Here is a 71,918-nt window from a genome sequence, read left to right as displayed (position 1 = left end):
GGGGGGGGTGTACCACCTTTTGCCTATCTTGACTGTGTGGATTATAAACTATTCTGGGGGGGGGGGGTGTACCACCTTTTGCCTATCTTGACTGTGTGGATTATAAACTATTCTGGGTAGAAATTAAAGCATATACTTTTTTTTTTTTTAATGCAGTCTCTTGAAGTTTAGTGTCTCTAAATGCTACCAATGTGAAACAGAAATATCACCACAGGAGTCATTTCTGATAAATGAACATTAGTGTAAACAAAGCGATGTCAARAACTCAAGGTTTTTCTATAGTAACCATGATTCTATACTTTATCCAAGACAAACTTTACTGTCTACCCGTGGGTTAGTACATATTATCATCATAGATTGATCAGATGCCTCGAGACAGAAATTTAATATTTAATGTTATCCACATGCATGACTAGATATATACTTCCATCTGTGACTTAGCATTTCACATGCAAACACGGTTCTAGTCATGAAGTAGCTAACCGTGTTCCTTTTAATATACAAGCAATAATTTGAAATAAATGTTTTGGTACAACTCTGAGTGCCTCAGAGTTTTAGCCTAAGAAACAACAGCTGTGAGACAAGATTTATTGTGTTGTTCTTTTACTATTTGTAACTACTCCTATGGTGGTCAGATAGAAAAGGCCAAATGATGAAAGCTGAGTCCCTGATATTTTTGAAGAGAGCTGTCTAGCTACATGAAAAGGATGCATAATCACTTACTTATTTTGAAGCAGAACAAGCTATTTTGTCAAAGACGGAACATAGACATTCACAACATTAAATTAAGATGCAACTTATTACTACAGAAAAAGCTGAGTACACTATTTCATCTTGATTCTTAATAGTTTCAATACAGTCYGAAAAAGTGGGAACCGATTCAAGCGCCAACTGTTTGAAAGACAAATTTGGGTCATTCAAACTTGCCCACCTAGAAGCTTCTCTGAAATTAGCGCTTTGTTGATTCAGACTCATGGTCATCTTTTTGCCCTGAATGTTTTGCAATGGCAATTGACATTACTGAACTTTTGTTTAGCTAAAACATATGCACAGCTCCTTTGTACATTTAGGGCTATGACCAACAGAGGAGACAGCAATCTGAAAAAGTTAATGTGGTTACCACATCAGCTCCCTGCCCCTAATGCACAGGTATATGAGCTGCTTGGTCATCTCATGAACCACTGAGCCTTGACAGCTCCTGGCTCCAGGCTGAAGCATCACAAGTTTTGTTTTGTGAGCTGCAGTAACTCAGGTTCTGACCAACATGCAACATATACCTGCAGCACAGCGAACTAATGGGACAACAGCATCTTCCAACTCAAACTAATCTGCCTCTTTTCAGCCAGAGGCCTACAATAAGGAAAGAAAAAATCTAATATTTCTTTAAACTCATCTCTTAATAGTAAAGAGCTGTATTTCAGATTCATTGTTGCTTTTGTTCCACTATATTTTGTCCATATGTTCCATTATAATTATATAATTTTGATTTTGTTCCATTGTTGATTTGCCCATTGCAGAGTTTTGAGATAGAAGTCAAAAAGGAAAAATACCTAGTTCCCTATACAGAAAGCTAAGAGTATATTCCTAGAAAGAGCAGACCTCATGAATGTGAAATATGTATTTAATAACACTTTCTAATTAACACTTACTTTCACACTGAAATTTGCAGACTCACTCTGAGGAAAGTTTGAGTCACTGCCTTTGCAAGAGGAAGCTTGAATTGCAGGTCACTGTCTGCAAGAGACAAAAATGATGGTGGCATTTTGATCATGCAGAGTCTGGATAGAAACTCATTCTCAAACATGCAGGACTTGAGCTTGCACTTTTTGTAATCGGCTAGTGCACTATAGAACCAGAAGAATGGCTATTATTGCTTGTAAGTCTAATATTGATGTTCTGGCATCATGGGAATATATAAGTTTGAAGAAGGCTGAATATCTTTATAAGTGTACACAAGCTGCTCTAACGCTCTTTTTGGTTTTCAAGAAAAAGTTATGTCATCTGCATAGACACGAAAGTAGTAATGAAAACTTCACCAGTCTTGCCTAAAAATATTGATTGTTATGTTAATAGCTGCAACTAGATGAAAAAGCTAAACCTAGTCTTATAGTCTTTACTGAGAACATGGTTTGGAATGGTAAAATCTGTGGTGGCACAACCAGCTTAAGATACTTTATTTTCAGAGCAATCTTCCAGGCTGTTTAGCTTCACCTCTGTCTTGCATGGCAGAAGCTACAGCCAGTTTGGGAACAACTGTTCTACTGAGGATTTCAGTGGGATACCAGGAAATCTCATATTAAATGATAGGAGCAGGACAATAACCATACTTGAGGAAAAACAGATACTATAGAGGCAGGTGTAACCTAAGACAATTCTACTGTCCCAAAGACAAAAGTAATCTCCTTCAATAGCACAAGATCAGGCCTGCAGCACTGTTCTTCCATCTTTCACCTCCCCAAGCTGGTTTTTACTCCTTTGCTAATTTATTTCTCTCCAGGGAATACAGATGTTTGCTGGGAAAAGTAGTCTGATCTCCAATTTCAAGGAAAAAAAAAAAAAAAAAAAAAAAAAAAAAAGGGAGAGAGGGAGAGAAAAACAAAAATTTAAAAAAAAAAAAAAAAAAAAAAAAAAAAAAAAAAAAAAAAAAAAAAAAAAAAAGAGAGAGAGAGAGAGAGGATTCCTCACTTCTTCAAGAAGTGGAGAAAAAAAAAAATATATCTGGACAAGCAACATCAGCATTCCAGGAACCAGTAGCAATAGTTAAAAACATTGTTACCTCTAAAGGAATCTCTTAATCCCAAGAAAAACGCTATCTGGTTAGCATCTACTACTCATATGCAGTTCCTTTTCATAGCTTAAATTTACAAATGCCCCCACATATATTTTGTATCTAAATGCTTGTGTTTCCCTGTAACAGCTGGTACAACAGGTTATATTTTAATCTTTGCCTTACAGAGAAGCCATTGTGCAAGATGACAGCATTTTTATAGTTAGAGGAAAGGCTTTTATTTTAACAATGCTCAAAGATGCTTAAAGTGTACTGTAGCCCCAGCTAATGTCAGACCACATTCCTCAGTCATGGCTCCAACTCTTCTAGAGCAGACAGCAGCTAAAGTGGGAAATGCAACATCTCTGAATGAACTTATTTTCTACTTGAAAGAGGATGCTGAAGAATTCACTCACAGTGCCTTTTAGTCTGTATGTTAGAACAGAAGTATTGGGGTTTTTTTTAATTTATTTTATTTATTTCTATTTATTTATTTATTTTTGCTCCAAGCAAGCTTGAAATTCAACTATTGAATCCTCCAACTGTTCCTCCTGGCATCTGAAGGAACAGAACACATGCTTTATTACCACTACTCTTAATTCCAACTTTGTCAGCTAATGGAATTGCACTCCAGGATCAGCCCAAACTTCTTAGACACTGGTTCTGATTTTAGGCCAAGAAACCTAAGTCCTATTCAATCTTACAAAGATCAAAACAACCCAAATGTCTTTGAACAACCATGTTCACAGGACCTCAACAGCTCATCTGAACAATCCTCCTTCCTCACAACACAAGAGATTGCACATTTTTTCTAGGTAGCCTTCATCATCATAGGGGCAAATGCATCTACTACAGTGCTTCACTCTGTAACATCAGAAGAATTCTTCTAATGCCCAATCTAGATCTACAATTTACATGAATTATTTATTGATAGTCTATAATAGAGAGCTTCCCATGTCTTTCTGCAGCATCTTCTTACTTATGAGTAAGATGGGGCCTTGTTTGTGAGGCTCTATTCTCCCCTGAGGCTTCTCTTCTTAAGACTAAGAACGCCTTCCTTCAGTCCCACTGAGCAGGCTATTTTTCTAGATCCCTAGTCATTGCCATCACTTTTGTCTTGCTGGTTATTCAGCTGATCCACCTCTGTCTTGAAGTGTAGCACACAACTGGATACCACTCCACTTCAAGCTTTACCACTGCCTGAATGGTAAAGTAATCCTTCCGCACATGTCTTGCAAGGTATACTTTCCTTATTATACTCCTGAATATTCACATGTTTTCATACCATCCAAATGTGGATATCTCATGCTTCCCTTGTAAACCACTATACTGTCTCTCTCTCTCCTTGTATTAAAAGGAAATAAAGTGGCTTGTTAAACAGAAAAAAAATGGCTGCCTAGCTGCAGCTCCCCTACCTTGCCCCTGCTGGGAGTGAAGAGATGCTCTAATGCAGTATGTGAAAACCCTGTGTACATTGGAAGAAAGGCAATCTGACCATCTCCCTGCTCTGCCTTTTTTGCTAATGCCTATACACACGTAGTCTCTTTCATCAAAGAGATTACAAAGCACTGATTAGAAATGAGTACAGAACAAAGCCTTGGAGAATCTGTGCAGCTCATCCTTTCATTTGAGTGTGACCTGTTCACCTCTTCAAAGTACATTACTGTAGTTTCATTCACCCAGATCATGTTTCTCTAACTTGCTTATGATAACATCACGTGAGATACTGTCAGAAGCCTTATAGTGAAAGACTACATTGCTACTTCTTTCTGCAGGATATGCTACTTTGTAAAATAAGAAGATAAAATTGGTTCAAGGCAGGCCTTATCAAGATTCTTGATAAATCTACACGGGCTATTCTTTTCCACAGATTGACAGATTATCTCTCATCCATGAGATAGTCTTATTGAGCAAATCATACTCCAATTCATAGGGCAAAGGGAACTCTRTTGTCTTCCAGAGCATCTTTATTTCCTGAGTCCTTCTTTGCCTTCAACCAGGAATCAATATAACCTCAGCACCTTAAAGGGAACATGCAGGCTGAGAAACACTGCCTATTAGAAAAGTCTGAGAATGATATTTCAGTTTGGATTGCATTCAGCTAACACTACTCTTATCTAATTCAGTGAAAATGAGCAAGAACTATCCTGATTTAGACTCATGTCAGAAAGATATACACCAGATATACTGGATCTGGAAAGTATTAAGTTTTTTTCTGATTAAATAGCACATCAACACTCATTTCCCCTCACAAGAGAAACAACTAGCTTAGTATCCCACAGTCACTAGCTATCAGTGCTAAGAACACTCCCATCAGTTTCAGTAAAAGCTGTTGTATTAGCTTAGAAAAAGCTACCACAGAACTCATTAGGAACTATTCAGTTTCTATTTATATTTGACGGAATGATGTGAATGCTGAAATAGGGACACAGGAGGGAGATGGGAAGAGGAGAAAGTTAAGAAGTGCCGGAAAGACCATGGAAGTCACTAGTGATAGGATGAAAACGAAGCACTCTAGAGTAAATGCTGGGCCTGAGATGCCATCAAGAAGAGCTGAAGAGAAAAATCAATCTTCAGAAAAGAATTTGGAGAGGAACTGCAACTTTAATAAGACCAAAGGTAATGCAAGAGAACTAAGTAGAGAAACTGCAGTATTTAAAGTCATGAAAACTGGGGGGAGATATTGTATGCCAGTTTTAGAACATCTTTACAAATGTCAAGAATCAGCTAAAGTTCCTTTAAATGTGCACAGGCAGAACACTTCCTACACACACTTAGTACTCCAGGATTCTTCATAAGGTATTCAAGTTACTTACAAAAAGCAATGGGAAGGAAATCAAACAAGAATAATATTTCTTTTACCCAGATTGGTTGAACTGATTTTTAAGGGGGAGGAAAAACATGTGCACACCACAGAAAAAGTAACATAGTAAGAGACTAAAAATCAGATTTCAAGTCTCTTTAAGTGCTATGATAGTCTTTATGAGCAAGGAGCTGGGCTTCCTGGCCTGCCTAGTGCATCCCATCCTATGAGACAGGTCGGTATCCCAGCCTCTTCTGCTGTCACCCAGAGAGTTCTGAAGTGTTTTTCTCCATGTCAGGGGAATCCTAGGGACAGGGTAAGAAAGGAAGGGGAAGATGTCTCTGAAGTTCACCACTGATATAGATCTGTAGCAGAGGAAGAGTGTGCTTTCACCTGGAAAGTAGGAAGGTAGCACGAGAAAAGCACCTCAAGCTCAGTCTCGTTGGGATGCGGAAACCCTGTGGTGGCCGGAGCAACTTAGGTTCCTTCCATAGCACAGGTCCAGAACAAGATAACAATATTCCTTCACAGTTATACATGCGTAGCCAAGGACATGGTCTTGGGACTGCAAACATTATCTTTATGGAAGCTAAAAATCAGACTCTCCCACAGAGAGGAAGGAAAAGGAGAGACTTTTACAACCTCTACACTGGGACAGAGATAGTTCAAGTTATTTGCCTTGGTCTTCAAGAGACCTGTTGAAGTAGTCATTAAAACTCTTGATTATTGTAGAAATAGGATAACTGCTGCCCTTGTCTAGGCAAGCCATGAAATCTAAGGGGAAAGAGTGATTAAAAAATAATAATAGACTGTAACACAGAAGAGTCCCATCCTCCCTGAAGATGCCATATAGCATTGGCTCATTGCTATAGTAACAGTTAGATGTAGTATTTCAGCATCTGCCTGCCAATATATCCCTTACAGCTGACGACTACTTAATATCACAAGAAGGATCGGGGCGGGGAGAAAGAGTCCCTTACCAGTCCAGTCCATACAGACACAAAGCAAAACAGGGAAGGTATTTATGCATTAGCAAGCAGCAGCATACTTATTTTTTCTGTGGTATGAGACATAACTTAGAAAAGGCCTCAACTTTTGAACTTTGTTAATATCCAAAAACAAGTAACATTATAACAACCTAAGCAGCTTTTGTTCCAGTGAGCCTTACAAATGGAAAAATATAAAGAGATAAATTTATCTTCCCTTCCTTATCCTTCAGATTATTAGCAAAATCAGTTTTGCAGTTATCTTCTCTTCCTACAGTTCGGCCCTAATCTTCTTTACATATATTTCAACCTGACCATGTTCTCACTGCAACTGATTAATAAAATAAGAAAGATTTATACCTTGATAAAAGAAGGTACTATAGAACAAGAAGAAACTGTAGAATTGCTGGAAAGTTGCTAATCAACATGAAAAAAATAAAAAACAAGTGAGTTTCATAAAAAAATAAATTTCACTTAGCTACTCATACAGACTAGTTCATAAAGGAAGGGAGCTTTATTACTTAATGCAAGTACATGTGTTTCAACAATGAATTTGTATTTCTTCAAATCTATTGTCCTTCTGCCATATTAAGTAGAGAGTATTTATAATCTCAGTTTAGAAACCACTATCAAATACTGCACTTCCTGAAAGTATCAGGATTCTTCCCATAGCCCTCCAAAAACTGCTCCTTAATCCTAGAAGATGCCTCAAAGCTAAGTTGGGAAAAAAGGGAAAACGTTATTGCAGGAAAGAAGAGACTGTGGCTACTTTTTTCACTGAGCCTTATAAACCTCCATCTGTTCTAGCTTGTGCCAGCATCCTTACAGAAGCATAGTCTGCCCTATTCATCTTAAATCTGCCTCTGAAGGCAAATGACAGCTTTTGCTATCAACAGGGTTGTCAGTTCACTGCATTTGAGACTCTGGGTAAAAAGCACGAAACAATTCATTTTTACTAACGATATTAATCAACACTGTTTTTAATGAAGATCTGGTCTTTCTAAAATAGGAAACTGGGTGTGAATAGTTTAGTTTTTAGAAGCTACTTAACCAACTTAAACAATACCAAAAAAGTAGGAATCAACACATTACATCTAAAGTCGCTTAAAAGCTAGCTGAAATTTCCACTGAAATCATATTTCTAGTGAGGTTTCTTGCATACTTTCAGATCACAAACAAAGAAAAGAAAAGCCCCTTGCCAATAGATTTGTGGAAAGGGATCAAGAGAGTTATCTAGGTGTTTTTCTTTCCCTGCCCCCTCCATGTTTTTTTCTTGTTACAAGCTGGGCAAAAGCAAAGTACGAGTTTACATTGGCCACATGTAAAACATGTAACTGAAGAAATTTCTACCCACATAATGTCTACTCTTGAATTGTCATAACAATGAAGACTAGGAGGGGAAGAACTGTAGAAAATATCTTTGACAGATGCATTCATCTGATCACTCCATTCCTGATGTGATTATCCAGCTGTTTCACGTAACCCTTAAATGAATAATTAAGGGATGGCTATGAGGAAAGGTAATACTCTGGCCCTTCTTTGGTAGTGGTATGAAAGCAGTCTAGTTCTGCTTCAAAGATGGTCTTCCATTCAGTTCTCACACTGGCAGGACTAAATTATAATACACTAAAGAAGGCTTAGAAAAGAGCATGAGCTGGAAACTACCTAAGATGGAAGGAAGATGTATTTTCTTGTTTTCCCTTGTCCCTACACTCCCTTTAGAAACAACTCCATTTCTTCCAGCCTTCTCCCGAAGGGAGGGAACAAAGTCCACAAAAGCAACTATTTGGTTTGTGCATCTAATTCATTCCCTAAAATAAATGGGGGGGGAGGGGGGGAAAGGAGGAGAACCACACACACAACATTAAGTAGCAGATGGGGGCATATTTTGTTTCCAGCTGTTTATGAAAAATATTGATATTGGATAAACTATTTCTCTGCGGCTCTTCAGAATACAGAACTTCAGGATAAAGGGATAAAGGACTATAGTATTTTGTTTTATCACACATGAAGGGTATAGCTTAAAACTCTTACTCTACTGGTCAGTCTTAAGTCAGCCTAGCTGTGGAGCTGTTTGTAACAGAAACATTACAATTGAACGCAGTGTAAATGGAAAGGCATGTTTATGAAAGCAGTTCAGAAGCTAGACAAGGCACAGTTAACCACCATAAAACTGGTAAACACCAAAGAATGTGCTGCTTTTACTAAGATCAGGGCAGAGATGACTCATCAGCAGAAGGCCTGTGCTTTGATAGCAAGGGGATGGCAAAGTTATAGCCTAGTGTTTCCAACAGAAAGACTGTAGCCAGAAGATACACAAAGAGAAAGCAAAAGAAAACAGGCAACAATTTTGCCTTCCGATAGGTGAAGCCAACAAGAGTTCTGAAATGAAAGATCATGCCACAATAGCTGTTGCCTGTTACAGGTATAAATGACAGGTACAAACCTAGATCATCACTGTCAAAGAGAAGGAACTTGGAAGATGCAGCAGAGGCTCAGCAGCCAGCATTCCTCAWCCTCCATGCCACACACATAATCCCAATCAGACTACTCCAATACACCTATCTAGCTRTTTGATTATGAGAGAATAGAGACAATTTATCTAGAAATAARAATAACATTTCCTTCTCTACCCTCTCACATGGAGTTTTATGACACTACCAATGTCACACAACTCAACGGACTTGTGTCCTTTTCCCTAACCTCACCCAGAAGAGAATTAACATGTGGAAGGAACTCAAGCATGTTATTGCAGGGAATACCTAGTATTGACAATACTGTTGGTATCCAAGAAAAGGGTTCATATATAATGCAAGCTGCAATAGGAATTAGTCACTGTCAGTCATGCAGCACTATAAGAGAGTTGAAAATAAAACAAAAAGAATCCTCCCTCCCAAAAAAAGCTAAGTTTTCACAGTTAAATACTAGCACTACTTAGAGCTATTATTCTTGAATTTAGTTACTATAGACATCAAATCTTTATATTTCATAACTTTAGATGAGATATTTTAGACTTTGCTACATAGTGGTGAACATAGCTATTCAGCTCATTTTGTATTACTAACACATTGCCCCAGGAAAAGTCTAAGCCATTCTCAAGCTCCTCACATACAGCACCCAGCCTGCCTGTGGTGACGAACATGTACTGTCCTTAAGCCACATGCCACCACCCTGATGCCAGAAATCATCTTCCTCCTCCACTTTTCTCACTCAAAGTGCCCAGTCCTCCCACCCTCCACACTTGATTTTAGCAGAAGTCAGTAAGATACTTACAGGAAGCCATCTTTGTATCCAATTTCAACGCCTCCACTAAGCAAACTATATTAAAAGTGCTATAAAAATCAGACCCACCCCTTCCCCTACAATTCATAGTTCGTATTAGTGCTTCGTGGATGTGTCAAGAAACCAATACAATACATACCCAGGGAGGTGGTAGAAAACACCACACATACTCCACACTCAATCTTGGGGGCAAGCACGGGGGAGAATCCCAATACCAYATTTTCTCCACATATTTAAAAGAAAAATGCTTCTCCTCTTATAGAGAATGTTTATAAGGTCATTACTCTTTCACCATAAGGTATAATGTGTTTTAAAGCATGAGTAACAYGTCAATATTTTTTCACCTGTAAAAGCCTAAAGAAATACATTCAGAGGCCAGATTTAGCAGCTCCTATCTGTAGTCTGTCTGTCTGTCTGTCTTGAACTGTAGCGTATTTCACACTTTAAGATTTTGACTGTGCCGTTCAGATGCAGCTCCTCTTCCTATCACTTGATGGATCAGTGCATGGCACTGCAGAGAAGTTCAGAAGCTTGCACTTCTCACTGCAGAAGARATCAGGAGGCAAATGGCCTCCCACTGTCCACCTGTCAGCTTTCAGCATTATTTCAAAGCCTCAGGAAGAGAATACATACATTCCTGCTAAACAGTGCTTCCTCTGCCTCCCACCAAGCAGTAACTACCATGCAGAGGTACTGGAATAGAATTAAATATAATTCCATGTAGTGGCAGAGATTTGCGTTGATGGGAAAATTTGCTACCAGGCATCTGACAAAATGAGGCTCAAAGGAAGACAATAGTACATACATACTGATAAGAGCAGAAGAAGTATAAACCAAGGAAAGACATATGGAAAACTTCACATAGGCAAGTTGCTAGCTAATTCACAGTATATGCAGTAAGTTTATCAACATCCTTTAAAGCAGATAAGTCTGTGTTATAATATTGCACCTAAATATGAATTTCCCTCGAGTTCAGCATGTATGGATCTGTATAATGAATGTTTATAAGGACTGCCTTGGGGGTGGGGAGGGAGCAGAATCTGAGTTATCTTACCAGTGCTGTGGTTCATCAGATCTGGGAAGTCAGCCGAGCTTTCATATAAAAGATGAAAGACAGACATGAACAAAATATATTGTCCCCTGAGGTCTATGGCTGCTTTTGATTGAGAATCCATTAGCTTTCACAACATAAACAGTCCAATCACCACAGCATTCCAACTGGAATCACAACAGTCTGTTTTGGTAGGTTTTCATAGAAGCATTACTTTGAGTTTATGCAGGACTTTCTTCAGTCTGCCATTTAAGCATATGAGAAATAGACTCTTTCACCTACTCATCAACATCTGTAGGGAAAATTTGTTGAAAGGAGCAACAGAGGACACAATCCTCTCCTCATCCTCCCCCTGCCAAACTATTATACTCATTCCTGTGCYGCGTTGCTTCGGTCTTACCCCTTCTCTTTGCAAGGGGCAGATCACACAGCTACTCTCCCTACGCGCATACTTGGGGCATCAGTAACCAGTGCTATTGGCTTATCATAACAATTCTTAGAGATACTCCACATCAGTTATCTTAAACAGCTACTACACTTGCACTACATATACATACACCAARTTTACCATGATTCCTGTATTTGTATTATGCATTTATTARTTAAAGGACCACTAAAAAGCAACTAAATCCAGTCTTCAACTCTCTAAGGAGTTCAGGGAAAGAGCAGCACACATTGGCCATTTTCAACAAATGCTAGCATGTCTGCAGATGTGCACAGAGATTAAAAGTTTCCTTATTCTGTGGTTGAAAGTGAAATAGTGATGAACTTCAGCAGWTAACTTGGGGGATGTTCAATGCAAGGTAAACAACACTAGAAAAAGATATGTTTTTTACAGCATACAGCATGGTTTGTACACTTGCAGAGTTGGATACAGAGAGTGATACACCCCCTCAGTTAAATTCTGCCAGTGCTTCCTTGTAAGTAGTACTGTACAGGATATTGAGGAACTCATAAGTATAAGAGTTTCTGGTAAACCAGGGGRTGGAGGGGGGGGAATGATTTTAGTGAGAAGAAATGTTTCCTTCCTGAATGGAGGAGGCTAATCTGAAGCACATCTGAAACACTATTTACAGGAAAGTTTCAGTAACTGCGAGAATAGCTGCACTGAAAGAAGAAAACTGAAACAGTATTATTTCCCCCCTGCTGCTAAGYGATTATAATCAATTCCACCTACTGTCTGCAAAGGAAAGGGGCAGGAGGGAGAATGACCATTTGACTCAAAACAGCAGAAGAGCACAAGCTAAGCTGTAACATCCTGCTGTGATGTATGTCAGAGCTAATCCTTTAYAGAGCATGCAAAGACGCTCTCTTGAGAAGCTTGATTTTTAGTCAGAGAGAGCTGTTTAGGAAGGGGAAAAAATGCATGCAGTACTAACACTGTTTCTGAATACAGCGAAAAGCTATAGAGTCAGTCACCACTCAGTAAGGGGATATATCAGGCATTATTGTGGGGGTAAACCCACATAACAGGCACTTACTTGGGGAGCCACAGAGAAAGGCAATAAACTGCCAGCTCCTTGTGAAGATAATAAGCCCTTCCCTGTACATGTTGCCAAACTGCGATTACTGCCAGGAAGAAGCAGAGAAGAGTTACAACCACTACTATGTTCCCTCCAGTATGTCTGGGCAGAGAGACAACGCACACTACTTCTGCATCTTAAAGATAAGATATTCTTGTACCAATAGCATTGCCTGTTACAGCACGCGCTGACTTACAAGAGATATAGAAAAGCATGATCCCTTGCCTSCTTGATTCAATCTAATTTCATTTGCTTGGGCTCATCCACTGCAGGTTCAGTCTCTGTATAACCAATCTGAAACATTTTTTCTGCGAAAAGAGTATTGTAAAGGCACTCTGTGCTACGGAATTAGCCTTTCCTCTGTATAGACTCACAAAGGAGTAGTTTGTGATTCATTCCGCTACTTCCAAAGACAAATACTGTTCCTTCACAGCACAGCAGAGGTCTAATTCTGACCGTGTACCTGTATGATATCACGTATCGAAGACTGGCTTTTAAAACAGAAGGGTGTTTCCTCTGGTAAGTAAGCTGCAAACACTTCCAGCAGCATTGTCTTTGTTTCTCTGMTGATATTCTTTGCACCTGTAGTCACCTTTCATCTCATTAAAAGGCTTTTAAAATATAAGTAGGTGTGCAGGCCTTCAGAAACGTATACCTTCCTCTGAATGCTGATTAAGTCAACCTTCACCCTCTGCCCCCCCCCAAGAAAAAAAGTACTAAGCTTCTTCAATTGTAGGACTGAATGCATATGTCCATATAGATCAAAGAATAAAGAGTTAAAATAAACAGAACACTCCTTTTTCAAATGGCCAGAAACACTTAGAAAACAAAAAAAAAAAACTGTTCTTATCATTCCAGAAAAATGTACTTGACCAAAAGGGAGGGTTGCTTACACTCAAAGGCATACCAAGCAGCTTATAAACAGATGATACATAAAACCTCACTGCTGGCAGAAACTGTCTAAGTACACAAACTCAGTCTAGGACAGAGAAAAGGAACTTAATTGGTGTCCTACGTACAGAAGATACTCGTATCGCTTCAGTAACTGATTTAAATCATTAAATCTTGGGCAAAACACCGAATTTGGAAGGGAAATCAGATATGTAGACTTAGCTTTCGCCAGGAGTCTGACCAGTGCAGTGYGCCCATGCACAAGCACACCGGAGCAGATGTTCTGCATCTGACCACACCTTCTCTTACTTACACAGTCAAGATAGTAACACCTAGCTCCACTCTTCAGGGAGTTCTGCTCAAACACCAGTGCTCAGAGTTGTAGTGCCTCTTCAAAAATCCAYAGAGGACTACTGACCTCCTCCCTTTTCTCAAACCAGGGATGCAAGGACAGTCAAAGCTCTAYGAGTAAGGTGGGAAAAAACAAAACATACTTGCAAAATGTGAGCAATTAATCAGCAATATTGCTAAACAAGATTTTCTCCCCCAGTAAGTAATGGAGTAAGAACAGTCCTGAAAAATTACCAAAGCCACCTATTTCCCCATTTACTTTTTACTCACTCTTTGTTGCCTGGAAATAACAGTCTGATTTTCAGATATGTTCTCTGTCAGTTTTCTAGAGAAATGTTAACTGAGGAAGAACCCTCACCTGTAACCCAGCTCAAAGCAATTAAAGCTTTCACAATTAGATGTTATGGCTCTCAGCTGTGACCTCCTGCAGCCATCCAGACAAGAGTTCTCTCCAACACTAGAATATTGTAGGGGAGAAAATGGGAAATTTTGCTTATCTACTTGAGCCTAAATTCAGCTTTCTGCTAAAATATTGAAGATCCTATGCTTTATCACTTTGTTACTTAAATTTGAAGAGAATATTGACTGAAGTACTGCAAATGCCTGGATAATTGAACTGCATATGAAGTCTGGCTTTTGCATTTATTATTTGCCTCACATTCCTCAACCAGCAATGGTTCCTTCTTTGCAGGGTGAGAAACCTCTCTAAACCTCTGGAGATGATCACATGCRTTCATGTGATCGTGATTCCTTTCAGCAACAAGTGTCCCTAGCAGGTTACCTACTTCCAACACCTGCTTCAGCACCCTGAAAAGACTGCAGAACATTTTTCAACTGCTCTTTGAGAAGTTGTTTACATTCCTGCGGTTTAACTGAGTAGATCACATTAGAGGTAGATCTTATCTCCCTACTACAAATGAGTTAGCAGAGTCCTTCCTACATGTAAGTAAAAGACATTTGGAAATTAAAGTAAAATTTGCTGCAAGGTATTTGCAAAATTGTGTTAATGCTCTGACTAGATCCATGTTCAAACACGAAAGAAATCCCAGAGAGAGTTCTAAAATGTTTCCAGCACACTAGGTTTTATTCAGGAAGAGAAGGATTTAAAAGAAGAGAGAGAGAGAAAGGAAAGTATTAGGATCAATGATTTAACTCCTAGCAGTAAAAAAAGAAAATACACTGAGCATCTAGTACAACAGTGTCAATAAATAAATAAATAAATAAAAAGGAAAATGACTGGAAAACAAAATAGTTGTGCCTACTGGGAAAGTTTAAAGTGAAAACAGTGTTCTAGAACTACAGATGAAGAACTAATGGAAAGCAGGGGCTAAATACTTTTTCTAGTAGACACCATTGATCACAACACAGAGAATTTATAACATGAATAGCTCCAAATGTTTTCTTGTGTATTTTATTTTCAGAATTAGTATTCTGAGTGTGTATCTGAGAGGAGAGTCTGTTCTCTGTTCATTTCTGCTTTGAATGCAGATGTATGCCTTGTGTAGGATGCTGCAACCATGGCTACATTTCAGATTTCAGTTTAATTGCATAAATAATAGAGGAAAAACAGTGAAGTTTCCTTCATAAACATTGTAAAATGAGTTCTCTATTTGTTATTTTCTCAAATCCAGAAAAAAGTTATTGTGGTATAAAAAATGGCTCTGTTCTTTGGACGTAATTCTGTTTTGTACAGGTATCTGGTCCAAGACCTTGGAGAAACTTTGGTCTTATGTAAGTGCTACCTAAAACTTGTAGCAGACTGAGTGGACAGAGACTTCTGCCAAGGAAGAATAACACTCTTTATTTTCCAGAAGTATAAACAGTAGATTTCTCACATGAAATACAAGTATTTAAGATTCTAAATGAGGTATTTGATTTGGGCTGTTTTATAGATCCAAATCCAGCAAGAAGCTGACTCTCTTAGCTCTTGATCATGTCTAACAACAGTTAAAAAAAGACCATCAACAAAATAAGAACCAAGGTTTTGTGCGAGTGTATRTAATGTTTCTGAAGGCTCTTGTGCAAACACACACGACTGTTTATACACATGCTGTGGCACATCAGTATTTTAGCTTGATTTGCATTGTTTATCACCCATAGTCAAGTATCAGTGATCTTATACTGGACACAGCAGACAAACTTTGCTTTTGAAATAAAGCATAGTAAGAGAGAAATCCAGGAATATGATGTCATCAACAGGGGGATGGGTCTGTTCTCTGAGGGAGCGGCAGAAAAGCAGAAGTTAGACTCATTCATACGACAGAAAGGGCTTGGCTGTTCTCTAGGAAGTATTGCACTTCACCCACTTGTACCCACGCTGTGGCATATTTGCAATCAAGGTATGTGTTTCTGCATCTCTTTAGTATGAAAAGGTCTCATTATTTAAATTCAGTAGTTTGTTGCTTTTAGGAAAAAACTTACTGAATTCTTAATATGTTCATTGTTCAATCACAAAAGAGCTGTTGCTGTTAATGTTTCAGGAATAAGAAGGAATAGAATAATTGCTGCTAATATAGTTTCATAGCTTGGCAGGTTTTGCAGAGGTGTAGCATTTACAGGGAAAAAAAAAAAACGCTTTATTTGAAGGTATCCAACAGAAGGCTTTTCACCTGCCCCAATGACTGTCCGGTGTAGGGGCTATCGAGAGCAATGRTCTGTTCTGTCAGGAAGCCATTTAATCTTTTTCATTGCACCCCAGACACCTTTTCCTTTATCTCACAAAAGAACTGAAAGTACAAACAGCTAACTTCGTTTTCAGGTCAGAAATTACCTATCAAGTAGTTGAGAAAAAAGCAGAAGCAATTCCTTCCTGTACTTCTGCGTATGTCTCATTTTCTCTGTGTTTATTATTTTGATTGTAAACTTTATGGGGCAGGAGGTGTGTTTGTATGTATACCTTACACTAGTAACCTGTCTTGTCTATACCGACTGAAAAACAAAGACAAAGCCTTTAAAGTTATGTCTTATGTAATAAAGAAAAGTTTAGGATGACTTTTAAAAACCATCATCTGTTCCCTTCTAACATCTATATCCAAATGAAAAAGTACAGTAGGAACATGATTTATAAGATGCTGATAACAATAAAGAAGAGCTTAGAACTGGAACTGTAATTAGGATGATATAACTTAAAGACCAAAGGCTAACATATCTGCTTTACAAATTTAGCCACTCATTTTTCATTGCTCAGTATACTAACCAGCTTTCTTATCATTATAATAATAAAAGGTTCTACAGCAGCATGGCATGAGAACTGTTCAGTTTGTCATCAGAATCCTTATTTTTAATATATTGTAARCAGTCTTACACATATCACCTCCTAAAACTGTATTTTTATCTTGAGTAACTGCACACATTCTTTTACAGAAGTTAGAAGAGAGCTGGCTAGAAAGATGCCCATTTCTAGAGCAGTATCTCTAAGACGGAAGTATCAGGATATTGAGTAACATCAGTCATATGATTTTTATCTTGCCTGCTGTTCTCTGAAAATGTGCAAGAGTTGCCAATGTGCAAGAGAGAAAAAAAAATTAAAGAGAATCATCTTTGCTCCTAAGAATCATTCATAGACTTCCAAATATATTTTTCTTCACAGCTGTTGGGCTGAGTAGCACAAATACAAAGAGAAAAGGTAAATGTACCTAATTATGTCTTTGGATTATCCAAAACAGAGACAACTCCAGAAAATCTTTGTCAGGTTTTCCACTGAGTCCGTACGTGCCAGAACAGGACTGAGAGAGTTAGTCAGAGTTACCTGAACATTTTGTACCGACAATCCAACTAACAATTGGCTTTCTTAATGAGTTAGAGTTTCCTGAATTAAGGATCTCATCATTCCACTGGGACATAGCTTTAAAAATTCTCAGAGCTCTGTAATACTTGAAGTCTTTTTTCAGGCAGAAGACAGGAGGAATTTAGGAGAAGTTTTAGTACACAATATGAAGAGTCTACATTTCACTGTTTAAGAATAGTCAGTCCCTGATGATCTCTTTTTAATGGAAATAAAGGGCCAAAAGGCACTTAGGAACTCAAATCTCACTGCATTTAAAGTCACATTAGGAATAAAAATCTTACTGCAAGTCTAGCAAAATTGGCCAAAAAATAGAATTTTGCTTCTAAAACAAATGTGTTCCCCATAGCCAAATCAACAACAATAGTACACCCAAATTCATTAGGAACATTACTCAATATAAAGTTTTTTAAAAATGAAWATAATGTCAAGATATCATTTAGCTAAAAACTCAACTTTTTGTTAAAAGCTATATACAAGCCAGCCTTGTTCCACTGTTACTTATGTTTTTTTAAAAAGCTCTGTCTCAATCAATCCTCTATACTTTTGAATGTTTTCTTTGGTTTTCTAAAGGCTGATCTTTCTTCCTCCTTGCATTTAGCATACTTCAAATTTTAAACATATAAGAGATGAAAAATTTTATCTCTGCCTGGCTGATACATAACTGTAAACAAACAGCACTAAACCTTTTCTTAGCCAAATTTTTATAACTATAATAACTCTAGGTTAACAGGTTGTTATTAAAGAATCAAATCCTACACTAAAGTCTTTGGGTGCTGACTCACAAACACAGCTAACTGCAGCTAGATGGCTGAATTGGCATCTGCCCTCAGCAAGGTATCCCCCTCTCTGAATTTGCTGATCCCCTGTATTGCCTGGTGTACTCAGTTAAACCACATCTGATTTTAGCGTACTTTGATGCACAAGAGGGGCAAAGAAAACTGCTGGGAGATAATAACCATTTCAGCCATTCTCTGTCAGACCCCAGCACTAATGAGGCTATGATTTCCTAGAGCAAAGTCTTTGGCGACAATAGGGATTTACACTATTGTTGCTCTTTCTCTGCTTCCCTCTCCCCCCACTCACTTGCTGACATTGCTTGTGCCAAGGCACTGTGTTGCAGATCAGGGAAAGGTTAAATGCAATGCGGAAAGAAACTTTGCTTAAAGTGTACCTATTTCTTGAATAGGGTGGCGATACAAATAGCTGCTGTGGCACCAGGGAAAGAGTTGCTATGGTGCAAAAATGGTTACACATGGCAGGGGCAGACTGGGAGGAGATGAGACAGTAATACTTTAAATTGTTATTGCCACATAGAACTTCATCTTGTGAGATCAAAAGACACATAGCACAGCTATGGGTATATTCATCCTTTGGTGAACCTTGCACTGCGAAGTGATATAGCTTGACCATGGGGGTAGAGCAGAGAAGGAGACTAGCTTGTGATCTCAATTTGCACTCAGCTTCCAAGGAGCCATGCTGCTCCTATGAAGATGAAGGAATGCCGTTCGCGCTTTCCCTAGGTGAGGCGCTGTTCATAAGATAGCACCACAAAGCCGCAAGTAGGCAAGTAGAGGGCTTAAAAGCACGTGCAGCTGTTTGGTTAATTCAGCCACACAGGCTGCCTGCACTTACTCTGTCAGTGCAGAGTAAGCAAAGGTGAGAGGAACATTTAACAACAAACTGCCCTTGGGTAGTTCAGAAGAGAGCAAGATGTCCTGCTTAGGCTGCTGTGGAACTGCACTAAAACTGGCTGCTCTCCATCTCTTACTGGTTCTGATGCTTTTCAGGTCTAAGCCTGAAATCATACCAACCTAGCAAGCAATTAATCTGGCAAAAAAGTGGATATCATGCAGCATAAGGGCACAGTTTCTCACCAAATTCTAGCCAGTCTAATCTAAGTGATTCCCAAGTGAACCATCCCACACCTCACCAATCCTTGACTGCATTTTTCCTTCTCCCTCACTGACTTTGACACTTGTGCAAGATCCAGTTCAGATCCAAACTCCCTGATCCAGCTGCCCATGAGGTCAGATGAAAACCCATATAAAAGACCTCACAAGAACTGATAGCCAGGAATGGAGGGAAGAGAGAGCAAACTTGTACTGTGATAGTCCTCAGATAGGTAGGCRTAACTGTAACAGGAAAACAAGGAGGATGAGTGCAGCCCAGAAAGAATACTGTAAACTCAGCCTCTGCCTGCTGCTGTCTTCAGACACATGAAGACAAAGTTTCCTTTCACCCACTGGAGACCATCACAGTGGTGATATATCATTTGCTTAGCACTAACAGTAGCACACTGGGGCTGAGGAACTCAGGTCATGGTCAAAAACCCCAGTGTAAGCCCCAAAGAACCRAGGAGTTAAATACTGGAGAACAGACACAAGTAGGATAAAGACTAAACAAACACAGGAGTAACATTGCCTGCTGAAAGCATGCTATCTTCAGTCTGATCATAAGCAAACTCCAACATATTCAGACACTGCAGCAGAGCTGCTCTGTCAGAAAGTAGCTAAGATGCATCAGGTCTCTCGACAGAGACAGTGTTTCCTAAAAGTATGCATTCCCCTGAAGTGATAGRTTTGACTTACTTCCCCTGCTTTGCTATTTACTCTCTTACCCCCATATGTTAAATTCTCAGCTGGATTCTATAGAGTTGGGCTTGTTTTTGCGATCTCTCCAAAGAAATCTGATCACTGCAGTTTGCAGACCCACCAGTAATGAGCTTTGCACATTAAGGTATGCAAATATGGTGATAGTGTTGGAAATAAAGGTAGGCTTCAGGTTATGGTTAATTCTAGAGAATGGAGTTGTCAAAGCACAAAAACCAGTTTCTCACAAACACATTATCTGAGACTGCAAGTGAACTCTACAAAGGAGAGCAAGCTATGGTTAAACATTGAGATGTCTTTGATATTAACACATCTGTACCAGCGTGTTAAGAAGCAGAATTAGCCGTAGGTRTTTTTCCTTCTGCAGTTTTTCTGCTTTGGCAGAAGGAAGTACACTGGGGGCATATTCTTTGGGACCTGCTTCCTTGTGCCTCTGGCAGTGCTCTGTTTCTTTGCCATGGCAGTGTGACCTCCTGTCAGCTAAGTGACTCACTGAAAGGCTGCTGCCCTGAAGTGCCACAAGGCACAAAATAAGGGCAGCTGGTTCCCCTCCAGAAAGGGGATTTGAGCCCTTTTCCCACATACATGCACCAAAGCAACAGCTCAAGCCACCTCCTGATGCAAATGATAAACTACTGATAAGGGGCAGACTAGTGAACTGGAAGTGTTTCATCAGATCTTCTGAGTATTTTTATGAAAAACAACCGTGAAGTCTTCACAATTCAAAGGTAGAACATGATCCTTMAAAAAGAAGTGGGAAGACAGACATGTTGCTGTATGTCACTCAGTTTTAGATTAGCTCCATAAGCATCTCTCATCTCCTTCTCCAGTAGTCTTCCCCTGTCTCAGGCTGTATTCTACACTTTCTGTACTATACTTGGCTTCTGCTTAAACTATAAGCTCCTGGAGGAAAAGCCTTTCTTTATGCTTGCTCAGGTCCTGAACATTGAGCCTCACTGAAACCTCTGGTCTTCAGTGTAATATAGACAGTATAGTAATACCTGCAGAACTGTACTCCAGGTCCTAGCTGGTAGACTGGGACAAACAGCAAGTCAAGAAAACAGGCAGTTCAAGGGAAATAAAGTGATAGAATAAACCACACAGGACAGATCCTAAGCTGAAGTGAATGGCCACAATGCCATCAACATCAGCAGARTAGTAACTTATAGCCAATGAGATCTTACAGATGTGTTAGTAGAGATAAGCGATTCTGGCCAGTTTAATATAAGTGATTCCCAAATGAACCATCCCACACATCACCAATCCTTGACAGTATTTTTCCTTCTCCCTCACTTACTTTGACACCTGTGCAAGATCCAGTTCAGATCTAAACTCCCTGATCCAGCTTCCTGTGAGGTCAGGTGAAAACCCATATAAAGGACACTGCAAGAACTAACACAAGATTAATCTACTTATTGATGATGATAGGGTAGCCACATTCTTTTCCTAGCTTGAATCCTGGACCAGGATTCAGAAGATAGGACCTGTGAAATGCTTGTTTTCCCAGGATTGCTGCATCACTGAAACATTTCTTTTGCTCTTTCCCTAGCCAGGAAGGTCAGAAATCTTTGCAGTTGGAGTGCTGTTAACTACCATCACAGGTAAACTTTGCTGTGGGGTACAAAATATGATCCAAGATAGATTTAAATTATATAACTGTACAGCTTGAGCTTGATGCTGAATTTCATCCAATAATTCTTACAACCAATATAACAAATGTCATCACACTATTTATTATAATGGGCTCATCTCCTTAAAATTTTATCTCTGAACTCAAGGATAGAGGCTTATTTCTTTAGACTGAGCCATATAAATCAAACCCTTCAGACCAGGTTCGCACTCTGGAGAGCCCTTCCACATGTCCCCTGTGCATGATCAGTTTGCACTCTGCTACAGTCAGCTCACAGAAGGCAGTTCTCCTTGGCATCACCCAGAAGGTTGTGCGGCATGGTGGTGCCTGTTGCTTCCAGGGCTGGGCACTGTAAACACACAAACCACTTTCTCCCAGAGTAAACAGAAAATGGCAGACACACAGTCTGTGGCACTAAAAGTGACCAGGAAATGTTTGCTCTGTGGAAGTTCTCCCTTCTCTCTAAATATATACACATACACAGACACATGCAAAGATACGTATTTATGTGTATCTTGTCAGAGAAGTAAAATATATGTTCATCTGTGCAATCATGCTATACATGCAGCCCTGTCCCAGCCATTATCATATCACCCCCTGAGATGGGGTGATCTAACAGGGGGCCTCCATCTTCTCTGCTATCTACCACTTATTTTCTGGTCTCCACATTTTTACTTGTACAAACAGATGAAAGATAATTTTCATCAGACATTTCTGATGTCTCCATCTATTAGAATCAAGACTGCTTTGTTTGTTTATTTCTTCCCCTTTGCTTAGGCAAATAAGGCATTTTTYAAATTCTAGTAAATGCTGAAATTTCCAAGTCACGAGGAGCTGGGACATGAGGATCTGCCTTGTGGGCAGATAAACAAGCAAAAGTAGTTATCTTCTCAAGGTAGAGATTTATAGTAAGTAATAGAGTCAAGTAATTAAGTTGGACTAGCAGTGTTTTAAAACTTAAGCACTTTCCAAACAGCCCTGTTCTTGTTTTTTCTGGGTGAGTTGCAAGTTCATTTTCAAAGCAATACTACGCCAATCTTGTTAAATGGATCAAACATAAAGGTGATTCCTTAATGGCTGGCATATTGCTCAGAGATTTTAATTTATAACATATGCAAAAAAAAAAAAAAAAAAAAAGAGCACGTACAGGCATGCTGCATAAGACAATTGTGTGCTCTTACACTCTACTTACATCATTTCTTTGAGGCAACATTTTTTTTTCATTAAGAAAGTCACTTTTTTAGCCAAGAAATCCCAACCAGTTGKCTCAGCAAAAGAAACATTTCTCAGAAGTAAAAGGAAGGAGAAGTAACAGTCTTCTGTAGGTGTTTTCTGTAATGTTTTAGAAACATTAGTCTTGCTTGGAAATGCAAGAAGACAGCTMTCTGTTTTCTACCACAACAGACTTAGTCTATAAACTGCTGTTTGAACCATGAGCTCATAACTGTACATTTAAAGACATCTGGGTTTTTATAGTGCTATACTTTGCACCATATATCACTATAGACAGGTTTATTGCGTAAGCAGTTTCCAACATGTGTTTTTGTCTGTTTTAAAAGGGAATTAAATGAAACATATTCATAAGTTTTGAGTTAGGATAAATAAATTCTGGTCAGATAACTAAAAAAATTGAAGAAAAGCCTGACTTTAAATAGCAGATTCAAACATTTAAAATTTTGGATTGCTTTGAAGCTAAACAAAATAAGGATCAAAACTGTGTTAAAGATCTGTAACAGTTTGAATGAAAATCCCAGAAGAAACTCTCATAACTTTGGTATATTCCTGACTCAGACTGGGATCCATATTTATTCTTTGTTTTATATCCATTTGGGGAAATTAAAACCCTCTTCATTTCTTCTTCCCTTCTACCCTTTCTCCCTTCCTTCCTTCATTCTTTCGTGGTAGCAGCATTTGCTTTCCCTAGCAGCATTGTATTCTGTTCTAAAATTCRTATCTGCTCATTCTCTCCTCACTTATTCCTGTCCTGACACTCTGCCACAAGCCTTTCTGCCTGCTACAAAAACTGTCCTATGCAATACTATACAGTGCTTTATGTTTTACTATCATTACAAAAGCCATGGTACACAAGTTCAAAGGTGACACGATTAACTTATATCAAGTCATTTTTCAAAATTATTAAGACTGGTCAGAAGACAGTGTTTCTGTTTCTCAAAAAAWTTGGAAGGGCAGAAGGAAGCAGTGAAATGTATAATTTAATTCCCATCAGGAATTAAAGAATCTTGAAATCTTTTCTGAAAATAAGAACCAAAACWCAGAACTCATGCACAACAGAAACCTCTCTGGGAATGGGTATCACAGAAAAGGGTCTTTGAACCAAGCATCWTCTTCCTCAAGCAAGTGACTGAGGGATAAGCCATAGAGAGTTGGTATCTTTCATTCTCTCCTTTTTGGAGCTGCTCTGCTTTGTAAAGACAACTATTCAGTTGGCCAGACAGAGCAACAGCAAATCAAAGACTTGAATCTGGCTTTCAGCTGTTGGCTGTTTGTCAGTATGTCTTCTCCATTGTTAAGGATCATCAATTACATCTTTAAAACCTTTCCTATTAAATTGCCCAAATCTTTTCTGAAAAAAATTTTCTCATTAAAAAGATGAATCGATTTGTCCAGAAAGTTTCTGTTTCAATAGTCATTTTAATAAGAAAATAAAATCCTCCTCCTCCAACATTTACTAAAAAGATTTCCTACATGGCCGTAATAGTATGTGAGTGTGACRTACCAAAAAATGTCATCCATTAACCATTACCACTGTACAGCAAACAGGCAGCCAGTAACAACTCAACACCATTCAGTGACTGCTCAGTCTTCGAAGGGTCCTTGATTTTTGTTAGGTTTGGGTACAATCATTCTTTGAAGGAGCTGTGGCATATACTAAGGCAATCTATCTCTCTCACCGTGTTTTTGTGTTGGCACTGACATTCTGGAGAGAGCAGACTGCCATATCTTATTGGTGACCACCTGTGCTCAAAACCCATAGATACAGAGTGAAAAACAAATTGTCTGCAGAACAAACTCCATATTCCAGCAAGGCTCTGACATCTGTTGCCAGCAAAGGGATGGTGATTAACTAACACAGAGTTTAATTTCAGAACCTTGGCAAAGCATGAATGGGGAAAAATAAAATCATAATCCAACCACTGTAGGTTGAAAATCAAACTCCTTTCATCACACCATTCTTCAGCTGGAGAGGTATCCTGAATCTTCCAGGCCACTCAGTATTGAAATACGCATGAATATTTGTACAATTCAGTTACTCACCAAAACCCAACCAACATGTATTCAAATTCTTTACTCAATTCTGCCCATAGAAATACAGTTAAATTCTACTTAAAAGGCATTGTCATTAGTATTGTCCTAGGTTTTCACAAGAAAAAACTAGACTACATTTGTATATTCATTACCTGCTGTGCCTATCAAGGTAATTGCAACACAATCTGAAGTTCACTATAATTACTCACAAACATATGATTTCAAATATTAGGTATATCTGGGTTTTGACAGTAAGAAGCCTTCCTCTCCAATGTAAAAATTACTGTAGTAATTTTTAATCCTGATTTCTGAAAACTGACCTCTTTCCCATTGCTACGTTGGCTAAGTCAGGAGCAAAGACATGAAAATAATATGAAATGACTGTCCCAGCTGCTCAAGGAACAGTGTAACAGACTGTTACAGTTATTAGCCTAGGTTATTAACCTAGGAAGGGCAAGAAAAAATGGTTTTCTGAAATTTATCATTGAAGAAGTTTAGCAAATTCCAGACTAGGCTTCTTCCTGAAATCACTTTCCTGAGAAGTGATTTTACCAGTGATTGCACTACTATACTCTGCATTTAGGAACACTCAAGAGGGTATGAAATCAAGAAACAAAAACACCCAACTTTCTTAGTAAAGACCACCTGCTATTTAGGCAATACATATCTTATGCTTTTATTGCCTTCCATGACACAAATCAGTGATACTGGAGATCATTCACTAGAGTATTTCACAAGGAAAGCCAGGATTTACAGGAGGATGTAAACATGACAGAATTTATGGGTTGATGCAGATTTTAGGCTATGTCTAAGACTCTCTTAAGAAGCATCTCCATGTGGTAGAGATGCTAACCTGAGTATCCTGGATAAATTCTACCTCCTCTAAATTCTACTTGCAAGAAATTAATGCTGTAATTTGAATTGAACATTAATAACGGAATGTTAATCCTGATTTCTAGCCTATTCTGCCATCAGAGYCTAATGATATACTATTTGTGCACAGTAATGCACAGTTACTCAGTGAAGTTGTCCATATATCCTTTGGTAGAAGGCATTACAGGAATACAAGGCATTATTACTATTTTAWAGAGGCCTGTGATGCCCTCAGAAGACTGCCTGTACTACAGAATCCTCTCCTTGCAGAGAGCCATCAGTATACAGCTGAGTAATAGAAAAAGTAGCTGTGGCTGAAACATTTCCAGTTGCTGGTGGGGATGATTATTTGTAGTTCCCCAACTACAAATACAGAGTATTACAGTTTCAAACATCCTGTGGTCCTTTATGTTGCCATAATGTGCAAGAAAGCCTCAGCCAACTCCAGAGTAAAATAATCAGTTGCCTATATGATAAGAACTGATGAAAAAAGTGGCTGTCAAGGAAATGGCTACTATAGAGTTTAGTCACAGCAACCAGTCAACCGTACATACTATGAGCTTCCAATCTCTGCTACCAAGGATTTCAGGCTTTTCTCATAATGCCACAGTTGTGAAAGCCAGTGGTGAAAATGTGAAGCAAATGTTGTGTTATTTTAGCTGCTCTTGATGGCAGTGTTAGCATGATAGTGGTCAGAGGCAATGGAGATGGCAAATCTCTACTCTTTCTCTAAACAGCTGCTAMAATGTTCCCAAGGTGCTAGAAGCAAAGTGCTTTCAAGGCACAGAGCCAGTTCCTCTGAAAGGCAAATCTTTCCACCGTGTATTTAATACACAAAGAGAGCGACACTGGCAAATGTTATTTGGTCATTGGATCTTTACATTCTGCCTACTCATGAGAATGGTAAAGCTGCTACTCACAAAAAAGGGCTGTATTTCAACTAAGAGAAAGGAGTGGTTAAACTGAACCAAACAGACTCAGGTGTACTTAAAGCGTAATGTGACAAACCTGGGAGCTTATCAGTAAGCAWTTTTTTTTAAGTGAAGTTTTGTATACTGCTGAACAACTCTACTGTGCTTCCACTACAGSAAGGCAAATAAAGCAACATCAGTTGCTACATCTTCATAACATGACTGCTTCAAAACGTACATTTTTTCCTCTTATTATTCCACATCTGTTGCTCTGATTATTTAATATCTTCTAGTGCTTTCTTCAGGCTATTACTACTGTTCTCTGTAATGAAGATATCAAGCTATTCATGTCACTGGCATCCTTCATCAGCGCTCTCCTATTCTTCACACTTAAATCAACTATGTAAATATTTAACTAAATGAACCCCAAGACCAATTCTGAGAAAAACCTCTARTAACAGTTTCTCCAGCCCGTCTCTCAAGAACTGTCTTTAACCAATTGAAAATTCATATATTTATTTTCCAACTTAGCTGTTTTCAACATGGCACTTGAAATAGTTCTGATCTACCTTATTTTCAGGAACGGCTTTTTTAAAAGTAGGAAATGCTTATTTTAACAAAGAAATGTAATCTAGCTGCACAAGCTACACTTGATAAAATCACTAGCATTTCATTTCTTTATCACATTTATTTTATTTCTTATCATTGCGCTCAAGGCATTGTATACCATTACCTACACTGATAGATGTATCACATTGTTCATTGTCATCAGATCTGCCATTTCACATGACACCAGATTTCAGCAAAGGATATTAACCAGGTCTTGCAAYACTAGTGCATTAAGCTCTTTGAATTTTGTAGTGCTAATACAGTAAGCAAGTCCCTTATCATACAATAGAGCATTTCTGTAGATCCTGCAGTGCTTACGGAAGGGGCTGCAACTTCCTTTGTCTCTATTTCAACCTGGTAAATCTACATGTCACTTCACAAAAATTAGTAATGTTATAGTCTCTCATTTGTTTTCCTAGTTCACTTAAACTATGCACGTTTTGATGATTCCACTTGAGCTTATTTTCAATCATCAAACCTACAATKTCCTCACCATGCCCTCAGGATGAAATAATACCAGCTTTTGTTTTCTCTCTGATGCTTTGATATAAAAACTTTTTTGCCTATGCTATCTGGAATATCTGGGCATTTCTTCATGTATCTCTGAGTATATTGCATATATATATATCAAATATCTAAAAAACATCTCACAATGCAATACAGTTCCTAGCAGTATTTATCTAATTACATGAGTGATCTCTCTCTGTCAGCCAGCCTAGCAGAATGGTTTTCATTGACAGCCTTCCTAAACACAAGCTGATTTTTTTTTATTTTTACATTCCTCCTTAGCTCACATCTGATAACAAAAAGACAAATGCTTTGTTTGTCTCTCTTTATAAGCAACATACACCATTCAATGTGTGTTTCACTCCCTACTACAATWTCATGTTTCTGTTATGCCTGTAATATGTGACAATCTCCCATCCATCATCACGACTGTTACTTCCTCCATTTTATTAGGCTTGTGTAGTAGTATAAAATATTTGTTTCTTTCCAAGAATTAGACTCCAATTACGTGGCGATTTGATTCTGCTATAGTGATATGTTTCCCAGGAATGCTCTGCAGATGGACACTGTAAGTGCTGCAGAAGAGATAAGAAAGATGGAAGACCTCAGCCCTGGGACTAGACTTACTTTCCCAGCAGCCAGTGCCACATGAGAGGGAGCCCTGTGTAGTTCCTGGTGGCAAAGTATGTTGGTCTCTCTCCAAGCAATGTTTCTATTTCTTCTCTCCCTGTACAAATGCACAGTTGCATCACCATAGATGAGGAGACTGTGAGGTGGACTGAGAACTGGCTGAAAGGCAGAGCCCAGAGGGTCATGCTTAGTGGTGCGAAGTCTAGTTGGAGGCTTGTAGCTAGCAGTGTCCCCCAGGTCAGTACTGGTCTAGTCTTGCTCAGCTTACTCATCAATGACGTGGATGAAGGGACAGAGTGCCTCCTCAGCAAGTTTGCTGACAATACAAAACCAGGAGGAGTGGTGATACACTAGAAGACTGTGCTGCCATTCAGAGAGCTTTGACAGGCTGGAGAGATGGGCAAAGAGGAACCTCATGATGTTCAACAAAGGGAAGTGCAGAGTCCTTCATCTCGGGAAGAATAACCCCATGCACCAGTACAGGCACCCAGAGCCTGTACTGGAAAGCAGCTCTGTGGAGAAGGACCTGGGAGTCCTGGTAGATTGCAGGCTGACCATGTCCGGCAATGTGCCCTTGTGGCCAAGAAGGTCAATGGTATCCTGGAGTGCACTAGGAAGAGTGTTGCCAGCAGGTCGAGGGAGGTAATCCTCACCTTCTGCTTATCCCTCGTGAGGTTGCATCTGGAGTCCTATGTCCAGTTCTGGGGTCCCCAATGTAAGGGAAACATGGAGCTACTGGAGTGAGTTCAGCAGAGGGCTATTAAGATAATTAAGGGACTGGAGTATATCTCATATGAGGAAAGGCTGAGAGCTGGGACTGTTCAGTCTGGGGAAGAGAAAGTTGAGGAGGGATCTTATCATTGCATRTAAGTATCTGAAGAGAGGATGTATAAAGTAAGGAGCCAGACTCTTTTCAGTGGTGCCCAGCAATAAGATGAGAGGCAACAGGCACAAACTGAAACATAGGAAATTCCATCTGAACATGAGGAAAATCTTCTTTACTGTGAGGTTAACAGGGCACTGGAACAGGTTACCCAGGGAGGTTGTGGAGTCTCCTTCACTGGAGCCCGCCTGGATGCRATCTTGTCTAATGTGCTCTAATGCGACCCTGCTTGAGCAGGGAGGTTGGACTAGATAATCTCCAGATGTCCCTTCCAACCTCAACCCTTCTGTGATTCTGCAATATTTCCCAAAAAAATGCAACAGGAGAGAGATTATCAAACTAAGCAGCAAGTCAGCTAGGCTCAGGAATAAATTATGTTAATATATGATCATTTCCACAGCAACAGAACTGATGTTGAATGCAAGTTCTGTGGCATGAAAAACGTCAGCAAACTATATTATCTTATCATTGTCCCTATTGGCAGAAGCCCTTTTAGCTAATGATAGAAACTAGCGAGCTTTGTGAGTCTTAGCAGATGATACCAAGCTTTGGATTTATTTCACTCATGCTATGAACCAAGTCCATTATTCTTTTTTACATCCTTCCATTTAGCAATAAGCAGGGCCCCAGACAGCACTCTCTCCAGCAGACATCTCTCCCTACCCCTGTACCTGTGTAACCTGCTAATGTGCAATGGCATCTGACCTAYATCTGCCATCTCCTCCTCTCCATTTTCCTCAGCATCTTCTCTGTCTGTGCATTTAAGAAAGGAARGCTACTTGGCCTCAAAGCTGGGCTGAATGGAATCCTAAACCAGTGCACTTGGAGGTGTGTTTCATCACAGCACTGTTTTAAATGGCAGCCTACCAAAACGTAGCAGCTTTCCCCCTTGTTATTGATGCAAGCCAGCACTGTCTTCAAAGGTACCAAAGAACCTGAGAAACAGAGGAGACAAGCTTGATGCCACCTGAAAAGGTCAGCCCTGTACTTTGCACTTTACCAAGAAATACAAAAATAGTAATTCTAGACAACATAGGAAGATCAAATGAGAAAGAAACTAAAGAATAGAAATCAACCCTTGCAACAGAGATGAATCCTAAGCTCAATGATTTGCTACAGGCTGGTTAACCTTGCCCCAACACCTGGGAAGGTGATGGAGCAACTAATCTTGGAAACTAGACTCTTCTGCCCAGTGACAGGACAAGAGGCAATGGGCATAAGCTGCAATACAGGAAATCCACYTGAACATACAAAAACAATTCTTTACTGTGATAGTGGTTGAACAMTGGAACAAGTTGCCCAMAGAGCTTSTGGAGTCTCCATCCTTTGTGATGCTAAAAATCCAACTGAATATGATTCTGGGCAATCTGCTCTAGGTGACCATGCTCGAGCAGGGGGTTGGACCAGATGATCTCCAGAGGTCCCTTCCAACCCCAACTGTTCTTTGCTTCTGTGACTTAAGCGTTGCAACAAGTAATTCAGTGTGCACTAGGAGAGAGAGAAGGAGCTAAAAGACTGACATTGTAAGCCTAGCAACTGTTGATATTTTCACAAATGGAAGAATCGGGTTCATGTCCCTGCTTCAACAATTATTTAAGTGTTTACACTCATTTGAAATGGCTTCATCAAGAGAAATAGTCTTGATCCACATTACTGAATGGCTTTGTGGCTTCTTAATATCTTGCCACCTGGATCACCTGAGTTCCAGACCTTGCTCTGAATTAGACAGAGCATAGACTTAGAATGAGGTCTCTCACCTGCCCAGTGACTACAAAGAGATGAGCAAATCTGGMTTGTGCCTAATTAACACTTACAGTTAAGAGCTTCATATACTTAATTTCTTCCTAAACATGTACCATGYTGAGAAAGCTAGGGATGGAGAAAACGTAACTCAGAAAGTCAGACCAGCTTAAACCTTCTCAAACATATATGAACTTGTCTGTAGCAGAACTGGGAGTGTACGATGGGAGAAGAAGGATGGAAGTGATCGCTTCTGTTTTCAGAACAGATTGGTAGTTCTTTAATTTATCTTCCTTCTATGGTCAAAAAATACAGTTGTAAAAGTTGCTGAACAAGTACAGAAAGTTCTTCCACTGTGTTTGCCTATCCATCATGTATGAAAGAGAAGTGAAAAGCTGTAAAGCATTAACAAAAAGGAAATCTCCAGGAAAACAAAACACAAAAACAGTTATTCACATCTAAATTTAAACACAGAGAATTGTTGTTGTAATACATCACCATGTATGGGACATCTGTGTGTCATATTTTCAGTTCTTGATGGCTCCACAGTTACAGACCTCATATAGTTTTATTGCCAAACAMTTTCAGATTTCAGCAGCAGGTTTGTTGTGAAAAGAAAACTGATGGATTTATCCTAATACTTCATTCTTTTGTCCAAACTGTATCTTGCCATGATGTTCCTCAAAACAGCCCTAGAAGTGCATTCAAAAGATTTGTGACTATTCTTTGACTATTAATTTGCTTATAYTCTCCTCTGTTTTGGTCCCTTTTTGTTTTAATGAAACCCTCATGTGGCCTCTCTCACACGCAAGAGGAATGTTTTCACTCTGTTTATCACCAATGGCAGTGCTTTTTTGGAACACTTTTTGAGACTCAGGATTCSCATTCAAGAAGGGTTACACTACTCCTGTGAACAGCTCTATAAGCTAACACATAAAACAGGACCATGCCTATACCTTTACAGTACCTTGCTAGTCATCAGTATACCCAAGCTCTACGTCTAATTCTTGTGCTCATCACTGACTGGGACTAAATCATGCAGACTTATGACAGCTTATTTGAGAAATTTTCATAGGAACAAGAGATCTTAGAGGTTGAATCCACCTGCATCTGTAAATTACTTCCAGTGAAATTACTGCCAGTGAACAATACTATAATACATCGCATTTATAAATATTACAACAGGAACGATACTTCATCAGAGCTGTATGGCAGTACATTTCTAACGAAACACATGTTTTCTCTCCTCCATATTTCAGAGAAAGAAAAGGGAATACTCCAATGAGGAAAAAGATTAATTTTAAAAGTTAGTTCTCACTGAATATTTCCAGCTTACATTGCTTTTGAGATAGTTATGAAAGGCTGAAATAAGGATGGGCTTTGAGTAAACCTTRAGGAACAGAGTGTTCTCTAGAAGAGAAGGAAAGTGTAGATTTTAAAATGAATGTATTGAGGCACAATTTTTTCCCTGTTATTTTGCCTATAGGTAATACATTTGTGAGAARAAACACAAAACAAGAAAACAAAAACCTTTGCTTCTAGCTCATCTGCTTTAGCTGTTGCCAAGATAGAGCTTTCTTTACATAGCATTCTTGTCCTCCCAAGAGACAAGAAACAGAAATTTTCCTTAAAAACAGCACTAAGCTAACTAAGCACTAGGCTCCAATATATTGAGCACTACAGCAGGCTCTTATTAATTTCAAATACTGACCCAAGCCTTTTCTATTTTTCAAATACTTATAAAGTAGAAGATTATATTTCAACCATTTCTTCTGGAACAAATCAGCTTCTCTTTTTGAGCTCTTAAAATCTAAATTGTTTTAACAGTCTCTCATTCATAAGAGAATCTTTTACCTGTTTTCCTTTGCTATAATTCTGGATTTCATTTTACAGCTATAATGTTCTTTTATAGTCCCTATAATGCTCTATTTAACCCAAAGATTTGCTAGTTTCGCAGTGGAGTTATGCCCTCCACATTCCAATCTTAATGCTAACATTAAGAGGTGCCCTAGCAGTTTCAGACACTTCCGAGTATCTTGTTTGACTACAGAAGACGGAATCTCTTAGAGGTCCTGTATCATATACCAGCCCCATGCAGACATCTCAGATACCCTGCARTTTCCAAAATGTCCATATTCAAGCCTCCCAAACACCGCCTGGTTGTTGTTCTCTTCCTTATATAGGCTCTGAATATCCATCCATCAGGATTTCTAGTGAGGAGAGAGGCAAAACTTCCCACCACTACACCTGACCAAGCTGTCCATTAACCTCTCAGATTTCTAATTAATTTTCTGTATGTCCCTTCTGCTTCATTAAATTAATCTCTCYGCTTAAATCTTCCAGAGCTTTCTCTCTGTCTGGCTTTTTCTTTCTTTTCTACCCACCTGAACAAATAACTGAAGTAAAGGTTGGAAAGGAAAATAGAACATCACATATTTTTGTACTATAAAAATATATACCTCTTAAACATGGCTCCAAGAGCCCACTGAATCATGTAACAGCCTAGAAGCAAAAGACATAACCCAGCATATCTCAGCTGCCAGCTCTGGCCCCTCAGCTGCTCACTGTGCAGGCTCTGCTCTGTTGGCATTCAGGTTCCCTCCTGCCCCCCAATGAAAATCCCAGCTAATACAAGTCAACTTTTCTCYCTTTATTTTTATTATTTGGATGAGCTGATGTGTCCTGACACATGAAAAAATGATTTCGTCAAAAGCCAATTCCCACAGTGCTTTCAGCAAAATCTCTGGTAGCTGCCTAAGGAAATTTAGTGAACAAGGACCCCCTGTTACTCAGTGCCCAATTCTGCTTTCTTTTTTTGGCATAAATCCAACTGAAAACTTGGATTCTTGGCATTAGAAGCACAAATTAAGGATTTTAAGATAATTCAGGTTGGAAGGGAGTTCAGCATGTCTCTAGTCCAACCTCTTGCTCAACATGGCCTCATCTATCAGGGGATGAGACCAGGTTACTTGGGCTTTATCCAGTTGGATCTTTAAAACCACCAAAGAGGCAAGCAAAGGGTAGAAGGTTGGACTCTGACCTATTTAATACCACCTTGGAATCTAAGCCAGAAACTGTTACAAAGCCCATGCTTTGGGGCTGGTGCACAATTATATGGAATACTATTGTTCAGATTCCCTTCCTCTCTCCTCTTTTAAAAAACAGTAAAGAAAGTTTATGARAATCAAACATAAACAAACTCTAGTTTATTTTTAGTTCAAATAGATTGACATTGAAGGGTTTAGTGGCTGGGGAAATTTTAAAATTCTGCCCCAAATGTTAAAAAATACTATTTCCAYGTTCAGATGAAACATAATTATTTTACTAAACTCTCTGGTCTTTCAGAATGGCAAACTTTGGTGACATCTGCATCATTTTGGAATACATTGTTATTAGAACAGTTTTCAAGGTACTGTTGGCATAAAATCAGAGAATGATCATGGACAGTGACCCAAATACCACCACCAAATCTGGAGTCAATTTAAACTTGCAGTGTTCATAATGAGACTGGCATTTTTTCCATGTACAATTATATTGTGTTCTGTACTTCCTTGTGGTCCCGTTCATATTTTCTTCCTCTTACCAGCTCTCACAGCAGTTCAGCAGCTCTGTTCTGCTATTTTCCATCTCAGTTATAATTACTCTGCCCACAGATAATACCTTTTATCAGAAGAATTGCTGCAGTTGTTGAACAGGATATATAAATAGTTTTGAAAGACAACATCTCCGGTTAACTGGGGATAAAAAGTATGAGATTTTACAGGAAGAGGATAATACTGGAAAGTCTAAATTGAGTCCTTCCCAGATTTTCTCTTAGGATTAATATGTTATGCAAAGTGCCTTGTTGCACTTGATTGGGTTAGTGCTCCTTCCACATCTTTCTTTGGATGACTGCAATAGATACTGTAAGAATCGAGTGGCCTTTCTCTCCCTGCTCAGCAGGAAAACTGAGTAGCCTGTTCTCACCTTAGACTCACCATTACTGAAACAAATCCTTCAACAGAACAATTGTTTTTCCATTTTCTTTAACATAATTGAAGTAAGTGTRCTTAACAATTACTGCAGTATAATGGTTGTCATTCCATGGTGCGCTTCAAAATTACACAAAAAGCGAGTCTCTGAAAATTCCACTTTTAAGAGGCAATAACTCTGCATCTTCAACACGCAGCTGTACTGGAAAGTCAGCTGTAATATCTGAAAAACATTTGGCCACTGAAGGCACATAAAATGAACCAGCRAAATATAAAGTACTAACAAGGATGCTACAGGCTTCTTCTTGGGCTTCAGCTAGGCATCAGATCTTGCCTTCACAAGGCCATTTCTTGTTAAGAATCCCTGAAATAAATGAAATACTAAACTGATGTCTAAGTAATCTTCATCTTGAATGACTATATACCATAAAAACCCATCATGTGGAGTAGAAGGCTGGTGGGGCMTTGGGATGCACAAATCACTGCAGGGGCTGTGCTTACGCTGGTAGCTTCCTTTCACAGCAGTATTGACAAGAAGTCCTGCAAAACCAGAGCAAGTGTCTGTTCCTACTTCTGACATGGGTGTCACTTTCCTCAGTTTACAGCCACCTTTGCTGCATATCTGAAACAGCCACTCTGGGGACTGGAGATGAGCATAATCACAAGAGAACATCATTTGCATCTTTATATTTGCCAAGTTGCATAATGTACTAAAAGAGCAGCTTCTCAGGTTGATCTATGATTGGTATTGTCTCACTCTCTGCCTGTCTCTACCTCTGCTTTCCTGGGCATGCTTTTTGGTTCATGTCTTAAGTACCTGCTCTCTAGGTGGGTGTTTGCTTTTGTTTTAAGCCTGTATCACTGAAATGATGTCCTGGTTCAGGCACCAGGCTCCCAGGCACTACCACAAAATAGGTAATAAGCACTTGTTCCCAGTAAATAGGTAAGGGATAGTTGTTCAGGGAAACAGGAGAGGCAAAAATGGACCCTATGCAATCTCATAAAGATTTTAGTTTCCTGGCAGAGGAAAGAAATCATAAAACCTTACCTGAAGTGGCCTGTATGARCCCTGACATAGAGTAATCAATAGGATTTTCCTTTTTATTTCAGGGAATACAAACAACCTGGAGGCAGGAGTAGCCTTCCTCAATTTCATTTGTCCATGCGCTGTTCTCCAGATGATGCCATTTCATTTTGAATAAATTCCATTCCTCTGATTCAACACAAGTATCCAATAAATGCTGAATTCAATTTATCCAGGAAAAAAAAAAAGGAAATGATATATCCTATAAAAATACAAAGATGATTGTAACTGTAATGGTTTCAGTGTAATGACTCTAGTGGCCTTACTGAGATGCTGKCAGCAAAATCCTATCTTGGCATGTCTGGCATTTTAAAAAGTCAGAAGGAATAAACCAATGAGCTAGTCTCAACCTCTTCTTGTCCTACAGACATGTCTCTTCTTTTAGTTACCTGAAAGCTAAGAAACAGTAATTTATGTACAAGATCATTTAGATGTTGTTTCATTAAGCAAACAAAGGTAGAATAGTAGTAAAAATATTTATATCTCATTTTTTTCATTTAAAAAGTTGTTCTCCASTACTTATCCTGATGCAGTTGAACAAGATCTAAAACAACTAAGAGCTCCCAAACACAAGTTTGTGGATACATCTTCCTGCTGAACAAAACAGTCTGAGCTGGGCATCAAGGTTTTTRATGAGACAAAAGCTTATGTTCTTTTTTTTTTCTTTGGGGAGGTCAAAATTTTTTTGAATAAAWTCGAATTAAATCTTACTTCATCCTGCCAAAAGTTTTCTGGTGGATGAGAAGAACACTTGCACTGCTCAGAGAAATGCACTTCTCCCAMGAAGCAGAACATCCAGAGTCTGTGATACAGCAGGATAGTAGTTCTTTGCACTAGCTCCAATGATAAAGCAAGACACTGGTGAATTATCCCTGCCAAGAGAAAATGCATGTATATACATAACTCTTAACTATACCCGAGAAGATACGCATTTTTTCTCTGCACAGTGCTGCTATACATGATCACAGTAAGTGGATGCCCAGAGGTGTCTGCACTGCACTCTATGTCTCTGTGAGGGCAGGCACAATTTTAAATTCCTCCGAGCAGCTTCAGCAGTACTCCCTTGCTCTGGGGAGAGATTTGGCAACAGATTGCATCAGCCGCTGAAATCTGGGGCTGTGCTGAARTCTAAGAACCACAGGCAGGATTACTTCCATGGCTATGAATGCRTTAGGGTTTTGTTAGAACGGATGTTCTTTTCTTAATTCAAATTTCCTAGTCAGAAATATGTGAGCAGGTACCCAGCAGCACTTACATGGTAACTGTAACATAACAGGTACATGGTAGATTTATTTTTATATAAACCAGAACACCAAGACCTGTAAAACACAGGCTCTCTATCTCAGATACATCCCAGCCACACCACGGACTCTGCACATTTGCTGGAGAAAGAAAATGAATGGTTGACTGGACTTCCAGAGTCCAGAGAAACAGAATTTTAGGTCTAAAAATAGAAAAACACAAACATGGAGGTCTCAGATCTACTGGCTTAACTGTGAGGGATAGGAGGACACTTACAGAAGACTCACTGCTGGATTGTGATCCCAAAAAGTAAAGAAAACTGAAAAGGGTTTATGGCTGCATGAAATGCTGATTAACTAGGCAGGTTCACGACATTAGCAGCAGCTGCTAAGTGCTCACGCCCAAGATACATGACAGAATTGTAACTGCATGGCTGCTCTGCCTGTCATGTGGATTTGAGCTGTGCCAACCCTGGCTGATGGCATAAGAAAGGCTATTTATTGTATGCGAGGATAATTTAGACCTGGAATGATGGAGGTCTGCAGTGACTCACTTCAGTCCTAAGATCCCAGCTGATATCATCAGTGATAACTCAACCAACGCATATTAGGATGTGGCTATGATTTACGAAGTAGGAGAGAGTCTAAACTAGCAAACTCTGAAATATTACACCATGCTTGTAATTCCAGTACATTTGCAGTCTGGAACATGGTTGCAGGCGAAGTCTTGGCTCAGGGATTTTTTACGCAATTTATTGTCAGTTAACACAAACTTCTGATGACTGATTTGGGTCCTGAGAAAAAAAAATAGTATAAACAAACACTTAAGTAAATACTTCCCCCCCTGCCTTGCCCCAGGCTTAACTTAAGCCAAATCTCTCTCTTTTCCCCTTTCCAGTCTCAAATACCCTTGGTTTTGCCACAGGTTACCCTCAGGCCATCCTGATTCCTTTGGTGAGATATCAGATTGCGCAGGAACTTGGGGTCATATGATAATGATTTCTGTGYGTATCCGTTTCTTTCTGCTACTCAGTACTTCCTAATGGTATTCCTCTGCTTGTCTGGGCTTCTTGGTGTCCCTGCTCCAGCATGGGTCCTCCACCGGTCACCATCCCTTCAGTTTACCTGCTCCAGCATGGGTCTTTCATGGGCAGCAGTCCTTTCAGGGCTGCCCTCATCTCAGTGTGAGCCCCCAAAGCCCACCGTGTCTTCAGGGGGTGTCCCTCCCTTGACACAGAGAGCCTCCTTCCAAAAGCATGTCTCCAGCTGTTTCCAACAGTATGCCTTCAGCAGCACATTTCATGAACACTTCCAGTCTCTCATGGCTTCCACTCCTTCTTAAAGCACCATGGACTCCCCACCAAGCTGCAGTGTTGGTGGGTGATGGGCTGCTCACATCAGTCAGAGCCAGCTGGAAATGGTTGTGACTGGTTGCCTTAAAGGTCTCCACTGCAGCTCCCTGCCACTTAAACCCTGCAATTTATGCCCAATACATTCCATGCCTCACCTCTGTGATGTGCATATTTCACAACTCTCTTAATAYACATCCATTATAAACTCTGCTTGCAACAGCCTCACAGCCTTAATGCACATTCTTCATAAACWCTATCTGTAGCCCCCTGCAGACCAGATTTTAGGGGTTAACATCATAATAATGGCTGCCTACAATTATTGAAATTCTACTTTTTGACCCTGCAAAMCGCATCACATGGGTTAACATACATGGTATGTTTGAACATATAGCTATTACAGACTCCATACCCTGCTCTATGCACTAAATTATCAGGGTCAATATTACAGCAATCTCAGCATATACTTATCACAAACTTCACACCTTGTTCCTGCAAAACACGTAACCACGGAGGACACAACAGCTGAATATATGCACTACAAACTCCATCTCCTGTGGATTAGATTATCAGAGTTAAAATTGTAGCAGTCTAAATGCCTGTTACATAGTTCAAGCCTTGTCTCTTTAAAATAGGTAACCAARACCACCATAACAGTTTAAGCTATTTACTATACTTTAGCATATGACCAAACAATTAGCCAGGATAAGCAAAGACTAACATCACTTTTGGAGGTACCAGTAGATTCATGAGTCCAGTAGTAGCTGGGCTTCAGCCACACTCTGCTAACAATTCTCTGACTCTTCCTTTGCACTTGCATTCTTCAACTCACAACCCTAGATCTGTTCGGCTTTCTATCCCACCTCATCATAGCCTCCCCCTTTTCCTTCAAGAACATCCAGAAGTCCTAGCATGTAAGACTATARCATGGAGACTTTTCATGCCCCCCCCCCCCGACACGTTTTCTGAAGTTGATCACACTACTGGACTCTTGGCATTATTCTTTGCTATGCTGCTAACMTCATGCCTGTCTTCTGGCATGCTCCCCGAGAATGATATATAGAGGCTACTCCTGGATCAACCGGATGTCCCACCAGTTTATCAGGTGTTACGGCAGGGCGTAAGTAACTGTGCCTAGCTGTCAGAGTGTTTGTAAGTAGCTTAAGACCCAAACTCCCCAGAGCTTGGCCCTCCCAAGCCACAAACTTTAACTTGCTTGCTGTGGCCCCCCAGCACTTCCATAGCCACTGCCAGGCCATTTCCCTGGGGCGGCAGCTTTAAATGCACCGTGTTTCTGTAATCTGGTCTTAGCAAAGGCCTGCGGAGTGGCCACACTGGGGAAGCGGCAGGTCTGCTTAGCTACCATAGGCAGGGYTGCCTGAAGGGACTGCTGTATTTCCCCATCAGACAGCTCAGCTTCCTGCCCCCTGGCGTCAGGGAACCCCTCCAAAGCAGTCACGCTGGGCTCCCTGGCTGCTCCCACAGCAGCCCCACTGGCTCAGCATGCTGCTTGCAATTTGACCACTTCAGTGCTGCTAGCTGCTGACCAGGGGCCTCCCTTTTGCCCTTGTTAACACCTCTCTTAGCAGGCCATTGCTCTGACARAGCCCATCAGCCCAGCTCCCTAACTCGGCTAAGCTATCTGGGTCTCTGCACAGCCCCAGCGAAGCAGCTCGCCCTCCTCCAGCCCCAGCCCCGCTGCAGCTCCCGTGCTGCCAACAGCGTCCCTTCAGCAGTGCATCCCCACGAGCRTCTCCAGCCCCTCGCGGCTGCCGCACGCTCCCCGCGGTGCTGCAGCGCCCCGCACGCAGGGCTGCTCACACCGGCCGGAGCCGGCTGCGACCGGCTGCGACCGGCGCAGGGCAGGTCCCGGCTGCTGCCCGCCCGGGGTGCCGGCAGCCCCCGCGCCCCCGCTCTGCCTTTACTGTCAACATTAGTACATTAAAAAAGCATTTTGGAACAACAGAAAAGACTGTCAAGGTTTTCATGTCCTCGTGAAGGAGGAGGTAACTAATAGTAGGTGAGGTGAATGCCAGACATRTCAGTCTGCAACAGGAGTCACCTCTCCTTCGTAAGGATTGCTTCAGCTGGGCAGCATCTAAAGCAAAACTGTCGCACAGACTCTTTTCAAAAGCCCAGTTTTACATGTTAGGCCTACCTTGCACTGCACAGAAAGTATTTATAGAGCATGTGTAAACAGGTCACCTGCAGTGTCACTGAATTTTGATAATAAGCGACTGGCAGTGACACATCACTCCCTTTTCTATATCATGYCGGTGGGAATCATAATTTATTCTGTAAGCTCATGGTTTAAAMGAGTTTCTTGTGCTACTGCGAAGAGCATCGAACAATATTTAAATACATTGCTTAAGMTGGTCAGGAAATACTCCTTGGCGCGTTTTACCTTGTTCACTGCAGCGCTTCTGCCAGTGCTTTTGAGAAGCGCTGGGGCTAAGCAGCAAGGAGGCCGGTCGCYGGGAGCACCACCGCGGTGCGCCGGCTCACATCCTGACTGCGCCGCTGCACGCTGCTCCCATACCGCAGTAACAACATAGGGGAACAATACCTGAAAGTGTTGTCTTTCTAGGGCTTTCTGCTCAAAAACAATAATCTAAAAGAGATGAATTGTAGGGAAAATATCATAAATCACTGGCCATTTTCTGAGCTATTTTTTGTAAAATTAATGTCTGACTATTGTTTTTCTGTTAGTCATAATTATGAGGGAAAGGCATAGAAATTGCCAGCTATGTCATAACCTTTATGACCACTCTTTGAATTAATAAYGAATGGCTTATTAAATATGTGCATACATCCAACCCCAAAGCATAAAATAAAGCAATTTTATATCTTACTGCTAGTTCACAGCCTGTTACCAGCAGAAGAAACAACTTCTCTTAACTGCATCTTCCCTACAGAACTTTTATTCTCAAATGTCTGTTTTTGATCATCCCTCAGTATTTTGCTCCCTGTGTGTACTTACAGTGCAAAGGGCCAGCAGACACAGAAGGAGAGAATTTAAACAGCAGTTTGCAATTTGATTCACATCTGGAAGATAATGAAAGATAAGGAGGTGATAAGAACTGCCAATATGAGCTCCTCAAGAGTAAAATTGTGTCAAACTCTTCCAATATGGCCTAATAGATAAAGCAGAAGCAATTGATGAGGCCTATCTGGGTGCCAGTGTGGCTTTTGGTATTGTCCTATATTCCAGTGTGCTGAAATATGAACAAGTAAAATCACAGAAAAATACATTAGCTGTAGCTGCTAGGCCTGAAAGAGTACAGACAAAGATAAGATCTCTATCCAAGTCATTTACACCCTATAATAATTAGTCACAACTGGCAGATGAAAAGAGGATATACATTAGATTATTGCTAATGTTAAACAGCAAGCACTGAGAGTGGTCCCATACAGAACAAATAAATCCATGTGCACTAGATCTAAAACCTTCAGACAATGATGTCACCAAAATCATAGATCACTAGAGGTGCCTCTACAGTGTGTAACGCTGTATAATATGTAGGCTCTACTAACCCATTCTCCAGAYGCTTGTTGAAAACAGAGATCAAAGGATGCTGGTGTCTTAAGATTGAGGTGGTTCTAGTAGTGATGAGCTTAACAAAGAGGCAGGAAAGGTAGTAGAGGTTGGAGACTATACTGCTGTTAGAGATAGGCTTGAAAAGTTCTATTTTTGAAAGGATGAACTTGGAGAATGAAAATGTTTTGATTTCTGCCCAGATTATGCAAATACTGTCCTCTGGCTGCTCAAGTTATGAAGAACTGGAAATGCATATTGCTGATGTTTTGTTTTGTGCTCATTAATTAAATTGGCTTATCTTTCAGGATTTTCAGTGCCCCTTGCTCATTTTATTCAGTTGACCTGTCCTGCCTGACACATATGTTATAAATTCTGCTGGACAGGGACGGTCCCCTTTGTTACTGCCTTTCCTGTACTTAGTGCAAAGTGGTCTTGATCCTTGCCTTTGATTCTCATGCACTACAGTGCTTAATGAAAAATAAATACACAAAATATGACCACCATTTTTCAGTATCTGTATTTTCAGTATTTTTCTGCATYCAACAGCTGAATGTCTACGTACATACCCAGCATTGACATGTCTCAACCAGCAAATGCAGTAACCAGAACACAGATGAGAACTCCATCCTTCCAGAAATAACAAATGTGTCCTCTTTTACTGCCAATTTACCAGCTGGATCAGACAAACGTCTTAATTAAAAATACATCTGAAAGGCTTCCAATCAAAACATAACATAAACAGTAATTTATGAAAAAAGGCAAACAGTATTTCTGTCACTTAGTCCAGACAGCTGTGTATACAGATCTGATAAGACAAGCTCGTACTTGGATAATATCTGAGCACGTATCACCTCACAACATAGCAACAACAACCACAGTTAACATTTTAAAGATAACACCCTTACATTGGACACACAGCTTCTGTTTCATCTTATTAACGCTTAAACACATATCTAACATTTCTGCCCTTAAATAGCTTCCTGTAAGACCTTAAGCTGTTCTGACCCGTGCAGTTAATTAGAGGGTAGTGCCAGGTTTTCAGATTGTGCTCTTGCAGACAAATTAGCCCACTGCAACTTGACTTCAGGCAGGTCTTTGCTTACATGATGGCCACCATCTTTACCAACCCACCCACYGTGGAGCTTATTAAAACTAAATGCCCTTACCAAGATTATACCATTTGTCTCCTCTATTAATTGCCTGCAGAAGGAGATTGTAGTGCAGATACAGAAGTACACAGGTGATTTCAGTGAGAAGTCGAGAAAGCTGCACTGCTTATTAATACAGGTTCTTCTGCAGATTTCTTAGTGCAGACTAGAGCTGTAAACTAAATGGCTGCTTTGATAGTCATAACGTTTTGAGGAAAAAAGAGATAGTGTTCTGTGAGGAAGAAACAGCATTGAATTCTACCAAATTCTTGCTTTACAAGACAGCATGTGAAATGTTGAGTGACATGCCACAAATGCATCACCTTACAAATAGCAACAGAGGGACTCAAAAGTTACAGTAGTCTTTTAGGAGACTCTGTTGATACAGAGAGAAAAGAAAATAACTATCAACCAAAAAAAAAGATAAAAAAAAACAAAAAAAAAAAACAAAAAAAAAACTTGCTGTAGCTTGATTCTAGGGAATAAAGACTTGTAAATATTCGTGTCTGCTCTTGCTTCAACACTTTGTTTCACCCCGTGAAACTGGTCTGCACAGTCCGTATCAGTTCACTCTGTCAAACCCTCTGCAAGCATACAAGGTGTCTACGAGACAGCAAACCATGGAATTGTAAACCTCTTCAAAGTCACACTTTTTGAGGTGGCTTTTCTTATTTTATCTTCTGCAGCAGTAAGCTAGATGCAGCAATCTCTTTTCATCCTATTTTCTCTCTGCACAGAAATGGTTTCCATCGCAACAGAAAACGTTACTCAACTTTACAACATTATGACCACCCAGGAGCTCAGAATCAATCCGGCAGATTTCAACAATACTTCAGGAGTGCATCAACCGAATGGATCTGGATGCATCAATTCAGATGCATGGAACTGGCTATACACTTTTCAGCCTGGTTTCCTCTGGTTTATATTTATTCTGGGAGCAATAGAAAATGGCTTTGTTCTCAGTGTCCTTTGTTTCCACAAGAGTCGCTGCACCGTGGCTGAAATTTACTTATCAAACATGGTACTTGCTGACCTAATGTTAGTCTGTGTCTTGCCTTTCTGGGCCATTAATATTTCTAATAAGTTTGAATGGCCTTTTGGCCTATTCCTCTGTAAAGCTGTCAACACAATTAGTTACATGAATTTTTATTCTAGCATTTATTTTCTGACACTAGTAAGCATCGACCGCTATCTGGCCTTGGTGAAAACCATGTCTCTTGGACGGATGCGACGAACTGCCTGTGCAAAATGGAATAGCTTCGTAGTCTGGATGTGTGCATTGCTCATATGTTTGCCTACAATAATGTTCCGAAATTTACGGTATTTCAAAGAATACAACATCACAGCCTGTTCTCTTGAGTATCCAAGCACCTACTGGCACCCTGCAAACAACTTCTTGCTTAATATTGTGGGCTTTGTGATCCCACTCTGTGTAATTACCTATTGCACCATTCAAATCATCAAAGCCTTACGAAGTAATGAGTTACAAAAACTCAAGTTAATCCAGACAGAGAGAAGAGCCACCGTGCTGGTCCTTGCTGTGCTTTTGGTGTTTATCATTTGCTGGCTTCCATTCCAGATCAGCACTTTCATTGAGACAGTCTCTTACCTCACAGACACTTTCCAATGCCTTGAAGACATCAATGAAATAGTGACCCAGATTGCAACATACTGCTCCTTTAGCAACAGCTGCTTGAACCCGGTCCTGTATGTTATTGTAGGGAAGCACTTCCAGAGAAAGGCTGTGGAATTCTGTAAGAACTTACTCCCAAAAAGGTGCAGAAAATCACAATCTGTGCAAAAAGAAAACTCCCTGGACACTTTAAGAACTTCGATTTCCAGTGAATGCCCAAGGAAAAAGTCTGTTTTCCCGTTATCACAATAGCACACTGTTCATTACAGAAAAAAAACTTCTAACATTTGAGCCTCTACTAATATCCATCTGCTATGGGTCCTCAGCATAAATGTGTGATAGTATTCTTCATTTGTGAGGAACCAATGGTTTGATCTTAATGCAAACTCCATTTAGTCACCTGCTTCTACTGCTGTTGGACATGTGTTGTGGTTGCAACATACATTGTGGCATATTTACATTTTCATGACTGAATTATACTAGCTGGCTTCATTATTTGAAATGTTTGTATTTCTAATGAATATAAGTGCCTGAATGCACATACAGTTCTCTGAATAGAGTCCCAGGATAGGAGCTATTGTCAGGATTGTGTGACTACTTATGGTACTCATATATTTTTGATAGGAGAGACTCACAGTTAAATAAGTTTCTGGGAATCCTGTAGGGATGTTATTCAAATTAATTTTTAGGAGTTGCCATCTTCCATACCATTTTCCTTCTTTGCTCAGTCATCCAGAACAATTTTATTTGATTAACAAACTGTGCTGTTTTGCAACTGCTCTACCTCTGCTAAGCAGAGGTTTGTGTCAGCTTTTATGTTAGGAGCTTAATAAAGGTAGTGGAAGGAAGGCTGCAGCCAGCTTCCTAAAGGTAGCTGAGTTTTCTTTGTAGCRGGAGAGTGTTTACCCCTTCTGCAAAGTTGCTGCATTTACTATGAAGAGCTCCCTTTGGGTGAGCGACTGTTGCTTACATACATATATACATACACTTCAGTTCAGAGAGCTTCAGCTTTAATACTCACAAACTGTAATTAATGTTAGTAGTGTTATTTAATGGAAACATAAATGCTCAGCATGACTGGTATAATCTCACACGAAGAAGAAACTGAGGATATGAAGGAAAGCATTATCTATCTGCCATAGAAATTTAACTGAAGAGAGTCTTCAGACTCTCTCATATTCACTTAGTTTTCTCTGTAGAATGAATTTGAGTGATAGTAATATAAAATACTTATTCAAAAATAAGACTGGAATTATAAACTAAATTATTTCTACACAGAAGATAAACTGATAGTGTATCAAATTGTCAAAATGCATTTTTACTTCTAGGAATCTTGTTTTAAACCTGACTTGGAGATGGTCTAACAGCTACTGAAATTAACAGGGCTTTTTCTTTCTTTTCAAGGCACTAAAGGCTAGAGACTTAACATTCCCAAGAGAAAAAGAGTTTGATGACATAATTAAACTATGACTGCTGTTATGAGTAGTCTTTATCCATCAGAATGGAATAGTAAATCTATGGGAAAGTTGTATTAAACCTTAAAATATTTAAACCAAGAAAATATTTGAGAAGTGTGCAAATTTGCTGTGAAAACCATAGAATTTAGATGATTGTAGATGATTTATAGTCAATTTCTATAGATCTTCTTTAATAATCCAATATAATTCTCTGTCATAAATACTTCTTTGTTCATTCACTATGTTGTCCAAAGTACGTATAATAAAATACATCGAGGCTTTCTGTTTTCTCCAGTGTTACCAGTGTTGTCTTATGCATGAACATACTGTTCACACAACCTTTAAATGAAAGGAATTCCATATGGTAGCTATTCAATCAATGGAAAAAAATGTTGAGTGTTTGGTACTGAGGAGTAAAATATTTAAGTGTTATCACATATCAAGAATATGACATTAATTTAAATCATGTAAATATAGAGAGACACATTATTTTGCTGTATGGCAAGTATTTACAATAGAAAATAAACAACTTTAACAAAYGAAATTTGTTGGCATTTTCTTCTTTAGCATGCATCCTATCTCTCTGGAATGATTGATCTGAAAGGCAACTGGTGCAGATAATTTCTTTCACTTCCTGTTGTACCATAGGAAAGTGAACTGAAGCAATAGAATTGTGTTTGTTGTGGACAGGACGTTACTCTTCCTTAGTCAGGAGGTCTGTGGAAAAGTCAGAAACTCAATTCAAGTCTTCCAAATCCCCAAACATTACTATAGCCATTGGATCATTCTTTCTTTCCATTTTTCCATCAGCACATTGTGGGTTTCTGGCCTATACTGGCACCTTCTGTATTTTTCTGTTTCTACCTCCATAAAATGTGGTGGATAAGGCTTGATTATTATTGCACTGTGATACTACCACGATCAGTTCATTACAAATTGAAAATCATTTCATTAGAGTTTAACCTCTTCTTAGCAAACTTGGTCTACAGCAGATGCAAAGAAATCTAGTCAGGCTAAACAAAGAATTTTATATCATAAGGTTGCATCAAAAAAAATTTTTGCCAGCTTCCAGAACAAAGAGTTTGTCATAGGAAATAAGTGGGTTGATTTAGAGACCAACTTAATAAGGGAGATCATTCTGTTAAATTCATGTTGTCCCCAAAAGATAATTTGTTTAGATCACTAAAGGTTCCAGTTTATGCTAAGAAGAGTAAGATTTTTAACGGTTGAATTATTGGACTGAGAACCAGAACTCCTGAGATGTTTTTGATTTCTACCATTTGTCTACTATCTAATGTGTTATGTTTGTCTTAATCAATCTATTTGGTTAATCTTTCTTATCTGAGAGGCCCAGTGAGTATTTGTAAATCCCTATGCACCCTTAGAGAGTGTGTATTTTTTACAGGAAAGTCAACACAGACAGGATGACTGAAGATCATATAAGCTTAAAACTTGAACTAATGTGTTATGAATATCCCAGGTTGAAGGCACCAATAGACAGATGCATTTTAGTTACATATACACAGGAAAACCCTTTTAACTATTGACTGTAATACAGATACTTTTAAACTTGATCCTTCACTTTCCTTTCATCTATGCAAAGTGTAAAACATTACCAAATCATTCTATGATTTTCATGGGTTTAAATGAAGACCCAAGTTCACAGCATCACAACATATTTGAGGTTGGAAGGGAACTCTGAAGATCATCTGGTCCAACCCCCCCACACTYCAGCAGGGTCACCTAGAAGAGGTTGCCCAGGATCACGTCCAGTGGGTTTTGAATATCTCCAGAGAAGGAGAYTCCACAACCTCTCTGGGCAACCTGTTCCAGTGCTCTGTCACTCTCACAGTGAAGAAGTTCTTCCTCATGCTCAGGCAGGACTTCCTGTGGTTCAGTTTGTGCCCCTTGCCTTTTGTCCTKTTCCACGGCACTACTGAAACTACTGAAAAGAGTTCAAATTAGCCATTTGTGAGGCTCTATAATGCTTTACCAATCATTTTCACTAGTAATTATTTCTCTTTTTCTGCTCAGAGAAGGCCATGCAATGTGATGATCTAAATGCTAGATAAGAATATCACAAAAATGTTGTGTCCAAATGTGTATGAAGCACTGTAAACATCATTRGTCTTTCTGAAACATGCTTGGCAAAGAGCACATAGCAGCAAGCAGAACATGAAATATGGCCTCGTCTTGAAACAGAAGAGAGATGCATTTGAGCAAAACCTCCAACAAATGTAAATAATTTAATAGGTCAGGATAACAGCTGCTGGTAAAACCATGCTGCAGGCACTTTGGGGTGCAATGCAGTGTTGTGTGTGTGTTTTTCTTAACAGTGCATCGGGGAGGTCTCCCCCAACTAGATACGTGTTGCTGCAGTRATTGACTTTGAATAAAAGCTCTGAATAGTCCTCATGCTTGTATACCCATGGAGGATAGAGAAGAGCACTGTTCTTTYGAGAAGGTCAGGTAGAAGAAACTTGGCAAGAGTGTCCGACTGAGCTATGGAGGCAGAGCAGCTTCAGGGACGCCTGCTAATCCAACTGTCATAATGAAGAAGTGTTTTCATGTGTTCAAATGGAGTTTCCTTTATTTCAGTTTCTGCCTATTACCTGTCGTCCTGTCACTGGGCACCACTGAGAAGAATTTGGCCGCATCATCTTTACATGCTCCAATTAGATATTTATAAACACTGATAAACTGCAAAGAAATAGTTAATTAAACACATTCTTTTGTGAAGTTAAAGCTCATTATATAGACTTGTTCTAAGATCTTTATGAGTCAGGAGCTCTAACTGAACCTGTTCATTTCACAGTCTCTCCCAAATGAATAATTCCCCATTTTGAATATCTCTGCACTTCTGAAAAAAGTTCTGAAGATGGCAATAAAAAATGGAAAAGGGGAGATTATTTTTACAGAGAGAAGGAGGGATTTGTTGTACAAATCAACACTGATCCCATTTTGAAGAGATGAATTTCATAAGACTGTATTTTTTATCGGTTAGATTTCAGACACAGCTGCAGTTTGCAACTCAGAAAATGTGAATGAATGTCCGTGTTGGCTGCTCTTAGAGATTTATGTCTAAGCAAGGCTGAATTCCAGACATATTGTTATTGCTCAAATATCCTTCTTTATGAAAAAATAACTTTTAAACACAGAAATGAATTAGCGTAAGCAAAAAGGAAGTTAGGGAAAGTCTGTGACGAAGATCTGTTGCATTGCACTTACCTTAGTGAGTCATAGTCTGGGCTGTGATGTTTAGAGATTGATCCTATCCAGGTTATTAGGGTCCCTCAGGTCAAATTCAGTTCAAAAAATAACATGTTTCAAGTCATCACCAAAATAAATGATTTGTAACATTTTTCAGAAATCAAGAAGTCAAAAATACTCATTTGTAACTTCATTTTAGAGGTATTTTAATAATGCTTTGATTATTTAATAAAATAATGTTGAAATAATATTTAAATTTTTAAAAGCATATGTACATTTTAAATCTTCAAATTCTTTGGAGTTTTTAGAGTTTTTTCAGAAGTGATGGTGTTCAGTTAGTACAGTTTTTCAAGTTCGTGTCAATTTTGCCAGTATTTGCACTGACCTAACTTAGAATCTTTTCAAAGAAAGAAATAAGGCTTAGGATAAATGTATTTATCGTAATGATAGTGAAATTCATAGTGAGATATCACAATGAAGCCAAGCACGGTCTTTCATTTCAACTCACTTGTCAAACAAGAACGGACACTGTGAAATGAGAATTCAGAGAGAGAGTGCATTCGTTGGCTACGTAGCCAATGGGAAGAATGCATTAATATAAGTAAATAACATTCCAGTCCCTTGATTATTTCCCACTGTTCTTTAACAAATAGTTGGAAGATCCTATAGTTTACACATATGCACTTAAGAGAGATTTGGATTTCAAAATCTGAGAGACATCAGATCTGGTATTTTTTGTATATTTTGCTCTAATCAGAGCACAGTCAGAATGAACAAAGATGAAAACTAAGCTTGGAAACAAATTTAGACTCTCAAACGATAAAGTCCAAGAAGGTAATCAGACAAAGCCAAGATTTATTATGGCTGCAGGCCTGAGAATATACAGCAGTCATTGGGCGCTACTGAAGAGTAATATACACAGAGATTTGTACACAGGATAGCAACAGCAGGGTGCAAAGGACGTTAGTTTTCAAAGCTGGTGGAAAAACTGGTTTTAGTGAGTCCAAGTTTCAGCAGCACTTCCCAAATACCTATTTTGAGATTACTAGGCAATTATTCCTGTAATAAAAAAATACAAACTGATTTCAATGTTGCTCTGGTGAGCCTCATGCACAAGCTTTGGCAAGAGTACTACTCCTTGCACATCCCTCACTTCTCCTAGAGCTGCTTCATGTTCTCTCTTCTTGTGGTAGGAGATGAAGTAGTCCACTTTAACCCCAGCTCCTCAGCATGGGACACCATGTACCCATCTTCACTTCAAAACTGTCGCAGACCCAGGCTGTTAGAGAGAAGAGCTCCTAGCACTGCAGAAAACTAGTACAAACTTTGTCTTTGTGTGAATTGGCGCTGAGAGGGTGATTCAAAGCTGTATGAAGCTGTTTTTGCAGATAATGCTTAACCACACAAAGAAACTTAGAATTGCCAAGGACCTGTACTGGAGACCTTTAATTAATGGCCATGTGAAGGGCAATGATACGGTATATGGTTTATATTACTTCWCCACAAGAATGAAATATTTCACATGGTTTGGAAGTTACTACAGCTGACGTCGGGAAAAGTAAGAGGAAAAAAAAACACTATTCTGGGGCTTTCTTTCAAAATATAACATCRTGCATGACCAGGAAAACACTCAGACAGCACTCAGAAAGTTGTGCCTCAGGATGTGTCTTTAAATTCCATTATTAACCACTATCTTGCTGTTTACCAGCTGTCTCTGAATTTGAAGTTTCACCTAAACTACCAGGAAGGACAAGGAATAGGTATGTCTATCTATTTTTAATGTCTTATCTTTATTAAAAGCATTTCACATACTTTTTATATAAAAAATCTTTTGTGTTCTCAGTTTTCTTATGCACAGTTTCTCTGCACAGTTTCTCTTTCTTTTTCACTGCACAACTGACTTGAAGTTCAGGATTAATTTTCTTAATGTGCAAAAATATCACTGTATTGTGTTATTGATTGACTATGATATGATATGATTAATATCACCATATTATAGTTCAATTTATTAAATTTCTGTATAGTTGAATATGCTGGTCTGATTAAAAAAAAAAAAAAWCTATTTCAAACTAATCTTTACTTTTAAGATTGTTCCCAAAGCTCAGACTGTATTTACTTAGTATTTCCAAAATACATGATCCTGACAGGGAACTATGCATTAATAGTAATAATGGTAGTAGACTCATTGTACATGGAAATTTATCAGAATTGAGTTCAAAGTATGCAAAAGAACCATCATTATTTGCATAAAAGCTGACTAGAATGTGCTAAGTACATCAAATTAAAACCATTCAAGCAGCTAAATGTCCATTAGCACTAAATACTTAAAAAATACTTACAGAAGAAGATGGCTTTTGGAGAAGAAAGGAGCTAAACAACTAACTATGCATTGCATTCGCTGTCAACAAGGCATTTAGAGCACTAAGTTTTAAAAAGTATTACAGCTTGTGGTGGTGCTAGGACGTTGGCTAACACACTTCTGAAAATGCTTTCCTGATAGCAAACTCTACAGAGACTGCATGCATCTTGCAATTACTAACTGAATGGGAAGTCAGAATTACCACTGGTTAAAATCTAAATTGTACTGGAAAGGATACGTTCGGATATGTTCCTGAAATTTTTAGGTTAGTCCATGATGAATCAAWTTATGGCTCCAGCCCACAGACCACATAATGTGCACAAAATGACTGGCACAAGCTGATACCAAGAAGTGATCTGAAATTAGGCAAGGATAATAAGCACTTCTTTTTCCTCCATTTTTAGTAAAAGAAAAAGTTTTGTTTACAGAAAGAAATGCTTCACTGGTACCTTCCTTTTACGTTATTTCTGGCATAAATATTGTTAGAGATTTTCTTCCACTACTATCACACCTTAACCAGCCTCCTGCTATGATAAGGGATTCCTGCCCTCTCCTAAATAGCCTCTCTGATGCTAATCAGTCATTTACTTCTTCTTCATCTATCTTCTCTATGGTTTTAGATCCTCCAAAATTCTCTTAGACTGCATGAGACCAACAATGAACTAGGTAACATTCAGACTGTTAACAGGGAAAGACGAGCCACAGAGCTGTGTTAACTTGAACTGCAGCCCAGTTCCCGACAAGGCAGCCAGCTTGAGTTTATAAACTGAGCTAAAACTTTACCGCTCGTGAAATATTGAATCAGTCATGAAAAATGTTCTGTGTATTAGGTACCAAACTGCATGAAGTGGAATATTACTACTTCTCTGATTCCTAGGGGCCTCCCAAAGATAAGTATGTTAGGGACTGCAAGCTACTCAGATGCAGACACTAAGATGGTACCTGTAAGTTAAAAGGATGAAGAATAGCCCTAAATGCTCACTTCAGAAACTCTATCCTTAGCTATCTCCATGGTTTAAAAATACAGAAGCTGAAAGAGCAGATATTAATTTGCTGTAGCAGGAAGTTAACGTCCAGGTTGACTGATTGCAACATGCTGGGTTTTTTAAGTGCGTTCTTTTTTATAATCAGCATACTGCACTTGCATATGAAACACTGAAATGCTAAATGTCACCACAGGATCAGTAATACCTTGCCTACCGTAACAGGTCCAAGAATAGATACCCATAAAAACTAAGATCCAGGTGCTATAGTTGTGCATGAGAGAGAGCACCAGGAGGATAAAGTCTCAGTTGGAGGCATCTCTCTAGTAACTGAATGGAATTTCACATGGGAATAATGTTTTACTGATGCTTTCATTACTGTACAAGCTCACACCTAGCTACCAGATAGAAATAAAGGTACTGCCATTGCTAATAAAGGTGTAAATGCTATGGAGTCTGGGGCTGCCTCTCTCCAGCTGAGCTCAGATGAATTTTTTGAATGGGAGCTTCCTCTGTACAGACAGGAGAAGTGTGCTGTGAATTTAGAGCTGCAAAGGCCTTCCTTTCAGACTCAATTTTGTGCTGAATTTTAGGAAGAGTCACAGGCAGAACAGGGTGTTTTATTACTGCAACAACTGACATCTGAAGGCAATGAGCCGTCTAACCTAACAGTAATTTTGAACCCAAAGTTTGGGAGGAGAGGAACTGACAGAGAACAATAGAATGTGAAGTTAACCAAACAAGTGATGCATACAGAGAATGAGCAGTATTCCCATCTCTGGGAAAACTGGATTCATCCTGCTAAAGTTATACTCTGCCCAGAAAATAAGAGTAAGAGAAGGGCACAGAGCTTGCTTGTGTGATTAGCATGACTCCCACTGTTCTCAGGGAGCTGGAATTCCGGTATATCTGTTTCTGTCATTAGTGTGGGAGAGAAATGCAGATCAACTTATATTAAGTTGCTGCTTACCTTCCTCTGTGCCACTTTAAACAATGTCATCAAAGAGAGGAAATTTCATGGGATGTAGAGAAAGTTTCATTTTTGCCAACTTAGGGAACAGTTCTGACGTTTGTATGCATGAATCATGGATATATCTAGCCTGTAAAAATAAGCATGAAAAAAGAATTTCGTTAAATGTTTGCTACAGCCTGGATAGGAGACAGTTTTTAGAATTTTATGCCTTATTTCAGAGAGTCTCATGTTCATTTCAGAATAAAGAAAATGGCTGAAAGTCCTCTTCTGAACGTTCCCTCCTCAAACCAGAGTGAGAATGAGAGCATCTCAGTTGTTTGCCCAGAGTTAGATGACTGGTGGAAAATCGTATACTCCATACTACCTGTATACATAGACACCATCTGCATTATTGGTATACTTGGAAATGTACTTGTTTTCTTCGTTTATTCGTTATACAAGGGCTCCCTAAAGATAGCTGAAATCTACCTTATTAACTTAGCTATTGCTGACCTTATCTTCCTCATGTGCCTCCCTTTCTGGGCAGAGAACATCAGGAATGAATTTAACTGGCCATTTGGCGATTTCCTTTGTCGCAGCACTAGTGCAGCCACCAGCCTGAATATGTACACCAGCATCTACTTGCTTGTGGCAGTGAGCTTGGATCGCTATTTGACTTTTGTTCATACCTTGAGCAACAGAGTGATACGAAACAAAACTCTGGCCAAAGGGATCTGCTCGCTCATCTGGGTCTTTGGAATACTTGTCAGCATCCCAACATTTGCATTTCGGACTGTGAAACACTTTCCCCAGTGGAATGTCTCAGCATGTGCTTTAGACTTCCCCACACCATCATGGATAACAGCTGAGCGTCTGGTGTTCAACATAGTGGGATTTGCACTGCCTTCTGCTGCAATTGTCTTCCTTAATGTTTGTATCATTCACTCCCTACGAGAAAACACAAGAGAACAAGGAGCACTCAGAACAAAGAATTGCAAGGACCACAGAGACACTAAGGCTACCAGGTTGATCTTCATAGTGGTGCTGATGTTTCTTTTGTGCTGGACTCCTTACCATCTTTTTACATTCCTTGATATATTATTCCAGATGGAAGTGGTCAAAGGCTGTGTCTGGGAAGAACTGCTCAACTTTGGTCAGCAATTTACTTCTACCCTGGCTATCACCAACAGTTGCATTAACCCTGTGATTTATGTCTTCGTTGGAAAATATTTTAGGCAAAAGGTTTTGCAAGTTTTTTCACAATTTATTCCCTGTAAGTTTTCTTTGAGCCGGGTATCATTAAAAGAAAAATCATATTTCAACTTGTTCCCAGTCAGGAATAGCTTAACCTAATGATTCTCTGTTCCATGTTTATTTTGATAGTACAGCTTACTTAAAATGGCACTAAAATGAATATGAATTGCACTGATACAGCATTCAGACTAAGCTAATTATTTATTAAAACATATTACTTGACAGCTAATTTGTCCTTTGGTTTGCTTTTCTTTTTCTCTGCTACCCATCCAAATGCATAATATGTCATACCAGAATGTCACAGCAAATGATCCCACCTGTCTCATCAATTTTCAGTGACTTGTAAAAAAAACCTCTTTGACAAGGTATCAGAAGTGTAGTTTAGATACAGAAAGCTGTAAACTGATTAAGCATCATGTCTATGATGACAACTACTGTATCACTGATAACACTATATATAAAATTGTGATATATGTATTTCAGGGCAACTGTGAGATTAATCTTCAGCTGTCACTGCATCTCTGGAATTGTAGAACAGCTCCAGTTACTTTTAACAGTTTTAATGGTTTGTATTATTACTGTAGCATATGGAATATTGGAAGAACTGTTTCTGCATTTTAAATATATTTGATGCATGAGTACAAGATGATGTAATACAAAGAAAGTGTGCACAGGCTGTAAAGAAAGTAAAACAACCCAATATCCTTCTCTAAATCTGACTATTGTTCGGGTCCAGCAAAATGTTGCTCAACAACTCATCAAGTAGCAAGGATTCTTTTCATTTTCTATGCATGAAAACACCAGTGATGTCCATTGATACTGTGTTATTTTAGTATATTTTTCATTTGAGGCAAATTCCGTGTTTACACACATTTATATTTTTATGAGTCAAAATTAATGAACTGCATAACATTTCATTTTACCATAGACTTGTTCTTTTTTACACTCATTGGCTCTGCTGTCTTTTTCACTTTGGTTTTCCATTCTTTTGGGCAAGAGGATGTGGATGTCTGCATCCTCTAATCACCTAGTTCTGTGATTAGAAATCCTTTCTGCTTCTAGAATATAAACTCTGTTATTATTAKTAGTAATAATAACAGGGATATAATAATAATATACCAAACAGGAGGTGAAGGAGAAAGAAGCTTCTTTTCCATCACAGTTACAGTTGTAGACCAGACTTAAGATAACTGAAATGTCTGTTCCTGTAGCTGTAGAAGTATGTTCATGTAAAGACAATTCAAGATTAAAACGGGATATATTCATAGTGTCAGTCCAAAGGAAAAAGGTCTGTTTACCTAGAAAGATACTGAATGCAGAGAGGGGCATACAAACACATCGTTTTTTATAACTGTTTATTTAATTAGTTATTATAAAGCCCATTCGGTCTTGTACACTGTATATAACATGTATTGTAAACACTGTAAGAGTGCTGCATTTTCAGCAATTCTTTCTATTACTGCTTATGTCCATTATGGAATGAATCTTTTTTAATTACAAAAATTTGCTCATTCAACTCCCAATAAACTTGATGTTCATCTTTAATGATTCCATGAAATTTTTGAACCTGAACAATGGAAATCTTCTGAAGAGTTAAAAGCTTGTCTTCCTCCTATGCTGGGTTAAAAATGAAGGATGAGTTAAGAGATCAGGGAGGAAGAATCATTCATAAGTGTATTATTTTTTCTGCTCCTGTGATGGGCTTTTTTCAAATAAATGTCAGGGCATTAGCAATCACAACAGTATGTGAAGTCCAGTGAATCATCTAAGACCAAGAACTTGATTCCAGACTATTTTAGTTAGCATGTTGCACACTGCACTTTTTCAATATGTCCCCAGCTGAAACCATTAAACCATTACTCAAAAAACTCCCGAACAGAGATATTTTCTGAAAAGGAGCAAAAGCTGACAGTATGAAGGAAAAATTGTATAAACAGAAGTGCCATTTTCCCACCGTGCGTGGGGACCTTAAAAGGGAAAAGCATCTTGTCTTCTCTGACTAACTGCTGTCCGTATTAACTGAACGGAGAAACACTTCTTGAACGCTGTGATGCATTTAGGGCATAAGCTAAGAGCCACTGAAATCAATAGAAAGCCTCCCATTTATCTCAGTGGGAATGTGACAAGAGCTTTCAAGAAAGTGTTGTTTGCATTTCATGTTTCCCCCAAGCATCAGAAGAAAGATCTGTAAGTACAGCTTTAAACAGTACAAACAGGGTGTCACAAATCAGTGGATTTACTGCAAAATAGGAATGTAAACAGAGAGAAGTGTTTTTTATCCATAAAGCAAAAGTAGAAATTTTTCAGCTTCTCTCACTAAGGATTGATTGGGTTATATTAATATAGAAAAACAGAAAGAGTAAATGCAGTTTAGTCCACAACAAATGCAAAATTCTAAATTTAAGCAGAAATAATCTACTGCACAGATACAGGATGCTGAGTGAGAGACTAATAGCAATCCATCAGAAAAGTTGATTGGAAGTGGAATGCAACTCCTGAGTACTATGTTGTTTCTGTCTTCAAAGTGTGGATGACAAGAGGAAATGAACTTTAAATGGTAGCAAGGGAGACTGGACACGACAGATTGCCTAGGGGAGAATCCAGAACCTCAGCAGTGGAGACCTCGTTAATCAAGCACTATCAAGAATGATGTAAGTATAGTTGATCCTGCCTCAGCACAGGGAGATTTTCAGTTATGGCAAGCATCCCTTCACTAACTCTTTCTCTTCTGGTTAATAAATAAAATTTTCTTGTTTGAATATTCGGGGTCTATACCTATCATCTTTCATTCAGTACTGAAACATCCGCTCTGATTGCTAGTCAGTCACTACTGCTGCTAGACTCCACTGCGCATGGGTTGTTCTTTCCAAATAAGCATCCTTATTACCTACTCTCATGCTACTTCTCACACTCCCTGTGAACATTGGGAGGCTCTTATCAATAAAATATTTTTCTGCTACAATATCGAGCTTTTGTAGACAAGATCCCAGCACACTGAAAGCTTGCAGGTTATAATTTAACTTACTCTCCTCACCCATCTACACTAAGCTAGTGAATTATGTTTTATGTTTCAGTCATAAGTTCTCTAGGGCTAGGACTACCTCTGTTTAGAACCTTGCCTAATACAATACAGTCTGRGTTTACAATACATCCCTAATAGTACTAGAATAATAAAAGGGCATKTAGAATTCACTGAAATATCTTTCAATAAATTATACCCTGCAACTGTATTCAAAACTTTTTGGTAGGCTGCTTCAATTTTACCAAACTTGGACTGTAGAGGTAATTATCATATAACATTCTGCCTTAAAAAAAGGGGGGGGGAAGGGAAGAAAGAAAAAAGAAAAAAGAAGACAAAGCCAGCTAAAGCTGAAGCTAGAAGAGAAGACATTGTTCTTGAAGAGAGCCATAGCCACAAGGGTTAATAGCTTGCCAGGAGTTGTCTTCATGAGAGGAGAGCTGTTTGTCCTCCCTGTGAAAACCATACCAAATCAAGTCCAACTGGAGCCTCTTAGATAGAATAAAACAGCCTGCACTCAGGACAGACCTGCTGGAGCTTTCAGCAGCCTGATGGTCTCATTCTCACAGAGATGCTCCAACCTACCACAGTTGCCCGGGACTGGGATGCACTAGCAACCTCGCTGCAGAGCAGTGGGACCTGTTTCTCTGCCTGTGGGTGGCTTTGGGCTGAGGGCAGGGAATGTTAGGGAATCTCCTTGCTCGTTGTCCTAGGGAGTTTGTTGGTGGCACACTGGCAGCAGGAAAAGGACACTGCTTTGTCTGAAAGGCGCAAGAGACAAAAGCTGTGCTGGGCCTCAGGACAAGAAATAGACTGGGGGAAGGGGCTGTGGCTGGGATTTAACAGTGAAGAGAGAAACACCAAACTGGGAACTGGGAGTCAAGAAACAGAGGAAGAGCAGGGATTGATGGGAAAGGAGAAAGTGGCCACCAGTGTTTCTGCTCAGCAGGTTCTCAAAGCAGGAGGAGCAGAGAGGACCAGGTGAAAAAAGAAAGTGCTAAGGGAGGAGAGAAGGCAGGGTCTGGCTCAACCAAGAGACAGAGTAGGAACCAGTGTGCATGGGAGGGGGGAACAGCTTTGACAAGTAACTGGGAAAGAGCTGGGATCTGCTGGGTAAGGAAGCCAGAGAAGATTGTGAAAGAGGGAAGGAGAAACAGATGCCTGAGGATGAGACTTGGGAATATATATTAAAAAAAAAAAAAAACTTCTGCAGAAACCAGACACCAACTTCATTTAAGGAATCCTGAAGTTGCCAAATCAAGCATTCAAGGGCCAAAAAATGTTTGACCTAAGGCTGTCCCTGCAATCTCAGTGTGGCCTCCTTCAGTATATGAGTTATAATACAATTTTATATGACTAAGTTTTGAATTTCCAACATTGCAGCTTAATCCCGTTTGAAGTAGCTTTGTGTGATTTTGTCTTATGTGGGAGAGAAATGCACTTAAAACATAAAACAAACAGTACCCTCTAGAAACTAAATCATTTTGTCTTGCATATTATTAAATACAAACAATAGCATTGATAAGAGCAAAGCCATATATCATATTATGAATTCTTACAGAAAGAAATCTTTGAAATGATATATAATTAAACTGAAGAACATACTGCAGTGAGATGGCATAGAGACAAATGAGGCTAATAATCATAACTATTAGAAGAGATTCTAAAATAATAGTAATTAGGATGAATATTGCCATCGGCTGAAATGTGAGACTGAACCTCCATCTCTCCTTGTAGTACAGAAGGATGCCTGACAAACAGTAGAAACCACCTTTGGTCACTGGCCGAAGGGGTCAAGCCAGCTTTCTTAGAGAAGAGTAAGGCAGGGCTGTGGGACAGAAGGATTTTAGAAGAACTGGAGATCCAAAAAATTCCTACTCTGGCAGTTCAGGGCATATAGAGAATAGCTGGAAATATGTGCTCTGAGGCTGTACCRTACAACAGTACTTAATTTTATTTTAAAGGAATTTGAAGCTTGAGGGCAAAACAATCCCATCTGAGGAGCATGCCAGCTTATTTAGCTTATTTACTCTACTGTTTTTGCTGTTCCATTCTTGGGATTTTCCGCAGCTGCTGTTCATTGCTGAGCCTGTTACCTCWCATGTGTATAGGAGTCAAATCCTGACCACAAGTCCCAGCCTACTGGGCTTGATGAGGTACTTCTCTCCTCTTTCTCTAGCTCTAGTAAAATGGAGAATTCTTACAACTAATGTGTTTATTTGTGGTGGAGAATGGCCATGTAGCCATAGAGTGACATGCCCTACTTTAATTACCTCCAGAATGCATTGGATTGCAAATACACCTTCATACTAACCAAGAGAAAATGTTGGCAAGGCTCTGTTCCAGGACAGGAGTGACCATCGCTTCTTTTCTTTTCTTTTCTTTCTTTGTTGCTGTTGCAAAAAAGGGACACAGTTATGCTGGATGAGTTCTCTCTGCAGCTGCTCAAAACAAGACAGGATTTGACCCTTCTGACTTTCTCATTGTTTACTAGGTATATCTGGAGCAAACCTGAATGCCTCTTGAGGACAACCCATGGGTGGCAATGCCTCGTACCATCTTGGATGAATGGTAAGGGTCTTCTTTAGAGCGTAGCCCTAAGCTTCAAGCTTAGCAGAAGAATCCTGTCTGCACAGACTACTTTGGTTGTGCTGTTGTCACCAATATAATAACTGCCTTGTGCCAACAGATAGTGTTAAATGATATAATTAAACTCAGTAAAAAAGAATCAGTGAATTCAAACCTTCCTGCTTTCAAAGCATATATGTGGCTTGTTGCAGTGAATACTACAGGCAGAACATCCTATGAAGCCATAGCTCAAGAAAGCCCTCTTCTATCATCTGAATCTTGTGCATTCCAGCAAAATCTCCACTGTCTTTTAGCTATAYTTTCTTCTAGAACCAGAGGTTTCTTTTAAATTATCACCCTAACTTACAGTGACAGCTGGCAGAGATGTTCTCTTCTGAGGAGTAATTTAGACATGCAAAGGTTCACGTTTAGTTTCATGCCTTGCTATTTATTTCTTTAAACTCTCACATAGCAAATCCCCAACCACATAGTAGGAATGAAACCAGCCATCTTACTTTCCCTCAGGAGGATATGGAACCAGTCTCACATCCATCACACAAGACTAACTCCACAGATGAACTGCAGGGTCCAGATCCTGAAAGAACTCTTCTAATTGTCATAGTGCCATTTTGATGTTTGGATAGATGACTATGGAGTGAGAAGAACTTATCATTCAGCACTTAGTGAAGGATAAGCAGAAATATTTAATCCGTACCCTCAGGCACTCTTCATCTGAGTGGCAGATTTTTTCTGTGAATAAGAAGTTAGAGGCCAAAATCTCAGCTAATATAAATGAAAATAAATTGACATTAATGGAGCTATACTTGTTTGTACCAGCCAAAGGGCCAGCCCTGGGCAGAGATAGCACTTTTGAGTTTTTATATCATTACTCCTTTTCAAAGCTCCTACAAATTTTCCAAAGTCAAAGGAATTACTTTGTTGTAAAGCCATCATAATATAGGTGAGACCTTAACTCTGTGTCTTTTCTACTATGCTTCTTTTTTTTTTTAGCTGTACARGTTCTGATAAAAATCCCTTTCATGTTGCAAAACTGCTAGTGCACATTGTAGAAGTTATGGGGAGGAGAAGTTATGAGAAGTTATATGTCCTTTTGAAGGACAAATCATGAAGAGACCAGGATCAGTCCCTGATGGTAAACTCAGAAGCTCATTAATCTCAGTTTTGATAAAGAGGCTTGCAATAAAAATCCAAGATTTTATACTAAATTTTTTAAAAAATGGAAAATCAGCTGAGACTTCCTTAAAAAAGAAAAGTATGAACATTTTAAAGATCAGGTTGTTTAATCTACAAAACATTAGTCCTCCAAGAATCACAAGAAACACAGAGCCTCTGAGGGAGACCTGCTGCGAACTTTGCTTAACTTTTATCTGCTGGCTGGATACCAGCTTCCTGGCATGGATGCCAGTAATTCATAACGCAAATAGCACATAGCAAGAAAATAGTATCTCTCTAACATTGCAAATGTTAGTCAGACAATCAGTGAAAATGCATTTGATGGGAATTAACTCTCTACAAACATTCWTATATTATAGGCACTGCTGCAGAAAAACAGAAATGTACTGAAAGAGCCAAAATTATTTGTGAGATGAAGTTGAGATGTTCACCACAGTTTTGTCTCCTTCTGTCCATAGATATATGGATGTAAAAGGCTGCAAAGCAACACTGGSTTGGCTAAATACAGAAATCTTTGACTACAAGAAAACTGCTTTGTGTAGCATCATAAAATATATACCCAGGCAAAGTTTCTTCTTCTTAGGTCTAYAGGAGAAAAGGAAAATTCTCTTTTGTTTGACAGCTACTTCCCAACTGTTAATAATAACCTAGCACTCTCAGGCAACCACCTGTAATGGCAGAAGCTGCCTTTGCCATATAAACAGAAGAGACCATTTACCAAGGTAGAAAACTGTTAACATGACAAAGTGAATAGCAGGTGTACGTGAATGTATGTAGGGTGAGATTTGCCAGTGGTAGCAAAAGCCCTACAGCTAGTCCTGGGGACCATCTTCATAACTTAAGAATAAAGGAGTGAGAGTAGTAAATTCAAGCTAATGGGAAAATACCTGCTAGAAGCAAGCTTTGGGAAAGAAAAGGTCTCTTTTTATTAAGGGACTGCTAGCTGTGTATCCTAGAACTGAGTTTTCACCTCCTAAACTTTAGGACAATTCCTCGCTGAATTGCCACTGCAGGTCAAGAGTAACATTACAGATGCTCAGCGAGGCAGTAGAGAGCTGCACACTTTCTTTGCACATGACCACTAAGTTCACGCTAACACTTGGTATCTTTTCTTAGGCCTCTACAGTACATTCACTTTAGTAGCCCAAGGGGACAGTTTAGTGGCCTAACTACTAACTGTGCAAACAGTATCTCAACTCCTCAGAGCCACAGAGCAGCAGCTCAGATCCCAGCAGTACCTATATGGCCCTCTGGCCTTCAGCAACAGCTATACTACTTAAATCCACTTTACAATGAAGACTTCCTTCCAGAAATATGATCAAAGTACTCAGATGACTAGGGCACAGGTGTGGAGTTTTTTGAGAGACAGTTTCATTTCTCACCTCTACTACAGATTTTTTTTTAATCTTGGAGAAATCATTAGTTTCCATAATTATTTCTAAAATAGCTTTGCTAAACTGGACATCTGAGTACTGTGATTTCCAGAGGCCTTTCAGGATCCTGCACTTCTCAGATGCCAATAATTCATGTTACCTACTCAAGGCACACTCCATTCAGGCTTCTTAGAAAAMCCATTTGCCCTGGGTCCATCAGCTGTGTCAGAAGGAATCCAAGGAGCCTAGAAGAAAGAATATCAGGCGGAAAAGGGGGCCAAGCCCTCACTGTAAGGGTAGGTGGGATGGATGGAAATCTAGGATCTAACTGCAGATATGTGTGTTGCATGCTGCTGTAAACTCTGAGTACAGCCTCACTTAGCCCCTGTGGCTATCACAAAGGTCACCCTAAAGGTGGCCCCTGACATGGTCAGTATAGCCAAAAAGACCATTTGGTTTAGAGGCTGCCATGAGCAGTACCATACACAACAGGGCTGATACAGCCAGTAGCTTTCAGCTCACATCAATAAAATGAGGCTTACAAATTTCGCAGGAGTCTTGTGACATCTAAAAATAAAATAGACATATGGTATTCAAATACTGCAATAAAAGAGCTATCAAGTACTTCATATAGACTATAAAAGCCAAGATCCTACCTATTGTATATTAGCATATAGGACTTGCTTTAACTGTGGCATCTTTGGCTAAGGCTTCGCCACAACACATTTTGCTGGTTTGCTAATGCCTCTTCAGAGGTGGCTGTGTTTCTRTTGTTTTTCTTCCTATGTACTGGATGCAAACCAGCAGGTCTGCATTTATTAGTAAAATATTAGCTAAATAATAGAAGTATTCATAGGTTTTACTATGAAAATAATCATTTACTTGGAATAGCAGGTCACAAAACTAATTATTTTAAAATTAAAATCTTATCTCTAACCTTCCTATCTTTCATTCTATAGCAAAAATCAAATATCCTTCAAGTATGCTGCACATTATCCAAATAATAACAAGTACTCTGAGCAGCACACAGTTTCCCTGAAAAACTACACAGAAGTACCACTAATCACTTTTAAAAGGGTAATCTGTATAGTAAACRTGTAAACCAAGGGCCTGGTTTCAGTAGAATAAAACTGGATGTGTGATTTTGGACCTGCACTGTTCTTCCTGCCTTGCTGGGCTCCCTCCCAGCTCTATTTCACTTCCAGGCATTCTACACAGCCCATCCTGTTTATTCTTATGAGACGTGAAGGGTCTGAAAGAGTTATTTCTGGATACTGTCCCAGGCTTTGGGGATATTGATGTGAAACAGCTCCTTCATGCACTAGTTTCTATGTCCATTATTCTTCAAATGATAACTGTTCAATTTRATATCAGTAGAGCAACCATGTTCCCTCATTTTAGTGAAGCACTTCCTTTTCCAGTTCAATATATTCYGCTCTCATGCTTGGGACAACACTGCATCAGGCTGTGTTGTGGGAGACGTACCTGGTCACTGGTGGCAGTGGCTGGCGGTGGTAGATGGTAGAGAATTACGCCTTTCAGCAGGACGCCTTGATCCATCCCCACAGCCTGTCTCCTAGTCTGTAGTCAGGAGCATCGTGCATAGCCAGTCGTGTTTGGCACATGACAGCCCAGAGCAGGAGAGACCCTGCAACTCTGCAGTAAGGTACCAGTCCAGGGGCAAAGAGCTGGGAGCCAGGAGCAAYCTGTACAAGACAAATGTCACAGACTGGCCAAGCCATCTTCCTTTTAGGAAACATGAGAAGCGTCTTTCAGAATACCAAAAATGACTTCCTTTTGTCACAGAAGTCAAAGGGGAAATATCTTTGTTATTGCTATATGAAGTGACATTTTCTGTACATCCATCAGGAAGAAACAAGAGAGCAAGGTGCTGGCGGCACTCTGAACTTTATCTAGTATGAAGAAAAAGGTTTAACAGCAAGATGCTGCAAGTCTCACTCAGAGTAAGGTTAATAACATTTACTGAATGTTAGTGAAAAATTTACTCCATAATAGCAGGTTATTGTCATCTCTGTTGAGAAACAGAAACGTGCAATTTCAGAAGCTGACAGCAAAAACAACAGTTTTTCTTAGAAAAAGAGCCAAAGAAGTATTCAGCAGGTAGAATGTCTTGGTCGCTCTAACCGAAGTAATTTTTGTACTTTCTTGACTGGTTTTGGTGTAACAGKTTTTAAACATCGACACATCTTCCAAGCGTTTTAGAAATTCTCATTTCAAGGAAAATAGGTATCAGATTGCATACAGGGCAAATGGAACAATAAACAGTTCTTCTAATAATATTCAGACACTTCTGGGACCGTTGCATAGGTATATGTGGCATGTTCATAAATACATACAAAGTGTTAGATCCTTCTCCTTGATCCACAGAACAAAAGCATCAGTTTCATCATTCCTTAACTGTTTTATTTTAAATTGTTACTGAGTTGCATGCTATACCTTAATAATGCATGCTAAGAAGAGCCAAATATTGCTTTCTTTTTCCTTGGCTAATCTATATTATTAATGTGAAATGTTGTTTCTGAGAGGTACTTTTTGTATTCAGCTTATCTACCTGAATTATTTAAGTATAAGTTCTGTACTGATTTAGGGAATAGAACAAGCTATCGCATGAGGAAAACTGCTCCAGCACATCAAGGAAATCAGATGATCAGCTCCATCCAGAAATAAAGCAGATAAAGATGTAGAATATGTTAATGAAATTCATCATCATATGCTCCCAATTTCACACAGGTAATCCAAAAACTGCATATGCTACAAGGAAAGCACATAGAGAGGTCAGATTTATTACTGGCAACAAAGGTGACAGAGATCAAAATTGTGCTGTTCGGAGTTTGAGAAACGGTATGTGTATCACGGAAGGGAGGCTGTGCCAGCTAAGCGAGTCTTAGCTTGGCTGTTGGTGTTGGGAAAATCACTCATGTCAACATGGGCTGCTCCATCTACCGCTAGGCCAACCACTATCTCCTTTGTGAAAGAAGCTAAGGAAATAAATGACAAGAGTCAGAAAACTAGAGATGTCTTCTCTTTTCAATCTGGCTACTGAAAGACAGGGAGGGAAAAAGACTGTGGCCATAATTATATACAGTCGTGGAGTTAAAAATGACCATCACATCACAAACACATTAAGGCAGGTGAACAAATGTTGTGCAGGCATCGGAGGTTGTTGCRTTTACTTACTTTGCACCATCTGATTTTGCAGTGTTAATTGCATTATTTTACTATATATAGTTTCTGTAAGTATATATATAAACATGGAACTAAAACTATAATGCCTTTTAGTGATTCTTTAGTTATCCATTTCTTCTTCTAAAAGAATATGGAGTGAAATTATGGTGCTATTTTAGACATATTTTTCTAATTCATGAGTTTCAGATACATCAGATTATTGTTTGCAATAATCTAGCACGTTAATTCTTCCTCCTTCCACGTATACATTACAGTAAAGATATGACATTTCTCTTTTAGTAGATTTGCTTGCAGTAATTTCTAATGTTACTGACTGCAATTACTGTCTGATACTGAGTTATATGAAGATTTATTGGTTTGATTAAAGTTGTRCAAAATGTTTCTAGAGAGGCATTTTATTGGAAAAATGCAGCTGCTTTTTACTCATCAAACATCTGTAGACTGAACACACTTTGTTTTAAGAGTTCACTGTTTGAAATTATCTAGCAAGTGATTTACATTGCAGCATACTAAACAGTGGTTAGCCCTACAATCTTGCTACAAGTGGTTTCAGCTGATCATTTTTGCTATGTGCCAAGACCCCATCCAAGGTCTTTAYTTTCATCTATCCTCTATGACCAAGGAAACACTCTGACCTCCTAAGAACRGCCTCACACACTTGATGAGAACAGTCTCCCTCCAGGAGCACTCAGGACACTTCTTTGTTTTGTAGTCAAAGTCCTGCTGACAAAAATATTTGTAAGAAGGGGATATAGAAAAAGAAAAAGKGGCTCCTTTGCTCCCCACAAGACAGAGCTTTCCTGGATTAGCAGGCGTCCCTGAARCTGCTCTGCCTCCATAGCTCWGTCGGACACTCTTGCCAAGTTTCTTCTACCTGACCTTCTYGAAAGAACAGTGCTCTTCTCTATCCTCCATSGGTATACRAGCATGAGGACTATTCAGAGCTTTTATTCAARGTCAATCACTGCAGCAACACGTATCTAGTTGGGGGAGACCTCCCCGATGCACTGTTAAGAAAAACACACACACAACACTGCATTGCACCCCAAAGTGCCTGCAGCATGGTTTTACCAGCAGCTGTTATCCTGACCTATTAAATTATTTACATTTGTTGGAGGTTTTGCTCAAATGCATCTCTCTTCTGTTTCAAGACGAGGCCATATTTCATGTTCTGCTTGCTGCTATGTGCTCTTTGCCAAGCATGTTTCAGAAAGACTAATGATGTTTACAGTGCTTCATACACATTTGGACACAACAYTTTTGTGATATTCTTATCTAGCATTTAGATCATCACATTGCATGGCCTTCTCTGAGCAGAAAAAGAGAAATAATTACTAGTGAAAATGATTGGTAAAGCATTATAGAGCCTCACAAATGGCTAATTTGAACTCTTGAAATTGAACTCTTTTCAGTAGTTTCAGTAGTGCCGTGGAACAGGACAAAAGGCAAGGGGCACAAACTGAACCACAGGAAGTCCTGCCTKAGCATGAGGAAGAACTTCTTCACTGTGAGAAGTTCTCACATCTCTCATTTAGTTTGGAAGAGGATTGAAGGCAAGGCTAGGGATTTTTGCTGAAAGGTAAGGGTTAAAGTACAGAGGCAGTTGTTGGGGCTGGGCAAAAGCACTCTAGGGAAGCACAMTGTACATATTTTTCTCTAATAGTAGAAGGAAAGCTCCCACTCCTCCTTTTCTCTGGCTATTGCAGTTTCTTTCCTGTTCCGATCTATTTTGGTTGCTTTAATTGTTCTGGAGGACTTGGCCTATTAAGCCAGACAGTAAACACCTGCACTCCATCTCTAAAAGGTGAAAAACATCTATATTGCTGTCTTCCTTTACTCTCTCACTGCCTCCTGAGAGACTTCTGGCATCACCTTCCAGGCCCATGAATAGAGAACAGAGCCCTGTTAAAATACAGAAATAAAAATTCATAGCAGAGATCTGTGATTCAAAGCACAGTGTGCTATCTCACGGACAGTTACTTACTAACCCTTTTAAAGGCTTGCTAGTGCTTTTACCTATTGCATACTGCCCCGTAAACTTACCTAAGATTTGTGGAAGTCCAGAGATCTTCAACAAATGGCCACCACACATCGAAGTCGTCAAGTATGAGACACATTTGAGTTACTTTATACAGGCTGATTAATGGTATGGAGCTTTGTGGTGAGGCTGGCATATCTCCAATAAGTCAGATTCACTCCTGATGGAAAACAGACAAAATGATGGGTGAGACAGACACAGATACAATGRCACGTTAAGTCTTCTATATCCAAAATAAATCAAAGCTTCTGTGCACATGCAGATCAGCAGCATACCACATGGTTTTGTGGAGGGGACCCAGGGCTGGAATATAAAAGCATGCGTTGATTTTCAGTATGGCAGGTATTTCAGCGAGAGCAGCTTCAAGTGGCTGTACTATGCATCAGAGCCAAGATCCTCTTCTCACTTGTTGGGAATACACCAATTCTCACTGCTTGGGAAAAGGTTAATTCTGAATCACATAGTGCTGATCCAGTGTGTAGACTGTGCTAGTATTTATCAGAAATTGTATGACTACCTTTTCTTATGCAGTTCTGGTAAGGTGATTGTATTTTGTGCCCATTTCTTTCCAGGGATGTGATAGTCAAGGTGCTATTGCTCAGTGGCAGTCAAGATACTGTTCAACATTGGGCTGAAATTCAACCAACTGGTGCAAGATGACTTGAATGAATTCCAARTAACTAGGGATATTATTGCCTTTCTAAGGGTGAAGTGACAATGCTGTCAACTCCTTGGAAAAGGAGTAATACACATCATTCATCAGCAACATTTGAGCTGCTTCAGAGATGACATTAGTGTACCACAAACGAACCTCAGCAGAAACTCTGTATTATATATRTGAGATGTACATCTAAGGCCTCAAGAGATGGGACAGAGAGAAGCAGAAAGAGTGAGTGCAGKAGTATACATGAGAGAGGTGCTGGGGGACTGAGAACTACTAAGGATAGATGTAAGCTCACACGACGACAAAAAAAAAAGAATCATTGTCCTTCTTGCAGATGCAAATGCAGAAACGTTGTTGCAAGAGAGAGAGAGAGAGGTAAGAAGGCATATCAACAGCTGAACAAACTCCTAAGGATATTTATGCAGAATTCTGCAGTRACCTAAATTGCTTAATTGCTTAGTATGACTTTTGCTAAGAGCATATTTTGTGTAAGACAAATGCTTTAGATTTTGTTTAGTTTCAATATTTCAAAGTATTTTCTCCCTGTTAACAGCTAAAAGATGGAGAAAATACACTTCCAAATACAGTATGAGTAATCTGGGATTTCAGCATCCAGTTTTATAACAACTCTGTAACTGCATGCATATTGCTTCCAAACAGTGTGCACCTAAGGATAAAGTTTGTATTTAACCAATTCTTATATATGTACTGAGTCACAAGTAGAACGGAAAAAGTAAAAAGTTAACTAAAAATGGCCATATATGGCATTGTTATTGAGGGGGTTTTGAAGCCAACACTCCTTGACATTTTTAGTTATACCGCAAAGAACAATTTCAATTGACAAAAGCCAGGAAAGGCACACTGCCAAAAYAGAGTACAGGCGTTTTGTTAGTGTACTGTCCTAGGACATGGAGAATTGTGTTTCTGTGCTATCTTGGGTGGAGGAGGAGAGATGTGAATGTCTGCCATGTCCTAGGCTTCTAGTGAGCTAGCAGGTAGAAGAGTCCTTTCCTTGGGCTCCCCCTTCTTACATTCTCTGGCTCTYTTTTATGAGCCATGCTCTGTAATCCAGATACAGGTGGTCTGTGATTCCCAGCAGAATTTAAGACTGATACTTCCACCCAAAAGTTTGGCTCTGCCAAGGATTGAGTGATTCTGCCAGTCCMATGACAGAGTTGCAATATCTGTGGGATTTTAACAGCAGAAGTTCAAGGACCCGTACAACCAGACAGTAAAGCAACGACAATAGATGACAGTGGTGTGTAGATGCTGATGTTAGGGACCTAATTGCCTAATTGCCAATTTATTAATCTGTTAATCTGTTCTCTAGCCAATACAATTGTTTTAATTTTGTTCACCTCWGTAGCAGGTAACACACGGTCCATTCAAGACAGTTGGACCAGATCCTCAGATGGTGGCAAATAGTTTTGCTCAAGTCACTTATCTGGAATATGTTTTGCACCATTTGGGGAGCTTTTRCTCTGTTGCAGGCTGACCCTGGGGCTGAATGTTATATCATTTTTAAAGCATTCTTGGCAGAAGCACAAATTCACCAAAAAGTAAGGTAATATCACAACAATATTTCCTCCCAAGTGCTATTTTCCATTGAATGCCTTCTGCAGGGACAGTCTCCTACAAACCCATCTCTAACTACAGACACTGTAAGAGGTAAGCATCAGTCTTCAACACTATGAATCCTTTATCTGCAGTGAGGCTATTCTGGATTTACATTTGTGTGAGTGAGGAGAATGTGAAGTACATAGCTTGGATATTAATTGAAGAATTATTGCTGCCGTGTCCTTTTGTGTACTGCATTTTTAATRTGTATCACATTTGTTGCTTGGTTACTCTCAAACCTTCCAGTGCAGTTTTTAAAAATACATTTATTGCCTTGCCTGCGGAGTCTCTACATAAAAAAAAAATCCAATCAAAGAACCAGTGCTTGGCAATGCAGAGCTGGATGCTGGCTGTTTCAAGCACCATGCGGAAATCACTGACCTGCTCTTCACTCCCCAAGCTCTTAGCTATCATATCTCTTGGGTAAGAGTAACAGACAGACTCACAGCAAACTTGACTCCCTCCCATCTAAAACTACCCCAGAATGATTTCAAAGTATGTCTGATGGTGAAAGACCAGTTATACCCTCAAAATTGTTTACCTTTATATGAATAAATAAATAAACTATGGAGCAGGAGCTCTGTGATTAAACACCACGAGTCAGTGACAACACAACACTAAGGAGGGGACTTTCTCCTCCGTTTCCACTGTAAGCTGCTGACAAGTGTTCCAAAAGGTCTTTTAGAAGTACATATGCAAGCATATGCAAATTATTCCAACATAATAACCTCTGCAAAATTCAATGCTGCAAGATTGATGCAAGAAATAGATTTACTAGATGTGAAAATGCTTTTGGCAAGCATTTTACTCCCTACTAGATAGAGGATGATGGCAGCTCTCTAACTGGCTAACTTTCATGTGAATCAAGTGAGCATAGGAGACACTCCGGYATGCGAGTGCCATCACGGCTATTTTTACATCCACGTGGCATTGTGTGGGTTGCAAGTCCTGGTCTAAAT

General features: G+C 39.3%; 2 protein-coding genes across 4 annotated transcripts; both read left to right on the top strand.

Annotated features, from left to right (window-relative positions):
• The first annotated feature begins 15,931 nt into the window (after positions 1 to 15,931).
• Positions 15,932 to 47,036, top strand: BDKRB2 (bradykinin receptor B2). Of its 2 annotated transcripts, none has more exons than XM_085317485.1 (2): positions 15,932 to 15,993; positions 44,169 to 47,036. In XM_085317485.1, exon 2 carries the CDS (start codon positions 44,171 to 44,173, stop codon positions 45,314 to 45,316), a length of 1,146 nt encoding a protein of 381 aa, XP_085173611.1. In that variant the 5' UTR covers positions 15,932 to 15,993; positions 44,169 to 44,170; the 3' UTR covers positions 45,317 to 47,036. The 2 variants fall into 2 exon arrangements, with proteins under 2 accessions (XP_085173611.1, XP_085173610.1); XM_085317484.1 differs by lacking the exon at positions 15,932 to 15,993 and adding an exon at positions 21,610 to 21,651.
• Positions 21,635 to 55,597, top strand: BDKRB1 (bradykinin receptor B1). Of its 2 annotated transcripts, XM_085317487.1 has the most exons (3): positions 21,635 to 21,651; positions 51,440 to 51,491; positions 54,286 to 55,597. In XM_085317487.1, the coding sequence occupies exon 3, from the start codon at positions 54,296 to 54,298 to the stop codon at positions 55,376 to 55,378; it is 1,083 nt and encodes a 360-aa protein (XP_085173613.1). In that variant the 5' UTR covers positions 21,635 to 21,651; positions 51,440 to 51,491; positions 54,286 to 54,295; the 3' UTR covers positions 55,379 to 55,597. The 2 variants fall into 2 exon arrangements, with proteins under 2 accessions (XP_085173613.1, XP_085173614.1); XM_085317488.1 differs by lacking the exon at positions 51,440 to 51,491 and having other exon boundaries at positions 21,636 to 21,651.
• The last annotated feature ends 16,321 nt before the right edge of the window (positions 55,598 to 71,918 follow it).

This window comes from Rhea americana, unplaced genomic scaffold (genome assembly GCF_003343005.1).
Source record: "Rhea americana isolate MKP2758 unplaced genomic scaffold, rheAme1 scaffold_5, whole genome shotgun sequence".
Taxonomy (NCBI): Eukaryota; Metazoa; Chordata; class Aves; order Rheiformes; family Rheidae; genus Rhea; species Rhea americana.
This window is presented reverse-complemented; position numbering and strand designations above follow the sequence as displayed.

Coding starts and splice junctions, on each gene's coding strand:
- BDKRB2 (XM_085317485.1), top strand. CDS start 44,171: ATGGTTTCCATCGCAACAGAAAACGTTACTCAACTTTACAACATTATG.
- BDKRB1 (XM_085317487.1), top strand. CDS start 54,296: ATGGCTGAAAGTCCTCTTCTGAACGTTCCCTCCTCAAACCAGAGTGAG.